The sequence below is a fragment of the Gigantopelta aegis genome, chromosome 2 (genome assembly GCF_016097555.1).
Source record: "Gigantopelta aegis isolate Gae_Host chromosome 2, Gae_host_genome, whole genome shotgun sequence".
Classification (NCBI taxonomy): domain Eukaryota; kingdom Metazoa; phylum Mollusca; class Gastropoda; order Neomphalida; family Peltospiridae; genus Gigantopelta; species Gigantopelta aegis.
Window position 1 is genome coordinate 44053495 of NC_054700.1, and position 72089 is coordinate 44125583.

The 72089-nt window shown below is 38.3% G+C and overlaps 1 protein-coding gene across 1 annotated transcript; it reads right to left on the reverse strand.

Annotated features, from left to right (window-relative positions):
• Nucleotides 1–14839: 14839 nt before the first annotated feature.
• LOC121388656 (retinal homeobox protein Rx1-like) lies at nucleotides 14840–28791 on the reverse strand. Its single transcript, XM_041520099.1, has 3 exons — nucleotides 28545–28791; nucleotides 25115–25440; nucleotides 14840–15355 (listed from the first exon to the last, which is right to left on the reverse strand). Exons 1-3 carry the CDS (start codon nucleotides 28789–28791, stop codon nucleotides 14840–14842), a joined length of 1089 nt encoding a protein of 362 aa, XP_041376033.1.
• Nucleotides 28792–72089: the final 43298 nt, after the last annotated feature.

The following is a 72089-nucleotide window of genomic DNA, read 5'->3' on the forward strand; positions in this document are numbered from 1 at the left end:
GCCTGCGTGCCCTTCTTTTAAAGGAAACGTTTACCTAAGTGCCCCTCCAACTTGCCTTGGTGCCCTAATTTTTGTTATTAAAGGGACATCCCTGAGTTTGCTGCACTTTTTAAGATGTTATCGACTAACAGGGACTTTTTAATGATTTCAATTATATATCAAATATATTTTTGTGCATCAAACATTGGTGGCTGTATATTAAACGTGTTTCTGATCATTCTAATATTTGTACTAGGTTAAATTTCACCTTATTTCCTAAAATATGTTTTCGTACGTACGACATTATTTGAAGAAAGAACCCAGTTTGGGCTTCTTACAAATATTAAGACGACCAGAAACACACTGAATATATAGACATTGATATTCTAAACAAGAAAATATATTTAATATGCAAGTTTAATCGTAGAAATATTTTATTAGTCGGAAACATCTTACAATGCAGCAAACTCAGGAATGTCCTTTTAAAACGAAGGCAACATTTGACGTGCCACCCAAAATTGAAATTCGACCCCTGCGGACTATAATTGTTTTTGTTTGTTTTGTTTGTTTGATTAGTTTTCTTTCTTTTTTTCTTTTTATTCGTTTTTGTTTGGTGGACCTAAATTAAGAATGGTGTTGCAAATCAAGTGACATTTAAAAAAAAAAAAAAGTGTTACGCCAGTTTCGAGTTTGTGTTTTCCTCGAAGTAAAACTTGATCTTTATCTCTATCCAGTTGGTCGCACCCCACCCCCACCCCTCCTGTGAGGGTGTATCAAACAAATCTGAAACGTATAGCAATGAATTTTAGCTACAAGATGTGTATGCTTTAAATTTATTAATTGAGCTACAACGAAGTTCTCTCTCTGTCTCTGTCTGTTTCTCTCTCTCTCTGTGTCTCTCTCTCTGCTTGCCTGTCTCTGTCTCTCTCTATCTCTCTGCCTGCCTGTCTCCTGTCTCTCTCTGTCTCTCTCTCTCTCTCTGCCTGCCTGTCTCTTTCTCTCTCTATCTCTCTGCCTGCCTGCCTCTGTCTCTCTCTCTGCCTCTCTCTCTCTCTCTCTCTTGCTCTCTCTCTCTCTCTCTCTCTCTCTCTCTCTCTCTCTCTCTCTCTCTCTCTCTCTCTCTCTCTCTCTCTCTCTCTCTCTCTCTCTCTCTCTCTCTGCATATTTGCGCAAGAACGGCGAGAGTATTAAACATTAATTAATACTGTATATAACAAATGCTAATGTACAGAACCGGCCCGTAAGGCCTAACGGTTAGGATACCAGCCTCAAAGTTGGTACATGTAGTTTACACAGAAGGAAGTTCGATTCCATTGATTATTTAGTCAATCTAATTAAAATTAGCTCCACTATTACATGTGGATCTAACAGCAGCCAGTTGGAGCTCATGTCCACCAATCAAAACCTTACTTTCAGAATCATGCCAGTGATTTGAAAATAATTTGAAAACATTCCGAATTATCATGAGGATCCACATGTAATAGTGGAGCTAATTTTAATTAGATTGTTATTTAGTTCGACGTGTGTTCAGCATTCAACCCTTGCCTGGGTTGTTATGGGATCGGTTTCTTTGAACGTGTTCCCTTCACGATCCTACCAAAGCACCGCGTATAATACATCGGAGGCCGTGATATGGACTGCCTTGACTATGGGAAAGTACATATAGAAATCCTTCCCTGGTTTATCTGTAAAAACATCCTATGTGATTACATCAATTCGTTCGCAGTCTCTCTCTCTCTCTCTCTCTCTCTCTCTCTCTCTCTCTCTCTCTCTCTCTCTCTCTCTCTCTCTCTCTCTCTCTCTCTCTCTCTCTCTCTCTCTCTCTCTCTCTCTCTCTCTCTCTCTCTCTCTATATATATATATATATATATATATATTTGTGATTGCGTGTCTGTCTGTCTGCCTGTCTGTCTGTCTGTATGTATGTATGTCTGTATGTCTATATATATGTGTGTGTGTGTGTGTGTGTGTGTGTGTGTGTGTGTGTGTGTGTGTGTGTGTGTGAATGTATATATATATATATATATATATATATATATATATATATATATATATATATATATATATATCCCCCCTTGCTCTATCTCTTTTTGTTACTCTTTCTCTGATAGCCCATGGGCTTGACAAATTGGCATCACCTGGACGGGCAAATTCTCATGGTGTTTTTGTAATAACCCTATGTCTGTACTTAATAAATTAGTATGGTGGACTTTTCTAAGGAGTAGCTTTTTGGTGGATATCACCACACAAACATAATGAGGCGAGGACAAATTCTTGTACAATATTTGGCCTCAGACCACAATTAATTTCACTATGTATTCTCATGTAGCCCCAGTGGCTGTAGCACTTTTATTAATTTCACCAGGCCATTAGCATTTCACGGGAAACATTACCTGCCTGGGCCCACTGAACACTCGAAAGGACGACATCCAGCTCTTTTCCGCGTTATATCAATGTAAACAAACACACGTGGGCTAAGGGACCGAATCACACCCATTTCTCTGCATTTTACACAAATTTTGCATGACTTCAATGTGCTCTGGGGGACATTATGCAGTATCCAGTGTAAACCAAGTGCACATATTCACTAACTGCATCCTCTTACCTGTCAAACCCAGTGTAACAATCCAGTATACTAAGCAGCTCCCCAGCCATTAATCACATCACAAGAAAACTATATTTTCTCGCATTAGTTTCCGTATTTTGGACAACCAAATGGGTCGATAACTCTAGTCTGAGGCCTATCTTGGGGGTTGGGAAAACAAAATGTATCATAACTTTGCAACCAGGGGACAGCCACACAAATTATTACTCAAAATGTATCATAACTTTGCAACCAGGGAACAGCCACACAAATTATTACTCAAAATGTATCATAACTTTGCAACCAGGGAACAGCCACACAAATTATTACTCAAAATGTATCATAACTTTGCAACCAGGGAACAGCCACACAAATTATTACTCAAAATGTATCATAACTTTGCAACCAGGGAACAGCCACACAAATTATTACTCAAAATGTATCATAACTTTGCAACCAGAGAACAGCCACACAAATTATTACTCAAAATGTATCATAACTTTGCAACCAGGGAACAGCCACACAAATTATTACTCAAAATGTTTATATGAAAGCGCTCTACACACAGATATATTGTATGTACAAATTGGTGTAATAATTAGGTCACCGCTTTGGCTCGTCTCTAGGTATGATCAGAGATACGATCTTATATAAAGTATATATTATTATAGCACGTTTAGTTCACTAGAAAACACAACAAAAACACAATACACTTTGGAATCTGTATTAACCTACGCTGACAAATGTACTGCCGCAGTAGTTAATTAATAACAACAATAATAACAACCCAGAACTGATCACTTAATTAGTTAATCTCTAGGTGTCTAGTTTACACAATATGCTAATCACTTCACCGTGACACAACACCCACACGTGTGATAATTGAGAAACGCTTCCAGGGGAACTTAATAAAGGAATTACAGCTCTATTCCTAACTGGTTAATTTTTAATTAACCCTAACTACTCATTCAGTAAACTTGTAACACAGAATTAATACTGGTACCTATCACGATAAAGACAATAACCTACAGTTTACCTAGGTCTTCTAGGTTGACTGGCTAAGCTTTATATTACCAAATACTCGTATAATGTTAGAACAGAAAGTCTACGATTTACTTCGTCAGATGACCGAAGACACTGTCTAAAGAATATTGGTATAATACAGTATTAAAATGTTAAAAGTCACATCAATCACATCAAGGTTATACACAGAGCAGAAAATATATATTTACCAAAGTCCCGTCTGAACTAATATAGATCGTTCAGTGGACGACGTCCGTGATCCCCTGGAGCCTTCCTAGTTCTCCTCGATATATCTAAAACACTAGCTATTTATTATAAATTCAGAATATCGCCTGGGGGTACAAGGCGGTCCTCCCCCTATCAAGTGATATATCCCCAACTCCCAGAGACGCATTTTTCTCTTTGATCGCCAGACTTACTGACGCCTTGGTCGCCAAAATCACGGTCGTCGAAACCGCACTCGCGGAGGTATTACGTAACTACTAGCCACATGTCCTCCACAGCTGGACTAAGTGCATATTGGAATGCCCGATCGCGCGAAGGTATTACGTAACAAATCGCCCAAGTGGGCTAAGTGCATTTTGGAACTGCACACGGCCTTCTAAAACAATTAATATCGCCACAGGCGAAAAGAAATTAAGAGCATGTACCGTCACACGGAGGCTTATAGATCAGTGCCTGTATTTGATGACCAGGAGGTAGATATGTTCTTCCAACTTTTTGAACGGGCCGCTAAGCAGCTAAATTGGCCGCAGTCTAAGTGGACATTGTTAGCCGTGTCTAAGTTTAAGGGGAACGCTAGTGTAGCTTATAATTCAATGAGTGATGAGCGAGCAAGTCAGTACGACCTAGTTAAGGCTGCAGTGTTGAGGGCTTATGAATTACGACCTGAGGATTATCGTTTACGGTATAGCGAGTTGAGAAAAACGCAGGGTCAGTCTTATAATGAGTTTGTGGCTAAGAAGGCAGGGATGTTTGATAAATGGGTGGTGTCTCATCAGGTAGAGTCATATACCGAGTTACGGGAGTTGTTGATCTTACGGGACATTAAAAATGGATTACCAGTTAGCTTACGTATTCATTTAGAGGATCGTGATGTCAAAAAGATAGAGGCAGGCATAGTGGCAGATGACTACGTGTTAATACACAAGGCTCAGGCAGTACAGGGTAGCTCTATACAACAGGATGATAAGAAGAAATTTCAGCCAGGTTTTTCCCGGGAAAGTAACTATCGGGGAGAGTCATCTAGTTGGTCAGCTAGTCAGGCAAGGAATGCACCTGGTGGGCAAAGTAAGGATAAGCCTGCATTATCAGCCAATGCACTAACTTTTCGTCCACATTGCAGATACTGTAAAAAGGATAACCATCTTGTCGGGGACTGTTTTAAAAGGAAACGCGATAATGCGCAAGTGGTCGGTTTAGTGAGGTCAGCTCCGTTAGCGAGAGAGTTAATGGTTAGTCCCATGGCAGAGAAGGTAAACCCGTATGTGTCCACTGGTATGGTTTGTGATGTGAAACAAGAATTGATTCCTAAGGCAATATCAATCTATCGAGATACAGGCTGTAGTCAGTCGCTGATCACGTCGGAGTGTTTAGCTGGTATTAAGAATTCAGATACAGGACGTAGTTTTGCTTTAACCTCAGTTACTGGAGAAAATATGGTTGTCCGGTTACATAACGTTTTCTTGTGTTCGAAGTTTGTGACGGGACCAGTCATTATGGGTGTTGTAAAGGACTTGCCTGTTGAAAACATAGGAGTTTTGTTGGGTAATGATTTGACTAGTCAGTGTTGTCAGCCGAAATGTGACCAATTGTTAATTAAAGACAGCCCTTTACTAGTAGGTGAGAGTGAGGTTGATGAGATTAGATATCCTGCGTGTGTAAAGACTAGGGCTATGGCCAGTAGGGTAACACGATACCCAGAGGATATTTGTGATTTGTCTGATACGTGTGTGAGCCATGAAATTGGAGTGGGTGAGGTTATCAGTAAATTGGTAGATACGTCAACTGACGAACTAAATGTGGTGAAACCTGTTGACCTCCCGCAGAGGGTAAATGAACCAGTTGTGTTTGATAGAGGGGCCTTACCTTGTAATAGACAAGAGTTAGTTCTAGAGCAGGGGGCTGATCCAAATTTGTTGGCAGCTCGCACTACCTTGTTAACTGTGGACAAGGGAGTATTAATGAATGAGAGAGTTAGAGATAGGAAGGCTAGGAAGCAACTGAGCCATGCTCAGAGCAAAATAAAATCAGTGTTTGAAAGGAAAACTAGGAATATTAAACCAGGGAATAAGGTGCTGCTGTACCTTCCCATTAAACGGGGTTCATTGCAAAACAGGTATTTCGGGCCCTATGTTGTGCACAAACAGGTTAATGAGACAGGGTATGTGATAAACACTCCTGATAGGGTTAGGAAAAGTAGGTATTGTCACATCAGTTTGCTAAAAGGTTATTTTGACAGACTGCCGATAGTTCCAGTGCTACCTGTCCAAATTGAGAGTCACTCAATTTCCTGTGATGACGTCAAGACTGCAGAGAGAAAATTAACCAACAGCCAGATTCTAGCAGACTTGAACCCCCAGCGAGAAAAGTTGACTACGCTGATACAAGACAATGTTTCCATTTGTCAGGACCTTCCAACGGTTACCAATACCTTAAGCCAGGATGTGCGCTTGGAACCCAACGCTACACCGATTCGACAGCATGCCTATCGGAGAAAACCTGGAAAACGTGCGACACTGAAAAAAAAAGAAACGAAGTTCCAGTGGTCAGGTGAATGCGAGAAGTCATTCAACCGTCTCAAGCAGATGCGCTACTCGTCTTCCGTGATGGCAGCACCAGACTACCGAATGCCGTTCAAGCTAGCTGTGGATGCCAGTGACGTGGTAGCTGGAGCTGTGCTGTTCCAGGAAGACCATCCTGTAAGTTTCTTCTCCAAAATGTTTGACAAACACCAGGTGAACTATTCCACTATAGAGAAGGAAGCTTTGGCCATGGTACAAGCTCTGAAGCATTTTCAGATCTACGTGAAATCGGCAGTGCATCAAGTGGTGGTCTTTACTGATCATAATCCGCTTACCTTCATTCACAGAATGAAAGCCACCAACCAGAGAGTTTTGAGGTGGAGTCTTCTTCTGCAAGAATACCCAATTACCATTGAACATATCAAGGGCACTTCTAATGTAATCGCTGATGCCCTGTCCCGAAGTTGAACGTTATGATAATGTGTTGACATTCTTGATTTCTGTTTTGTTTTTATATATTTTATTTTGTATACCAGGGACTCAGAGACTCAGTGTGATTACTGGTAGTCACCTTATTATTACATGTGTTATAAATGCCCGTATGCGTCGGTTAACGCACCTTTTTGTTTTAATGTAGTATATTTCCCTATTCCTAGAGTAGAGGAAATATCCTTTTTGAGGTGGGTACATGCTCTTAATTTCTTTTCGCCTGTGGCGATATTAATTGTTTTAGAAGGCCGTGTGCAGTTCCAAATGCACTTAGCCCAGGTGGGCAACTTGTTACGTGATACCTATGCGCGACGGTCGTCGAGCTGTACTTTTAATACACACCCAGCCCAGTTGCGGAGCCATGTGGCCAGTAGTTACGTAATACCTCCGCGAGTGCGGTTTTTACAACCGTGATTTGGCGTCATTGAGTCTGGCGATCTAAGAGAAAGATATGCCGTCTTGGTCGCTGTGGAAATTCAGATGATACGTGAGGTACCGCCTTGTGCCCCCAGGCGATATTCGCTGTCTCTGAGAGTTTTGAATAAATAGCTAGGGTTTTAGAGATATCGGGGAGAAACATAGGAAGGCTTCCAAGGGGAACGTTAGTCCGTCATTTCTGCTCTGTTGTATAACCTTGATGTGATTGATGTGACTTTAAATATTTTAATGCTGTATTATACCAATATTATTTAGACGGTGCTGCCGGTCATCTGACGCAGTAATCTGTAGGCTCACTGTCCTAAATAATTATAAAAAGCTTAACCAGTCATCCTAGAGGACCTAGGTAAACTGTAGGTTATTGTCTTTATTGTGATAGGTACCAGTATTAATTCTGTGTTACAAAGTTATTGAATGAGTAGTTAGGGTTAATTAAAAATTAACCAGTTAGGAATAGAGTTGTAATTCCTTTATTAATTAAGTTCTCCTGGAAGCGTCTCTCAATTATCACACGTTATTGAACGAGTAGTAAGGGTTAATTAAAAATTAACCAGTTAGGAATAGAGTTGTAATTCTTTTATTAATTAAGTTCTCCTGGAAGCGTTTCTCAATTATCACACGTCTGGGTGTTGTGTTACGGTGAAGTGATTAGCATATTGTGTAAACTAGACACCTAGAGATTAACTAATTAAGTGATCAGTTCTGGGTTGTTATTATTTGTTGTTGTTAATTAACTACTGCGGCAGTACATTTGTCAGCGTAGGTTAATACAGATTCCAAAGTGTATTGTGTTTGTGTTGTGTTTTCTAGTGAACTAAACGTGCTATAATAATATATACTTTATATAAGATCGTATCTCTGATCATACCTAGACGAGCCACTCGGGTAAATACTGCTCGATACGGAGAGATCTAATAGATATACAGTTAGGAGAGCTATTTGGATAATCGTGTTTCATCCAGTTACGGGTATTATAGGATCCCCGTGACACCATCCTATTCTGGTAGTACATGTACAACAATTTCCTTGCTTCATCACCTTGTTTCACATCGCTAGTTTTATTATACAAGATAACTGAACTGTTTTATTAGCTAGAAGTGTGGATCATTTACAATTACTTTGGTGTAAGTCACACCAGAGTAGCAGTTCCAAGCTGTCATTTTACCTTTTACAGTAAAAGCAGAGGTATTGTCACATCCTATGAAGATGTGGAAAAGAGACAGTGCCAGGAATTTTTCTTTATCCAAGACGTTATACTATATACGGCAATACCTGCTTCCTCAAATACTGTTTTCTCACTTTCTCTTAACATAATTTGATGTTACTCGTGATGCATGCACCCCATAAGACATCAGGTTTTTTAAAACGTTCTATGTTTTATGAAACATAGACACGGTCGGTCGGCATACTCATCACATGTCAGTTTTCTGGTAAGAACAACATTCTAGGAAACTGGGCGGATTATGTCGTGATCCAACTAACAATCAGGAACTTTTTGCATCAACATTGCTATGGTAGACCGCCCCGCAGACAAGTTAATAACCATTGTACCTGGTACCGCGGTTATTTTTTTAGACGCCAATCATTCAATGCCACCATGTCACCACAACAAAACCCCAGACACTAGACTTTTAATTCATGTGCAAGATTCCATTCTGATGTTACAATACCTCTGCTTTCTTTGAAAAAGGTCAATGGACAGCCTGGGGTGCATGGAACTTCCACACTAATGTGAATCGTGGTTTTACCTACATCGTGTTAAACCTTTAAATCTTAGTAGATGCAAATGCTCTACATTCCCGCTCTACACTCCCGTGTCACAATTATCTGGCATGCTAAAACTAGTTACCTGGAACATGTTGGCGAAGCAAGGAAGGTATTGTACTGCCAGAAGAAGACGAAGAAGAATTCATTTCACCCATCCAGGATGCCCTACTGCAGTACTCAAAACGTGTTGCCTACCAAGCTCGGATGTGGTTTACCGGTAAACAGCATCAACAAAATGAACGCACTCCAGAGGGATGGGGGAGGACTTTTGATAAAGGCAGCCAATACTGAGTTCTTGTGTGGTACACTATATGTGTCGTGTGAACCTGCAGCTAAATGGTGAAGCATGTTTGCAATAGTCTGAGTGGATGTAGAACTAGAGGTGCATGCACACAGTAGAAACTTATTTCATGTGCAGTGAAGTATGGAATCAGCCAGTCATCCTGAATGATATTTGCCTCTATATATTAAAATTCTCAAGCATGTTATCTATGCCACAACTACCTACAGTATATTCTCCATTTCTAAGGAAGGCACACGAATTAAAAGTGTAGTGTCTGCTTTTTCGTGATCACATTTTAGCATTGAACGAAGAATAACAGTGACACCTGGTATAATTATCATTTACTTCATGACAGTCTGCACAATCCAACATTTCACAGTAACTCTCATGATAAGATCAGTGACCTGGAACATGTTGACGAAGCAAGGAATGTATTGTAATGCCAGACCGGCCTCAGTGTCGTCGTGGTTAATCCATCGGACATAAGGCTGGTAGGTACTGAGTTCACAGCCCGGTACCGGCTCCCACACAGAGCGAGATTTAACGACTCACTGGGTAGGTGGAAGGCCACTACACCCTCTTCTCTCTCACTAACCACTAACAATTAACAACTAACCCACTGTCCTGGACAGACAGCCCAGTTAGCTGAGGTGTGTGCCCAGGACAGCGTGCTTAAATTGGATATAAGCACGAAAATAAGTTGAAATGAAATCTAATGCCAGACTAGGAAGACAATGGAAACCATTCCACCCACCCAGCATGCCCCATTGCAGCACTCAAAACGGTGAACAATGTAACCAACATGCACCCACTCCCAAGGGACGGGGAAGGAGTTTTGATAAAGATTGTCAGTGCAGGGTTCTTATGTGGAATACCCTTAATGGTTCTTGTGTGGAATACCCTGCAGAACAATCATGGTAAGACTCCCAAAAGACATTGCAGCTTTTGTTTTCAATAATATGTAACTTTAGAAAAACATCAGTTTAAATCTAGTTAGTCTCTTTTTTTGCATTCAGTACACTCAAAACTCTAAGTTAGACCAAACAAAAAAGGAAAACGGTCATACTCGGTCGTATGAGTGCTGAGATATTGGAATACCCTAACTTCGTCTTCCAAAACCTGCAGTGAATTGGTTATGTATGGTTACAAGAGTGAGTGGATTTGGCACCAGATTGGTATGTAAATAGATCCTTTCAAAGTAAATTGTTGAATATAAACTTCTTGCACGAAAAGAATAATACCGAAGTAAAAACAAATAGTAAGACTCGCAGTTTACGTTGCACTTGTTTTCCTGAGTAATTCGACTGCATATTTCGCTATTTGTATAAAAATAAAAATTCATCTAGTGATATTTTGATTGATATAACTTCAGTAAGTTAGACCCCTACCCCAATAAAAATGCGAGTATAGGTGGCAAGGATTCTGAGATATTGGTACTAATAGCTTTCGTATGGCGGCCATCTTGGAAATCCACGATTGCCACCATAATATATCTTGGACAAGTGGTCCCTATTAAAAGTTGAAAACTAAGGCAATGGACAAACATTTTCCACTTTTTAACGAGAACAGAATGATACAAAAGCAAAACGATGGTAAGACACACAATAGTCATTGCAGCATTGTTCCTCAATAAGCTGTCTACACATTTCATTTAATTTATTAAAAAAAAGGTCCATCTAGTAATATTGAGAATGATATAACTACATTCATTACCGTCAAAACTCTAAGTTAGATTATAAGAAACGCTACGAGCCTAGGTGGTATGGATTCTGATATATTGGTATCGAGAGGTTTTTTGCATGGCGGCCATTTGGAAATCCATGGCGGCCATCTTGGAAATCCATGATGGCGGCCATAACGTATCTAGGACAAGTGGTCCCTTTTAAAAGTTAAAATGTAAGGCAATTGTAAATTATTTTCAAATTGTTACTTATGGTGTGTAAGGATCTGTTGACTGCCTGCAAAATAATTATGGGTTTTTCACACTTTTATGTTAGTTTTGTAAATATGACTTTCTGTCGTTTGTTATAAAGACACATGTTTTTCAAAACAATTTAACAATGACCCCTTTAATTACTCACAGGGTGTCTGTCATTCACATTCTAGGCAGTGGACTAGAAATATGGCCATCATACATGAAGCAGTAGTACCATTAATGCCAAGGAGTGAGATTTTTAAAATCACCCAAATGTCATGACATTTCGACCTCTTTTGACACCAATTTGTAAATATTATATATCAGTTTGTAGAGAGGTTTAATATAAACATTTTGAGTGGTAACCTGTGTGGCTATGTTCATTGGTGTCAAAGTTATGATACAGTCTGTTATCCCTACCCCAAAATATTCTACAATAATTTGTCCTCGCCTCATTACGTTTGTGTGGTGATATCCACCAAAAAGCTACCCCTTAGAAAAGTCTATCATACTATTATATTAACTATAGGCATGGGGCTATTACAAAAACACCATAAGACTTTTTCCCGCCAAGGTGATACCAATTTCGGCTCTGGTCCATGGACCACAATGCAGAGTCGAATTGGCATTTGACAAAATAGTGGATGGTTCCATGCATTCCTGAGCCTTGTCTTTTGCAGGACTGCCAGTCCCAGGGAGATCCTTTACTGGATATTCCATCCCTCTTGCACTGCCACAAAATGAAACGAGCTACCACAGGTAGATTTCGGGGGAATTATTCCGGGAACATTTTGAAATAAAGATACCAGTATTCAGATATCTGTTTTCATGGAAATTTACTGTTGTATATTATGAATGATGAATTAAAAAAAGAAAAAGATAATTTAAAAAATATCTTAACATAACAACAACAACAACAGCATTTTGTATATTTACATTTATTCATAATTTACGTCAGCATTCATAGCCCGACAGCAAAATCTAACAACATAACGGACAAAATTAATAATAACCAACAAAAACAAATAGATGAGATACAGTTATACGCAATAACATTCTCCAGAGAGGAGAGTCGACTTGGAACAATGCCAAAAATGTAAACTAATCAAATTATCATAGCACCATAAAATTACGTCACTCGTGCGTGAAACAGAGATACGCGGGCATTGCACTTTCACTTTCATTTTAGACACAAGTGTGTCTGCAAATGTGTCAAGGCCCAACATTTTTGTTTCTTTATCGATTTTTTTATTAACATGTAGGTGAAAAAAGTACATACCTAACATTTTATCTGGATATAAAATTGGATAAATGCATTTTAAAAACACTAACTAAGTTTTTCGGCATGTTCCCTGAAACACAATTATTTTTAGGCCTAACTAATAGTGTTTGAGACGTTTGTGTATGTGTATTTAAAAACAAAAGCAGAAATGTGCCTTTAATTGGCTAGTCATATCCAATGGCCAATTGAGTATTACAGAATTTAATTCCTGAAAATTAAATACCGTAAATATGTCTTTAAAATATGTAACATGACATTCCATTGGCTAGTGTCCAATGACATTTTGGGTATTATTCCATAAAAGTTCAATAAATATTTTTTTATATAGCAGGTGAATTTCATAGACGTTTTTTTTTTTAATCTCTTTCTCCTTTATATAACCGAGGAATGTTATATTACAAACGTCAAAATATCAAGATAACAAACTTAAGACAACACGTTTAATATGTAAGACGTGTTGAAAACGAGCACATGTATGGCTAACTGATCGATACCGAAATGGCTTATACAAGCTCAGTCTTAATAAACATATAAAATGATATTTATTTATTTTATTATTTATTTATATTTATTTGTTTATTTGTGTTTATGTATTTATTTTTATATATTTATTTATTTATTTGTGTTTATTTATTTACTAGTATTTATTTAGTATATATATTTTTTTTATTATTTATTTATTCATTTTGATTTATTATATTATTTATTTTTCTATTTATTTATTTATCTATTTATTTATTTTATATGTATTTTGTTTCAATTAAAATACACACATTTATACATACAACTGCCTTACAGCAACTTATTTTACACACATTTATACACGATCAACGAATAATTCCAATTATTACTGCCTCAATTTCAATTTGGCGCGAGGGCATTGAAAATATAAATAACTTTACATCTTTACAACATATCTGTCGCCGCATCTTCATGCCCCCATGTTCACAAACATAACTAAGCATTATGTATTTCTCTTGTTCTTACATGACAGTTTATTTCCCATCAATGTCCGTGAAAGAAGGAAGACACGTTTTAAAATTGACTATAATGAAAATAGTTTTTAAATGAAAGTGAAATAAAATGATCTGATATTATTAAACTGTATTGCACTAATACCAGGCCATCAGTCTTTTAGTGACAGATTTCTGTAAAAATTGTTTCAGAAAAAAACCTGACCCCACCCCCTTCCAAATCAGAATGAGGGACGGAAGCTAAATGATTCTATGGAGGAGTTGCAACTATAAAAAAGAACACCTACAGTTTATAAAAGTACACACTGACATGTTTTCAATATATAACATTCCTGGCCCCAAAATACACAGCCGACTAAAATATTACACCACCCATCACTAAAAACAAAAGACGAAAAAACCCAAACAAAACATTAATCCGTTAAAACAGACATTTCTGGGTTCTTCAAACCTCAGATGGGAGTTTAGCACTCAAGGCTCGCCACTTTACTTCTTGAGCTGATAAAATTAATTCTGTATTCTTACCAAAGAGACACTTTGTTGACCTCTATTGCATTTTTAAAATAATAATAATTCTAAAAAAAAAATAATAACAAAAATAACACACACAAAAAAAAAAAAAAAAAAAAAAAATAATAATAATAATAAATAAAAATAAATAAATAAATACATAAAAATCACATTTCAAAATAAATAACATAATTTATGTCAACACCCTTTTCCCGTTTTATTGTGTCCATGTTTACAACAAAAGTTTAAAGTGGAAAGATAACAACTAGAACTGATTATGCCCAATGTTTACAAAATGTTTTAAATCGGAAGCTGAGAACCAGTTGTTTACATACACGAGAGAAGTACTATTGTACATATCCTCTGCTCTTCATTTCTTTTAATTACTTGCTTTTGGGCGGACATACATGTAATAAAAGCGATGAAAAGTGTATATATGAATAAATAAATCAGACTGCTTTTTTCTAATTAATATATATATATATATATATATATATATATATATATATATATATATATATATATATATATATATATATATATATATATATATATATATATATATATATATAACACTTTAAAAAATCTTCACTTTTATTCTGAAAACTATATTTCTGGACGTAACTAGTTTTGGATGTCAACCTTCAAAAGATTTAATTATATTAGCCTTAATGTGTAGAATATAAACTATGTGGCAGTAGAATTTGTGGACTCAAATAATAAACAACTCTTTTATCATTCGAGCTAGGCGAAAGTGCCTAACGCCGTAATAAACGCAAAAATAAAAAAATATATATATTCCAAAATGGAACCCATGATATTCTCTGTTATTTAGCTCTCAGTCCGACGCCTCATCCTGCGATTTCTGTAGAATGAGGACCGGAGAACTTCATCTGATCGCCCAGAGTGGCCGAGTGTTCCTTCGCCTTCAGCCTCAGAGTGTCAATGCTCGTTTTCCTCAAATCCAGGCTCTCATTCACCGGAGACAGTCTGGCGCCCGCGAAATTAGGCGGCGCCGTGGACCCCATGTTAACAGGACCGAACATCCCTGGGTGGATGGGAATGGCCCCGTTGGAGATCATGTAGTTGGAGAGGAGACCCCCGAACGGAAGCTTGTCCTGGAGGTAGGTGGACGCCATGCTGTTGACGCCCATCTGACTGAGGGACATCATGGGACCGAGACCGGTAAGATTCGGGAACCGGGCGGACCAGAACGGGTGCACGACGGACTGGAAGCCGAGTTGATTGCTGAGACAGAGCTCGTTGAGTCCGGCGCTCGGAACGCCGTCCGTTATGAAGCACGGACTCTCTCGTCCCATCGCCTTCTCTCGCTTGCGCCACTTAGCACGACGATTTTGAAACCAAACCTGAAAGATAAATATAATTCAATTACATGTATACAGTTGTGGGGGGAAGGGGAGGAAAGTGGCACGTGCAAGTAAAATGGGCGGAAATGTCAGATTTAGGGAAACACGTTGTAAAACACAGCATCCCGTAAACAGGATTTGGCGTTAAGACTTTAATAAGTTCAAGACATCACAAATGTCGGAGCAATAACAACACTGCGGCACTTATAAGCTAATGGAACGGTTTGTTTAACTCCTTACCAAAACATATACAGATTACGGGTCATTTTCTCCAAAGTCGCTCTTAAAAACGTCTGTAACAAAACTCGGGTTGTGCGAAATGCAATAAAAGAAAACCACAGTTGGTTATTTTACTTCATTTCATATTATTTAAAGTTTATTTTGTTTAATGACACCACTAGAGCGCATTGATTTATTAACCATCGACTGTTGGATGTCAAACATTTGGAGTGAAAACCCGCTATATTTCTCTATTAGCGGCATGATGTCTTTTATATGCACCCTCTCACAGACAGGATAACACATACCACGGTCTTTGGTATACCAATCGTGGTACACTGGCTGGAACGAGAAATATCCCAATAGGCATACCGATGGGGATTGATCTTAAACCGACAGCGCATCAGCCAAACGCTTTACCACTGGGCTACGTCCCTCCACTTCATATTATTTAAGTTTATTTTATAGTTTAATTTAGTAATTTAATGTAATTACTTAAGTAAATAAAAACATGCTGAGTTGTGTATTTTATTTCAGAATGTATCAATTGTATGTAATAATAATTAATTAATTGTATTTGTTTTTTATTAATTAATTCATTCATTCATTTATTCGTCTATAATGATCTATTCGGTTTATTTTGAAATTAATAACATTCATTCATCGATTCGTTTATAGTTTCATTCATTCGTTCATTCATTCATTCATTCATTTATAATAATCTCTTTAGTTTATTTTGGCGTTAATAGCATTCATTCATTCGTTCGTTTGTTCATTCATTCATTCATTCATTCATTCATTCATCTATAAAGATCTATTCGGTCATTAGTATTATTACTGCTAAACGTTTTTGAATTCATTTCGTTGAACATGATTATATCACTCGCACTTATACGCGTTTACATTTTTAACGCATTATTTATATTTTTTATTTTATCTTCCCCTCTAGGCTAAACGATAAATTGCTAGCAATGTTTTAATTATTTTGTTGCTTGGATGACGACTTAGTAATTTAACCGTTTATCTGGTTCTTTCGCGGAACTTAATCTTAAATTACCCACACCGAACGGGATCGCCAGAAGCGAAGCCTGGGACGGTTAAAAGACAACTCCAATCGATAAACTGAACAATCGATAAGTTCCTCAAGCGTAATTGGCAATCTTGTTTTCACCAAATGGGCGCAAAATATTAGATTTAAGAAGCAATTACTTCGCCAAGACGATAGAATCGTCCTCTTATAAATGACATTATGGGAGTTTTTGCTTCAATCAAACATGAAAGGCGGGGAAGTGGCTTAATGTGTTTTGTCGACAAATACGTAACCGGGTTGTTGAGTTGAGAGACAATATCCTCCGTAATCGGAGAGAATTACGAACATGTTCGAGTACATATTACGTTTATTATACATGGCGATGTTGCAAATGGCGTTTTGTCCTTCTATTAAGTTGTCCTTTCAGACAAGTAACACAATTTCAATTTTCTAATCACGAAATTTCGAAGATTATCCTATTTTCACTGGGCAAAAATCTCCTGATTTCAGTTCCTTCATGCAGTTAATTTTCTTTCTTTTTTTGTTATGTTGAATAATTGTAAGCGGTGTATATGTGTATGACATACACATACACACTGGTATAAAGCTGTATTCATTGTATAGATCTATACCGGTAAGCTAAATAATGTTATTTAAGTCAGTAGTGATTGCAGAAACCCGATAACATTTTGTCACCACATTAGAAATATTATTAATCTGGGGACTATTACAAAAAAAACACCGCGTTTACGTTTGCAAACTAGCAGTTATATCTGTCGTACGTTTACATATGTTTGGCTTCTATTTTATGCAAATACACATACACACACACACACACACACACACACATACACACACACACACACATATATACAGTAACATAAATAAGAAATGTGACCTATGCCTTCACGAAAAGTTTATCATAATATGTCAGAAACACCTGTGCAGCCTGAACAAACGCAATGAATTAGCAAGTCCATGCCACCACCGAAATAAATTCGTTCTCAAAAACATCAGTAACACCGATGTCACCTAATTGTACCAAGCGCCAGTATAAGACCTGAATTCTCAAAACTTCTTGGTGACGCGATATAGTTGTCGAGAATTACGTCATACATCAACTAATGTTGTGACGTCATCAGTCGCAAACGTTTTTAACAGTATTCGTTAATATTGCCTGAAGAGTGTGGTCATTATTTGACCATACGAAACAGAGCTGTAGCAATAAAACGATGAAGAACTACTGAAGTCTGGAATTATTTAATATTACTGCTCCTGACAAGATGAGCGCTCTTTGTAAAACCATTCATCAAAGTTAAATTTGTATATATATATATATATATATATATATATATATACATACATACATACATACATACATTATATAAATACATACGTACGTACATACATACATACATTATATAAATACATGCGTACGTACATACATACATACACACATACACACATACACACATACATATACATACATATATATATATATATATATATATATATATATATATATCATTACGGAAAATGAAACATCGAAAGGATGAAAGAAAATGAAACATGTATATTTCAAACGATATTAGTTGTACCGTTAGTAGTTATTTTACGTTTACGTGCAAAATTAGGTTTATGTTTGAGAAATTGGTCCCTAGACTGTAGAACTATTATTTTGTTCAGATTTTCGTTATCCTAATATTTATAGTAGCCCAAATTGGGTTTAATCTTCCAATAATTTCGTACGTACGAAAAAAACAATCTACAATAATTATTAGAAAATAAAATGAAATTTGAGTTATTGCAAATGTGAGGACGATCGAAACATATTGAGTATACAGACACATACTATAAATAAGGAATTGTCGTTAAAAAGATCCCGTTAAATGGCAGTAAATGCAGAAAATACATTTGAAACATTTCCAAAGATTAGTTGTTCGATTTAATACGAATAGATTTGTCAAAGAAGTATGTTTGTTTGTTTGTTTGTTTGTGAACCGTTTAATACTGTCTGAGTATCATCAGTACAGTGTAATTTAATTTTGAATTGTAATGGAGGGAGTGGATGGAGGATAAATATAAATCAGTATTTATATTAATAATGGAAGTCTACCTGCTACTTTTGGTGGGGGCAGACGATTTTCCAAAATGTTACTGCGAAATATTTTAGAATTGTAGACCCTCTTTGGAGCGTTCTAAGCCATTTTGTTTATCGGTTATTCTATTATTATAAAACAGGCACCGACTAAAATATATGGGTGGGGTGGGGAGGGGAGTGCATGGTCCTGCATAATACACGCAAAATTAGGTTTCGGCAAATCCACTAACCCTCGGTCCCGACAAATCCACTAACCCTCGGTCCCGACAAATCCACTAACCCTCGGTCCCGACAAATCCACTAACCCTCGGTCCCGACAAATCCACTCGCCCTCGGTCCCGACAAATCCACTAACCCTCGGTCCCGACAAATCCACTAACCCTCGGTCCCTACTAGTGATTTGTTAGTCTAGTGGAAATCATCAACTGTATTACTATATTACATAGGGCACTAGCCAAAGCCTGTGCGAGGGCTAGCGACTTTATCAAACATTTGTCGAACACTGCCAAAACTCTAGATATTTAACACTTTAGATAAAACATCATTTTTATTTTTTTATTTTGTTTTATTTTGTTTATTATTATTAAGTTTTTGTAGTGTCAATAAAAATTATCCACAACAATTTCCAGAACAAAAACAAAACGATCCCAATTAAGGACATCTTATTAGAGATATTTTCGGACCACACGAAACGGGTGACGGAAACGGATTAGTGCGGGAGATCGCGGGGATCAAACAAAATGATCCAACCACGGGTGCTGGGTTTCTGAGAATTGGCGCCATTTCACTAAAGCACTGTGGGAATGCTCTGGTCTGTTCTGAAACCTAAAGCCGTCCCCGATCGCGTGATGCAGCCGATGCTATTTGCCTCCAACATGCAACCTCTGTGTTTAGTTACATCTTGTCAATTAGGACGGAGACTAAATGACACTAATCACAGTGCCGCGACTCACAATCTTCTTAGCGCTTAAATTACATGCAAATTACCAGTAATCCAACGTCTATTATGTTTATGACCGTAGACGTTTTACCAGCATGGGGGGGGGGGGGGGGGGGGGGGGGATTAACAATTATTGCCGTCAATCGAAATGCTGATACGTAACTACATAACAAGGCTGACGAAATAATATATATATATATATATATATATATATATATATATATATATATATATATATATATATATATATATATATATGACAAATTTAAAAGCATTTTGTATATTTTTACGTAACTACATAACAAGACTGATCAGACTAATATATATCAAGCTTTCACATACTAGTATTTAACAAAACCAGTTGGTTAATATTTACATAACTGTATAACATGACTAATCAAACTAATTTTTCATTTCACAAATTTAAAAGAAGTTGGTATAGTTTTACATAACTACATAACTAGACAGATTAAACTAAAAAAAATTATCACAAATTAAAAAACCCCAGATGATATATTTTTACGTAACTACATAACAAGACTGATTAACCTAATATATTTTCCACAAATTTAAAAAATAGTTGGTATATTTTTAGGTAACTACATAACTAGACAGATCAAACTAATTTTTTTCTCATAAATTCAAAATCAGGTGGTATATTTTTACGTAACTACATATTAGTACATAACAAGACTGATCAAACTAATATAATTGTTGTTTTTTTCTTCAAAATTTAAGAAGTTAAAGTTTGTTTTGTTTAACGACACCACTAGAGCATATTAATATATTAGTCATCGGCTATTTTATGTTCAAAATTTATGTTTTCATAGCTGGAAGATTCTTTACACGCACGAACGCGCGCTGCTTTGACTTTTAAAATGAAATAAGTCTTTTTTAGGACTGCTTGAAAGGTTGTATATCAATCCTTGGACTGCAAGTTGGTATGGGAGCTTGGCCGCATACCATCAAATTTGTTTTTAATTATCGGAATACTAATTTGAAACATCAAAGAAAGTTCCTTACATCATCTACAACGTCACTGATATCAAATATGTAAAGTGGTAGGTCGCCCTGCCTTCCTTAACAACATGTTACAATTATCAAATATTTGACATCCATATAGCCGATAATTAACAAATCAATGTGCTCTAGTGGAGTCGTTAAACTAAACAAAATTTATATTTAACCCGGTGGGAGTTCTAAGGGTGTATTTCTTCTCGAACTGATACCCTAACCGCCTTAATGTACAACAAAGCCGTACCTAGCCAAAATTATATCAGTGGTCAGTAAATTTTTAAAAAGGACACCTTTTTCGTATTTTTGGAAAAGAGATGCCACTTTGCCCTTCCATTAAAGGGACATTCCCGAGTTTGCTGCATTGTAAGATGTTTCCGACTAATAAAATATTTCTACAATTAAACTTCAATATTAAATATATTTTCTTGTTTAGAATATCAGTGTCTGTATATTCAATGTGTTTCTGGTCGTCTTAATATTTGTAAGAAGCCCAAACCGGATTTTGTCTACAAATATTAAAAAGATAAAAAAAAAAACACGTTTAATATACAGCCACTAATATGTTATGCAGAAAAATATATTTGATATGGGATTACAATCGTTAAAAAGTCTCTGCTAGTCGATAACATCTTAAAAATTACAGCAAACTCAGGAATGTCCCTTTAATAAACTGACAGCCCGGGAAAAAATACTTGTTTTAAGTTTGACCCATTTCCCAAAACAGTAGTATCCGGTGTTAATCACCGATTGTATGCCGCCCCCCCCCCCCCCCCCCCCCCCCCACACACACACATACACACTTGAAAATGTTCTTGGTGTCTGTAAGTTAGCCATTCGTCTCTTCACACACTCTCGTTTCACGGACTGAGCTGGCGCCAAATATACCGTACTAACTCGAACAGAATAGAAATGCCGCGAAACACAAAACTAAACTTTGTATCCGATTTCAAAATACTGGCTTATCAATGGAGCTAAACAAGTGGAAAACTATTCGTTTTTGTGTTCAGTCTTAATTGCAACTTTGATCTAACCGTTGTGATAAACGGGACAAAATCGTCGCCAGAAGTATTTTAATTCCCGTTCACCCCCTTTTTTTCCCAGGTAGCGACTCGCACAAATTAGCACGTGCTGAGTTAACTCACAGGAGTCTCGATAACAAAAGCCGCAGCCAATGAACCCCGTCATTAAGAGTTCGCTCCCCTGCTGGGTGGATTCATGGGTCTGGAAAGGGCGATACACCCGGTCTGCCCCGTCAATAAGCGAGAACAATTCGCGGAATTGATATCCTGAATAAGCTTGACGGAAAGACTCGGAGAAAGGGTTATTTTGGTCATCAAAAAGGCAATTAGTGGTAATTAGCGTCCTTCTTGTCGGGTATGCCCATGGGGACGGATGCTTGGCAGAGTTTCGAGAGGTGTTGCGCATGCATCTAGGGGATTTGTATGTGGGTACTGCCCTCCTATGCTGTGCGCACCTGCTAGGTAGCCAGAAAGCGAGACGTAAAATACCATGCAGATTAAAGAAGAATATCCAAATTATAGACATTCCTATTTTTTGGGTCTACTTTAGCAATTGTACTACCAGCCGTAACAGGGTCATACCTTAAATTGGGCGAATTTTTCGAAGCCTGTTTTTCTTAAATGCGGGTGTTTAAGTACTGTAAATGTATGTAGTTACACGCGTGTAAGACCTAAACAGGCTTCGTGAATTCGGTCCATTAATAAAGAATAGTCGCAGTGCAAAAAATAAAAATAAGATCAAGTTTGTTTGGATTAACAACACCACTAGATTTATTAAAGGGACTGTCCTGAGTTTTCCGCCATTGTAAGATGTTTTCGACTAACAGTCTTTTTTATAATTTTTTGGGTTACTAAAATAACACATTAGATATATTTTCTTTTTTAGAATACTAGTGTCTGTATATCCAGTGTGTTTGCGGCCGTGTGTGCCGTTTGTAGCAATCATCTTTCATTTTACTTCTTGATATATATTTTTTTCAAATGTATGAAATTATTAGAAGGTAAAATCCGGTTTGGGCTATAACAAAATGTAGGACGAACACAAACACCTTCTTTATACAGACTGATATTCTAACCAAGAAAATATTTTAATATGTAATATTCGTCATCACAAAGGTTCCGTATATCATACATATGTTACCATGGCAGCAGACTAAGGATAGTCCCTTTAATTATTCACTATTGGATGTCAAATATTTGATAATTCTGACATATACATGTAGTCTTAGAGAAAACCCTGTACATTTTTCATTAGTATTCCCTTTCCCACAGACCTAAAAGCACATACCACGGCTTTGGATAAACTAGTCGTGGGGCACTGGTTGGGACTTAAAAATTCAAACAGAGAATTGATTCAAACCAAAATCGCACACATATTATATGTTCAAAACATAAACAAAACAGAAGTCTGTAATCTTGATTATCTCAAACAGCCAATATATATATATATATATATATATATATATATATATATATATTATATATATATATATATATATATATAAACGTCCTGGGCTCATTTGAGTGTCCATCCTCCAAATACACAATCTCTCATGTATATGTTTATGTGTATGTAGCATTGTATAGTTTATGTCTATGAGCCGCAATACTTGAAGCAAATACACTATACTATAACCTAGTCTACTTGCCAGACCACATGTTTGTTATCAGTCGAGCGTTTTCACCAGATCTACACCGCACCCCGGTGTTCCAAGATCCAGTATATACAGTAATCATAATAAAATTATTTGTTTTGTTTTTATCATTTTATTTCAATCCCGCCAGTGCACCACGACTGGTATATCAAAGACCGTGGTATGTTCTATCCTATCTGTGGGGTGGTGCATATAAACGATCCCTTGCTGCTAATCGAAAAGAGTAGCCCATGAAGTGGCGACAGCGGGTTTTCTCTCTCAATATCTGTGTGGTCCTTAACCCTATGTCTGACACCATATAACCGTAAATAAAATGTGTTGAGTGCGTCGTTAAATAAACCATTCCTTCCTTTCTTCATTTCAACTTATTTTTGTGCTTATATACAAATAAGGTCCAAGCACGCTGTCCTGAACACACACCTCGGCTATCTGGGATGTCTGTCCAGGACAGTGGGTTAGTTGTTAGTGGTTAGTATGAGAGAAGAGGGTGTAGTGGTCTTACACCTACCCGTTAAGCCATTAAAAGTCGCTCTGGTGGCAGCCGGTACCGGGCTGCGAACCATGTACCTACCAAACTGTAGTCCGATGGCTTAACCACTGCGCCACCGAGGCCGGTCCTCGTGTTCCAAGACAATATAATATATACAGTAATCATAATAAAATTATTTGTTTTGTTTTTATCACGTGCAAATTGCCACGTTGTGAAAGTACCTGACACTAATCTGGTGAACAATGCGTGAAATTCTGACAAGCCGGTAATCTCCCAGATTATCCAAATTTGCCCCCCCCCCCCCCCCCCAATTAGCCCTACTTTTTTATTTATTTATTTATTAAAATGTGTTTGTTTTCTTTTTTTCTTTCTGTCTTTATTATTTTGGAACTATTTTTTTTAATGGATACAAAAATGTACTTTAAAAAAAAAAATCGATTAAAGGTTTTTAATTATTTCTTATAAGTTCATTCTTTCATTCTTTGTTTCTTGATTTTCAAATCCTAAATTAGTGTTACACTGCGTTCGGCTATTGCGACTTACATTAATTATAATTATTATATAATATACGATGGATGTAAATACCCATTATATTAATTATAATTCTTATATCATTTACGATGTATGTAAATACCAGAGGCAGATCCAGAAAATCCATTTAGGGGGACCCAATGACATGAGGTGGAATGCCAAGGGAACTTTGGGGGAGGTTTGGAGGGGGATCGTGTTATTATGTCACACTGTTTTCATGTTACACCCACCACCCTCTTACCCATCCACTGTCCTGCACCCTCTAGCTTTATGCCCCATCCTGTGTCCATTGTCTTTAGGTTCCACCCATTGTCCTCATTTCCGGGGGGGGGGGGGGGAGGGGACGTAGCCCAGTGGTAAAGCGCTCACCTGATGCACGGTCGGTCTGGGATTGATCACCGTTGGTGGCCCCAGTGGGCTATTTTATTATTATTATTTTTTTTTTTTGTTCCAGCCAGTGCATAGCGACTGGTATATCAAAGACCGTGGCATGTGCTGTCCTGTCTGTGGGATGGTGCATATAAAAGATCGCTTGCTATTAATGGAAAAATGTAACGGGTTTCCTATCTACGTATATCAGAATTACAAATGTTCGACATCCAGCAGCAGATAATTAATAAATCAATGTGCTCTAGTGGTGTCGTTAAACAATTTTTTTTTAACCCTACCCCCCCCTCAAAAAAAAAAAATCAAAAAAAAAATCAAAAAAAAATCCATTCAAACAAACAAAAACTGTGTATATAATTAAAGAGACTACCTGCACTCGAGCCTCGCTGAGTTCCAGACGTAACGCCAACTCTTCCCGCGTAAACACATCCGGGTACTGCGTCTTCTCGAAGGCACGCTCGAGTTGGTGCAGCTGGTACGTGGTGAACGTCGTGCGGCTGCGGCGGATCTTCCGCGGCTTGCAGCTGCCGTCGTCGTTCTCCGAGCTGGTCACGTCCAGACGTCCGTTGTCCTCCGCTTCGTCCACGTTGACCGGCGGCGGGGAGTGGTGGCTGTCTGGAGGGGAGTACCGAAGGTGAGGAGGGGAGGCGATATTTTCGAAAGACGTGTTAGGACTAGGAGTCTTTTGATTGGATCCTGTAGGAAAAATAATAACAACGTCGTAAGTTAAAATAGTCAAATCGCTGCAGGCGCACGTGAAGCGGTGTGTGTGTGTGTGTGTGTGTGTTTGTGGCGCGACCCCCCCCCCCCCCTCCCCCTCCAACATTGAAACTTCGCTTGCCACAGTCTAAACCCCCTTCCTGTATAAGTTCGCGCGCACGCGCCTGCACTGATCACAGTTCCATAAATGCATTTTGAGCTAAGACTTTGAAATATTACTACTGGTCATAGGGATGTTTTAATGATTTCACTGGGGTATCTTTTCAACACTTCATAACTTATAATTTCGAAGTATTTTCAATAAAACCAATTTTTGATACCAACAAAAAACAAAATTGAAACTTAATATATAAAATGTACGTTAACATCAACTTGGAAATTACTTCTCTTTTCACGTGGTTTTATTCAATAACAACAATATCAAATAACTTTTTTTTTTTTTTAGCGATGTTATTAAACTTTTTCCTTCGGCGATTTTGGACTTTGTGTTTTGTGTATTTTAAATCGCCCTGGCCCTGGGTGAGTTTAATGTCTTTCTTTTAATTATGTTGTTTGCACAAATACAAAATAAACTTTAGATTTCATTATATATATACAAGATTCAAGATATATATATATATATATCTTTAGTTTTGATTTCAAGAAATATATTTCCGTGTTATTCACGTTTTACATCTCCAGTAAGTTCACAGATGCCCATCAGTGGGTCACATTGGCCTATTTCTCGTTCCAGCCAGTGCACCACGACTGGTATGTCAAAGGCCGCGGTATGTACTATTCTGCCTGTGGGAAAAGTGAGCCAAAAATTCGCCTTGATCAACTTCATTTCGCCCTGACCAGATAGCTGAGATGTGTGCCCAGGACATCGTGCTTGAACCATAATTGGGTATAAGCACGAAAACAAGTTGAAATGAAATGAACTAGCCTACATACGCAAATTGCTATCGAGCCTCCAATGGATTGTCATGCCACGATCTGAATAGATCAGGCCCTTATAAGGACTTGAAGAATATCTATCATAGATACTAATTAAGTGTTGAAAAACAAATCATTCTCGTCGAGTCTGGACCACATCCGTGTCTGACGCTAAAAGTAAAATGCGCTACTGTCTGCTGATGTGTATAATGAATGAATGAATGAATGAATGAATGAATGAATGAATGAATGAATGAATGAATGTTTAACGACACCCCAGCACGAAAAATACATCGGCTATTGGGTTTCAAACTATGGTAATGCAAAAAAATAAGGTGATGATCAACATCAATATAAAAATTCAAGATTTAAATAAAAACAGTGTAAAGAACTGTGCAAAAGCACAAATATCACAGATAGATACCGACATTTACTAAAAATTTCAATTTGTGCTGTATTGGCCATTCTCAAAGAGAATGATACACCCGTGCACCACGATGAGGTTACAGCACACGCATGGGCTGATGTGTATAAAGTCTAGTAACGCTGTTGTTTATTTTGTATAATGGTATATCCAGCTTTTTAAAATTAAAATTTAAGTTGCTCTATGAAAACGTATTTCGCTTATTTCACATATTATTTGAGCATATAAAGGACCCTTTGCTACAAATCTAAAAATATAGCGGGTTTCCTTTCTAAGACTATAATATATCAGAATTACTACGTTTGACATCCAATAGCCGATGATGAATAAATCAATGTGCTCTAGTGGTGTTGTTAAACAAAATAAACTTTAACTTTTTAATTTGTTAAAAAATAATATGGTCGGCTCCAAGTAGAAATTAAACAGGAAGAGGTTGTTGTTGTTGTTGTTGTCCTGACCATCGTCGTTGTTACTGATGTTGATTTTGAGGGGTTTTTATTTTTTGATGGGTGCACATTTTAACTATCCAAATTACATTATCAGACATTGTCACAAAAGACCAATGTTTCATCCACCTGACCTAACATATCTGTGTTTCCTATTCAGCACGTTTTGACTACTGAGTTGCTGTGTTGATATACAAGTCGTGGAGTACTTCAATGTATCTAAACCCGGGGACACAATATTGGCATAACCAGGATTTTATATTGACGGAGCACCCACATTTGTGTGTTTGTGGGGTGGGGGTGGGGGTGGGGGTGGGTGACTTATTAGTTTCAAATAATAATTGAAAACATAATGTTATTAATTGCTTTAGAACAACCAAACGTATGACTGTATCCATGCATAATCAAATCTGATGTTTATTTCGTATTTGTGCAAAATATAAAATGTGGTCTATAAGTTAATAATTATTTTTTTGAAATATGAAAATTTTGTTAAAAAAGATCCATTTGGAATCCCAGAAAATATATATGTCAATTAAATCCTATTCCATTAAACACCTTACATAAATATGAACGCTGTTAAAAACTAATGACACCACATACGAAAAAATAATATACATGTATGCATTTTTAATAAAATGCAGTTAATCAATATGATAAAACTAAATATTCTCTCCCAAACTCCTTTTAATTCCAACTGGGAAAACATAAACAACATTTTTCACCAAAGGTTCTTTAAACATAAATAAATAGTAATGGTATAGGTCTGATGAAGTTTCATCACAGACCTATATAAAAAAAACCCCCACCCCAGAACAAACAAAACAAAAACCAACCCATTACTGTCAGCTGAAATTTTTATCTCCACTACAACAGGGCCTAAATGTAGCTTTAAAACTGCCTATCCCCGATTCCTTTTTATAATGTCATCGCCATCTCATTATTTCGGGAGAGTTTTGATGGAAATCACAGTTTTCAGAAAACATTTCTACCAAAATCCTTATCTCGTTTAGAGTCGTACGCAACTTTTTAGTTTCAAAGTGCCATTTAATTCAATATATTTGTGTCCTGATTCGGGTTTTTAAGATATATAATTATTATTATTACTGCTCCTCTCCTATTTTACTACAGTTTTGATGGAAATCACATAGGTTTCAAAAAACATCCTTCGCAGCCAAAACCCTCATCACTGCAAGAACCTACCTTGTCCACCCCTGTTAGGAAACCAGAAACATAGATTAACAGAAATTCATATTTTAATTAATTAATTAAATTCAAATGATAATTATTCTAACCTGAACACTGTTTGATCACAGCACCTGTATTGGACAGGTCTTGGCTTTCTTCTCGCAGATTCTTGGCCACATCTGTGTCTATGTCGTAAATCATCTGTTTGCCAACATTAAGACAACGATACTGATCTGCCGTCATCGTGGACGACGTCGTCGTTGCTGTTTTGTTTTCCGTTCCCAGAATGCTGTCGATGCTGTAGGATTTCAGTTTTTTAAGACTAGTCGGGCTGCAGTCCGTTCCGTTTTCCATCTGGAATATTTCTTAACAGGTGTTCGCACCACACATCAACAAAACCCAAATACGAACACTAATTCAACAACGCACTTCTATAACCCAGGAGTGCGGCGACAAATTTTGTAAAAAGAAATCAGCTGATTATTTAAAATCAATGTTTTTAAAACCAGCAATAAATTTTAAACTTGTAAAACAGTTCTCGGTTTAAAATAATATATAGTGCTTAAATTCTGTTGGAATAAAAATAATAATAATAAAAAAATTGGCTGCTCAAAGCGCGATTCAGAATCTTGCAGAGGAAATTTAAACACATCCACCTTGTCTGGCAGCGTTTTGTCTTAGTCACTCATATCGTGTCAGCTACATCATAAGTACTTTGTTAATGCAATTAGCAATGCGTTGGTAAGTTGATAATCGGCTATTTATTTGACGAACGAGCTGTCGAGAAATTCCGATCAATACGGCAAGCCGATTGGTCAAGAGGCAAATGCATTCGGTTTACCAGTCGAAGATGTGTTCATTTCACGAGCTGGTGCGTAATCCTTCATTAGAGAGAGACACGACGACTGGCCGCGCTAACCAGAGGGGCGGGGCTAATTACTGGAAAGTTCAACAATGATACCCTATCGACCGCCGGCAGAAAGAAATGAAATGATTTGCGATCCATGGAAGAACTATGGCGAGCCGGCATGGGGCAGGGTCTGATTCTGCTTACGATAGTGGCAAATCCAATAGTTATACATCTTTAAGTTCATTAATAGTTTAAGCCTGTAGCCAACAAGCTTTATTATCTGGGATCCCCCACCCGGTTGTCCTGTTGGAGATAAGTGACACAATATCTTCTTGTTTCTCGTTTTGTTGTGAGCCCAGCATGACGTGCCTGAGCGGGAAATATAGACGGGGGATGTTGGCTGGGTCTGCGTGGTGCAAAACAACGGACCGTTACACATGCGGAGATTCCTGTACTCGGACACCCCGAATAAATAGCGAATAAAGTTATGTTATGTGGTTGTGTGTGCGTTTGAACATGATATATACCTATACACAGTAACATAAATGGCCGAGTTTATGAAGCCTGTTTTTCTTAAACACGGATATTGAAGTATTGTAAATGAATGTAGTTACACGCGTATAGACAGACTTTGTAAATTCGGCCTAATGAAAATAAATGTGTTTTTAATGGTTTTGTTTTTATTTTCTAGACAAAACCCCCCAGTATTATTGTCATTTAGATTTTATATCACGATACCTGTCGTATCGTGAGATTGATATCGTGGTATATACGTATCGTGAGATTGATATCGTGGTATATACGTATCGTATCGTCACCCTATTGTATCGTTAGTTACTTACTCCTCTATGTGATAACACATAATTATTCCACATAGTATTATCTGTTGCAAGAGGATCGAACCACCTCGGTGGCTCCATTCAGCTGATTGTTTTTTTCTCGTACCAACCAGTGCACCACAACTGGACAAAGGCCGTGGTATGTGTTTTCCTGTCTGTGGGAAAGTGCATATCAAAGATCCCTTGCTGCATTAAAAAAACAAATGTAGCGGGTTTTCTCTGATGACTACGAGTTTGACATCCATTAGCCGATGTTTAATTAATCGATGTGCTCCAGTGGTGTCGTTAAACAAAACAAAAATGTTGCATGAGAATGTGTTAAAGGAACATGTTTTGTTATAACCGGTTACACTTGTCAAAACCTCGAAATAAATGACGAAGGCGATGAACATGGCGACGTTTTTGGTTAAAGGTTTTCAATACAACAAGAAACAGTCGGAGAGGAAAATAACACCCTATCGTATGTTATATGGTTATACGTGCCCTTTTGAACATCATATATTCCTGTACGCAGTAACACAATATGGTATGTGTTTATAGTTTGTTTTAAAGTTTGTTTTGTTTAACGACACCACTAGAACTCGTGTTGATTAATTAATCATCGACTATTAGATGTCAAACATTTGGTAATTCTGACTCGTAGTCTTCAGAGGAAACCCGCTAAATTTTTCCATTAGCAGCAAGGGATCTTTTGTATGCACCTTCTCACAGACAGGACATCACATACCACGGCCTTTGGTCAGTTGTGGTGGCGAGACGCAGCCCAGTAGTAAAGCGGTCGGTTTAGAATCGATCCCCGTCAGTGACCCATTGGGCTATTTCTCGCTCCAACCAGTGCACCACGACTGGTACATCAAAGACCGTGGCATGTCCGATGTCATATAACCGTAATAAAATGTGTTGAGTGCGTCGTGAAATAAACCATTTTATTACATACCGATGAGAGAGAACGGAATTTAATAACAAAATCGTACGTTACATTGTGAGATACCGTTTTCCTTAACAAAACTGGGGTATAAACACTAACGCGATTGGCCAACGGTACATTAAGGGAGAATGGAGTCAACACAATGTGACGTAAGATTTTATACATTTCTTATTGAAAGCAGTGAGGTTCAGCCAGATCGAGCAGAAAAACTTGCAAAAAAACTGGTTTATGAGTTTCATGTTAAAAAGAATGAACATTTCGGAAACCAGTCAAAATAGCTCGTAAACATTAGTGAAAAACGGCTGGCTGTACTTTTTAGTTTTAAACGTTCCGTCGAATAAAATGTTTGTGAAATAAAAATTTGGGTCATTAACCTCGATTGTGGCCTTTCCTTATACTCGAACACCATCTGCTCTGAATGTTGGATGAATTCTAAGCAATAATTATAGGTAAGTAATAAATAAAATACTACACTCTTTTTAGTTTAATACAATTTTTATGAACTCGTACATTACAAAATGGTATTAAACTGAAAGTCGTGTAGTATTCTCTGTTTCTTCCTTGACTAGTTGTGGTGCACTGGTTCAACGAGGTCATGTGTTTACGTGTTCATTTCAACGTTATTACTAATACAAGGATTACTGCATTATGTTTCGTTTAGATGGCTCTGTCTTTGTTTAACGACACCACTAGATCACACTGATTTATTAATCATCGGCTATTGGATGACAAACATTCGGTAATTTTGACATCCAATAGTTCTACCTACCTACCTAAGCGTTTGCCACGATTTCTGTAAATGGATTATTATTATTAAAATTTACTTCCACCGACTCTGTAAGTAGTTATAACAACAGACATGTTTACTTTATAATCTAATATTGCCGCCTGAGTTACGGGTAGATAAATAACGCATTATGTTCGCAGCTAAACCCGTGCATGACAGGCGTGTTTACAATAATTGCATGATTATCACTGAAAACATACTTGTCAAGCGGGACGACGCTAATCCCAATACACTACACCGAGACGTCGCGACTTCTTGATTCAGGTGATATATCCCCTTGGTGGATCCCTTTTCTGGTTATCCCCCCCCCCCCCTCCTTTCCAACCAGTACCCCACGACTGGTATATCAAAGATCGTAGTATGTGAAGGGTGCATCCCCTTGCTCAAAGCAAATTTAAATACATGTAGTTTTTCCGGGTGATCAGGAACCGACACCCCCTCCCATGACATATCTCTCTCCAAAGTCTAGATCACCCCAGCCCCTGCTTAATTTCCTTCAGACGCGCCTAGGGAAAGTGCATACAAAATATCCGATGCGAATGATTGAAAAATGTAGCGGGTTTTCTCCAAGACTACAGAATTGCCAAATGTTTGACATCCGATAGTCGATCATTAATAAATCAGTGTGCTCTAGTGGTGTCGTTAAATAAACAAAACTTTAACTATGCCATGGGGCGGGATGTAGCTTAGTGGCAGAACGCTCTCCTGGCGTGCGATGGGTCGTATGATGCACTTGTTTTCTTTCTTCTTTTGATCCTTCTTTTCCTACGACTGGTATACCAAAGGCCTTGATATGTGGTGTCTTGTCTGTGGGAAAATGCCTATAAATAATTATTCCTTTCTGCTGATGGAAACATGTAGTGGGCTTCTTCCTCTACAAACTATGTATCAGAATTATCAAATGTTTGACATGAAAAAAAATATATTATTAATTAATCAAATAAAATAATAAATATATCGTTTTATTATCAAGAAACAGAATAGAATAAACCGGTGTAACAAAAATATTTTTAAAATCCTTGAATATTTTTTTTTCATCAACCCGCTTCTTTTCGTTTTGCGAAAATCTGTCAAGCATTAAAATGAACACAAACAATTTGTTAATAAATTTCTCAGGAGTACGAAATACCTTTCCTAATCGCGCCTAATTGTACACCCTCACGCTTAATACCTGCCATAACGCTAACAAACCACACGTTAACCTTTGTTAATAAATTAATATGTAACGGGAATCTTACAATTCCTTGTGCTAAACCCAAATTCCTGACACCTGCTGCTAATCAACAAGAAAACAAATATATTAACAAATTATCAAAACGTATTGTACAAGTGCCATTCTGGAAACGGCCACTGAGTGCAAGGGAAACCCGGAAAATTGGCACTGATTATTCCTGTATGACGCATATTAACGCAAACCCGGCCTGTTATCCAATTAGGCCACCTTTCATAGGTAATGATATTTTCATACAGTTTCTTGAGCCAGTACCCCATGCGGGGTCGAGCCTGCTGCGCTGGTATTAAATTTATTCTATAGGTTTGTTAGTGGTGTGGTAGACAAGAGTGCTAACTGTTTCGACTGTGCTGTGATTAGGTCATCGCTTTTAGGTTTGGTGGCTCCGGGGTTCGATTCTTGATACCGGTTCTAAAGTGTTTGTGTGTTATTGTTATAATTGTTTTGTTTTTATTTCTTTTTAATAGTTTGTTCTTGTTGATTTATTTGTTCTTGTTGTTTTGATTGTTTAACAAGATCGCATTGATTATTCTTCACCTCTACAACTATCAGCCTATATGATTTTTGAACTGACATTTTAACAACTCAGTAATGCTCTTTCACCAAATTCACTTTTAATTCTCATTTAGTAAATTGGCAATTACAGCTTAAACTCCGATTCAGTACTTTCACCGAAAACAATTTTCTCAAATCAATGCAAAAAAAAGAAGTTTGTTCACACATTTATTTATGAATCATCGGCTATCGGAAGAAGAAGAAGGAAATGTTTTATTTAACGACGCACTCAACACATTTTATTTACGGTTATATGGCGTCAAACATATGGTTAAGGACCATACAGATATTGAGAGAGGAAACCTGCTGTCGCCACTTCATGGGCTACTCTTTTCGATTAGCAGCAAGGGATCTTTTATATGTACCATCCCATAGACAGGATAGCACATGCCATGGCCTTTGATGTACCAGTCGTGGTGCACTGGCTGGAACGAGCAATAGCGCAATGGGCCCACTGACGGGTATCAATCCCAAACCGACCGCGCATCAAGCAAGCACTGTACCACTGGGCTACGCCTCGCCCCCATCGGCTATTGGTGCAAACATTTCGTACTTATCACAGAGGAAACCCGCTACATTTTGCATTAGTAGTAAGGGATATTGTATATGCATCGTCTCACAGAACGTGATAGCCACGGCGCCTTTGATATGCCAGTCGTGGTGCACTGGCTGGAAAAAATTTAGTCCATTGGGCTCACCGACGGGGATCGATCCTAGACCGACCGCGCATCACACAAGCGCTATACCACTGGGCCACGTCTTGTTCTCAAAGTATTGCAAATGATGCAAGTTTGTAATGTTTTTTTTTTCAATTCTTCGCGGCACATGGGGCAAGTAGGTTTCATTAAATTGGTGTTAGGCGGAGCAGGTAATACATACTTGACGCATTCATTCGTTATAAAGACGGATCCTCCACCTGAGTGTGAACAGTGTCAGTGTACTCTGATAGTTCATCATATTCTGGTGGAGTGTAATCATCTTGGACGGACGAGAAAAGATATATTTGGTAGACAAAAATAAGATGGAATCAAATGGATTCCACCCTGGACTTATCTTGATGTTTCTACGAGATACTGATTTTTATTTGAAATTTTAATATACTTAACTGTGATACTTACAGTACGGCAGCCAGGTCGATTTATCTATGTCAAAGAGTCAGGAAGGTTTGAACATTGATTCTTATGTAAAAATATGTGTAGATTTCAGATGTGAAACTCTTACTTTCCTAAACCTGTACGTTAATTGGTTTCTTTTAATCCTTTCCAATAATATTGATCAGTAATGGTCATAGTATGACTTTGGTTTATAGATATAACCATTACACATCTAGTAAGGGTATTACCTGATTGAAATTTCAGGGGCAGATCAATAATTTAACGAAAGGGGGAGATATTTAGGAAAAGGTTACGTCCACATTTTGGGGTATGGTTTGTTAAGAATGGGTGCCAATGCTTACTGAAGTCTATATAGGGTATGGTTTATGGTGAGGGTAGGTGCGATGTACGGTGAGGATAGGTTCCCACACAAAGGTGACCTTTAAATGTCATTTTGGGGGTCATGTAATGTCATTTAGGGTCAAATTACTGGAAGTTAAGTTTTTGTTTTTATATTTTTGTTATCTTTGTGGGTAAGCCTATTTACAAATATGCTACCTAAAGTTCGCTTTTTTATAAATATGATTATAATGTATCATTATATATTACAATTTACATGCAAAATATTGGGAAATGATATAAAAATCAACTGATCTGGAAATTATGTCTTTCTGGGGCAGATCCAAAATTTAATCAAAGGGGAAAATTTCTGAATGGGTTATGTGAACATATTGGGCATGGTTTGTTAGCAATGGGTACCCATGCTTAGTGAGATCTTTACATGGTGAGTACAGTTTATGGCGGGAGGGGGGGGGGGGGTGATTACCCATTGGAAATTGACCCTTAAGGATAATTTTGGGATCATTTAAGATCATTTTGGTCCATATTAAGAAACATTAAGTTGTTAACATTTTTCTTATCTTTGCGGGTAGGGCTTTTTACAAATATGCTACTTAAAGTTCACTTTTCATAAATATGATTATAATGGATCATTATACATGACAATTTACATGCAAACTATTGGGAAAAATGATCTAAAAATCAACTGATCTCGAAATTATGTCTCTCTGGGGCAGATCCAGAATTTAATCAAAGGGGAGAATTTCTGAATGGGTTATGTCCACATTTTGGTCATGGTTTGTTAGCAATGGGTACCCATGCTTAGTGAGGTCTTTACATGGTGAGTATAGGTACAGTTTATGGCGAGGGGAGGTAATCATGCGAAATGGACTCTTAATGATAATTTTGGGGTCATTTAAGATCATTTAGGATCATATTAGGAAACAATTAGTTGGGTTTTTTTTAGTTTTTTTTTATCTTTGTGGATAGGGTTTTTACAAATATGCTACTTAAAGTTCGCTTTTCAGAAATATAATGGATCATTATATATTACAATTTACATGCAAACTACAGGGAAACATGATATAAAAATCAACTGATCTCGAAATTATGTGTTTACTAATGTCTAAAACATATGTTTAGAAATAATTAATGGTAGCTTTGTTAGAAATGGGTACTCATGCTTATTGATGTTTATACAGAGTAAGGTTTATGGTGAGGGTAGGTATACACGTAAAATTTACCTGTATTGAGATCAGTTTAAAGGGACACGCCCTAGTTGTTAACCATTACGCCGTTGTTTTTCGCTATTAAACCCATTTTTTCACAAATAAAATTGCACTTTACTTACCGTTTATTATTTAGAATATACATTTCCATTCACCTGAAGTGTTTTTTGGTAATCCTGGTAATCCTGGTGTTTGTAATACCACAAAATGCATTTTTCGTATTTCATAAAATGCCACGGGCCTCTGAGAAAAAACCGTTGAGCAGACAAGGTCTAATCTATTTTTAGAGGGAATATTCCCATTTCAATGTCACAGACGTTGGTATACCACGTGACCGTTATCATTTTGGTTCGGTTTGTTTTCTCGTGCACGGTTCGCGCAACCAACATCCAATTTGTTGTCGTTTGCTTGTTGTTCATTTGTGAGATTTTTCTTCACAGTTCGTGAACATTTTCAGTAACAATAAAGTTCAGACAAGTAAGTGTCTCAATACAAAACGTTACAAACCCTTAAAACCAATAATCTTACGATATCTGGAGAGGGGATACAACCAGGACAGAACAGTTGGAACATGTCCAGGAGCGGTGAAAGGAACGCACCCCAAGACTGTGCGCACTCTGTGAAATTTGTCGTGACGTAGGCATTGTTGTGCTTCGAGCGACATCTACCGGTGACATCAGAATACTAACTTTCAAAATTATTTCAAGCAATTGGGACATGGGGATTCCCATGGTATTTATCGATATAAAACCTGCTTTTTCACTCCATTTGATAAAAACGTGATCTAAGTGTGTTACAGGTTTGTAGATTAACCAAATTATAATTTGTTTTCGCTGGATGGAACTAGGGCGTGCGGCTTTAAGGCAAGGTTTATGGTGAAAGTAGGTTTTCACACCATTGTCAGTAGATGTCAGTCAAAATCAATATTTTGGTTACATTGCTTTAATATCTATGAGAGTACGTCTTTTCTAAAACGTGTTGTTTAAGGCTTACTCTTGATTATGACTAATTGATCAGCATATATTGCAATATTCATATAAACTAAGGGGAATCTGGAATGAAAAATGTGTTTATTTGACAATATTCATTTCGTGTGACACATCCTTCCCCAAAAATCTTAATGCAGGTTTTAGACCACTATCACTTTGTTGAATCTTTACATGTACCAATATGTATGGTTGGATATAGGTCTTCCAACATATAACCCGGTGGCATCCTTGCTAGTTGGAAGTAGTTCAGAACTTCTTGGGGTTTTGTTTAATAAACTTAACCTGAGTATCAATCCCAACATCTGATTAAGTAGCTCCATACACGCAACATACATATACCTCAGTTCAGGAGGTCCACAACAGTTCCACTCTTTAAGAATAGCAAGAACACTGTTGGTTTCATTAATAATTAATGAAACATTGGAGCTACACTTGTGTCAAATGAATCTATAATTTTGCAAAATTTACCTTTCTCTTTCCTACTTCTTAGATTTTTATTGGTAGCTTTATGTATTGTTTGTCAATATGAGTGTCAAAGATAATATCATCTTTTCTGGTAGAACCATCAATCGTTCCCAAAACTATGTTGACAAATGTGTTCGCAATTGGTTTGTTTAATGCATAGATCAGAGCTTAACCATCAAACATGTAAGGTAAGAAAACTGCCAGTCTACAATTATCACTCTACGTAGCATTCCCTTGCCACAGGTATTATCCCAGTTGATTATGCGGGATCAGAGTAACAATGTTTCTTGTTTTCTATTCAATATTCTATGGAACATGGGGTTACATTAGTTTGTAAGTATGGGCTCATCATTGGAGATGGTTGAGGATCCCAAAATGGCACATTCAACCAGACAGGAAATTATGACGCAGCTATATATATAAATTTTTTCATCCAAGGATGAAGCATATTCTCGAGTTGTGGTTGAATGCTGACAGACACATAACACAAATGGCGTAGCCAGCATGAGGCAGACGAAGCGCTTGCCCCGTCTGGAATTTCCCCAGATTTATTTTATTTTTCCCATGGCGTTTTTTCCTCTCTGGCTACGCCCCAAAACACTATTAATGGTTTGCTATCTTGGTCACCCTAAAGGCGAAGCTTAAATACCAATTGGGTAGTCATCAAATACTGGGCAGGACTTACTCCACTTGAAACGCACTGATGTCACGGATCGCAGTAGACATTGTGGATTTCCCGAACCAGTTAATAATTTGTATGGTGATACGGCGTCATTGATAAAGCCAGGAAGAAGAGAAGGCTCTGGATGTGTTTCCACCATCAAGAATGTCTCAGCTACATTTGAAAAGAGCTAATTTCTAAACATACTTTTAAAGCACTCCATAATTTGACAGTAGTCTACCTCATGTTTACGGAGACAGGAAAAATAATTTGAATGTAGCAAAACAAGGCAGATATGTATTTCAGAATGCACATGTACTGCAATACAGTGCTGCTATCTATCAATCACTATATGAAACCGGTTAGTTCTATGGCAGTTGTTCATGTTGAATGATAAGTGTAATCATAGAAACCAATTAAGACATACCATTTTAATTGTTGCTAGATTAAAGTGATATTGTCTTTAATTAGATAATAACATTATATCTTAAATATTGATGATATTCAACCATCCCCCCCCCCCCCCCCCCCCGAAAAAAAAAAAAAACCCCAAAACAACCCAACCCAAACCCAAACAAATAATAATAATAATAATAATAATAATTTTCCTTAATTTGTGCCAAATGACTTTAAATGATCTTAACATGATGGGGTAGCTACCCTCTTTGTAAACTTTACCCTATATAACATTAAGCATGTGTCTCCATTTCTAACAAAACGTGCCTGAAATTGTATTTGCTTTGTCGTTTGGAAAGACAGATGGGGTCTGTTTAAATCTCCAATAATATTATATGAAGCATATTTCATTTCATTTTACACCAAAACCAAAGATTAAACAAAACATACATAAATTTATATTTCATAATTTTATTCATAACATCTTTCGAACAATTAGTTCACATGGATTGTGATTAAATGCCATTTTCATCCATGTTATATAATAATGAATTATGGTATATAGTAATAGCAATAATACATAAATGGGTATAATTATTATATAAGACTTTTAAAGACAGCAGTGTACTCTAGACGTGATACATATATTATAATAATACACTGAATATTATTAAAACAATTAAAACATATATATATTTTTCAAAACGGTGTTAATAACATTGAGGAACATACATAGTTTCTTTGTAGTTGATAACTTTGTAGAATTAAATAGCTGATCAAATTTGAAGGTGTTCGATGTGTTGTAGTAGTATCTGTTTATATATGTTGGTCTTTCATTTGTAACATAAGGACACTGAACTAAATAATGATATTCGTCACCTAAAGCAGTGTTACAAAGAGGACATATTCTGTCTTATCTTTCAGTGTTTTGCCATCGGCTAATTTCAATTGGTGAATAATGATTACTAGTCCGGAATCGAATGTAGAGTGTCTATAGTTTCTCCGGTAAATGAAAAAGATAATTTTCGCATAAATGTGTTGATTTGAATATTCTACAGGTAATACATTTTGCATAGATATTTGAATTATCATTCCATACCTGTCTGTATTGATATCTTAACTTGTGAAACACAATATAAACGAATGCATTCTTGTTTATAATATTTTAATTTAACTAATAATTGCCCCAGTTGTCCTATTGAAAGAGCTACTCTCGGCCTACTAAAATCTAAGCCTATATGTAGCTCCCTACCTTTTATTTTTAGAACGACCATCAAAATTGCGCCGAAATTCCTTCATCAAAATACGCACCGTTTCTCTTTGACTTAATCCTACGGGACATTTCAAATTCCATAGCACCATACCACCCTGTTACCGACTACGGTCGGACTGCTGATGCTCTCGTTTTTGCTTGAATAAATTATCCATTTCTACAAAAAAAATATGATGCCTATGTATTTATAGCTATCTACAATATCTAGTTTGGTGTCTTTCATGTAAAATGTCTCATTTTTAGGTGGTTTTGAATCAAAGATAAGTATTTCAGACTCATCGGTGTACATAAAGTTACTATACATAGTACAGCAATTAACAGCATTAAACAAATGCATGCTTTGTCACTTGTGAATAAGTGTATTATTATTTACATGTGAATAGGAACCCCCTTTAAAAAAGAACACCCCACACACACACCCCAAAAAAGTAATTAACAACAACAACAACACACCCCACACACCCCAAACCACTTTGTTAGCAAATATTGTATTACTTTTTAAGACTCCTCCCACCTACAGATTAGTGATAAAGTGACAAACTTGGGACAAATGTTTCTTTTATGTATATCCTTTGCTACATCTGTACCATTTCATCATATACCTGTAGTGGGGGCACACTGAGTTGTGGCGAACTGGCTCGAGGACGAAACGTCTGGTACCCACGTTAAAAGACTGGCTAAGTTCTGCATTGCGCTTACATTACCATTAGAGTAACAAATCTTGTGGTGCCAGTGTAAAGAATAAAATGGCGGCAAAATAACTAAGTATGTTTTGTTTATATTGTTTATAGTTTAGCATACTTGAATGCAATTACATCGGTAGGTATGGATGGTCGCAGATTACTGATATTCAAATATTATTTCGTGAAATGTTGCATGTGAAAGCAAATGGAAAGAAGAGAATTGTGGATCCGTTTGTTTTGTTTTCGTATGATCTCCGCGTTCTTCTGTCATATACTAGTATTCTGATTTCACCCACCGTGGCGAAATTGCATGCATGACTATAGAACCGATGCTTGCCCCGAAGCAAAATAAGTATATGCTATTTGAAATATCTTTAAAATGAATATATAAACTACCCGAGTATGAAAAGTAAGAAAGAAATTTTCATATATGGCTTCAGTTTACTTGATTTGTAAGAAACATTTTCATTGGTCGGCTTTTGATAAATATAGCCAGCAGACACACGCCTGAGTAATGGCACAATTATCTGTAAACAATACTGAGTTAGGTTAAAGTGAGAGATAAAGATGTTTAATTCCGAGAATGTAGAATGTACCGGTAATAAGAATTAATTGCTTTTTTAAAAATTATAATAAATTTGAAAAAACCATAATCGGATATTTGCATCAATTCCGGAATTCCGAATACGACACGAATATTCCTGATTTTTCGAAAAATTCCAGAAAGTTGGTCGCCCGGACTAGTGCACAGGAATAAAAAATATAATTTCTGCTTCATATTTGAACTTCACCATCAAAAATTAAAAATTTAATTTGGCATTCCAACACATTTTATTTACGGTTATATGGCATCAGACATATGGTTAAGGACCACACAGATATTGAGAGAGGAACCCGCTGTCGCCACTTCATGGGCTACTCTTTTCGATTAGCAGCAAGGGTTCTTTTGTATGCACCATCCCACAGAAAGGGTAATACATACCACGGCCTTTGATATGCCAGTCGTGGTGAACTGGCTGGAAAGAGAAATAGCCCAATGGGCCCACCCACGGGGATCGATCCCAGACCGACCGCGCATCGAGCGAGCGCTTTACCACTGGGTTACGTCCCGCCCCTAATATCTATACAGGGTTCTAAACGAACGAATACGCATTTTAAAACTTATATTGTGAGTAGAAAAGCTTTCATGCTAGTTTGTTTTGTTTAACTAGAGCACACTAATTTTATTAATCATCGGCTATTGGATGTCAAACATTTGGTATACCAGTCGTGATGCACCGGCTCGAACGTCTCCATCATTTTTACCCGACTGCAGAGATTTGCTTCCAGCACTGAGGGAGTGGGGTGGTGGTGGTTGAGGGTGTGGGGGGGGGGGGGGGGTCGTTGACCTTAGACCCCCGTCTCGTATTCTGTTGGATTGACATTTTCAAGTCATCATTTAAGTTAAAATGAACATTTATTGTGTTTAACGACACCACTAGAGCACATTGATTTATTAATCATCGACTATTGGATGTCAAACATTAAAAATGAAAATTAGGATGACAATAGTTGTGCGAAACTAGTGTAGTATTGCCAAGGACGCTTCCGGTTATATCGGACATAAGGCTGGTAGGTACAGGGTTCGCAGCCCGGCACCGGCTCCCACCCAGAACGAGTTTTAACGACTCATGTAGGTGTAAGACCACTACACCCTCTTCTCTTTCACTAACCACTAGCCAACTAACAACTAACCCACTGTTCTGGACAGACAGCCCAGATAGCTGAGGTGTGTGCCCAGGTGAGCGTACTTGAACCTTAATTGGATATAAGCACGAAAACAAGTTTAAATGAAAATGAAATGAAGGTCGTGCTTTGGTGACAGGTTTAAACAGGCCCAAATCTAGAGTTGAAAAAAGTAGTAGAAGTGACTTCTCCCTTCCCAAAAGAAAGTTAGATAAAAATTGGCGAAGTGAACATGTATCGGTACATTTCGTAACGTTTCGCCAGTTTCCGCGTTCAGTCGGCCTTAAGAGATGTGATTCATTTGCAGAATCGATTAGCCTCAATGGTACATGAAAGGCTGTGATATGTATTGTCCCGGGTAAATGCATATAAAATATTCCTTGTTGCTTTTCAAATAGCACCAGAGTGGTGTCCAATGGACCCCCCCCCCCCTCCCCCCGTCTCTCTCTCTCTCTCTCTCTCTCTCTCTCTCTCTCTCTCTCTCTCTCTCTCTCTCTCTCTCTCTCTCTCTCTCTCTCTCTCTCTCTCTCTCTCTCTCTCTCTCTCTCTCTCTCTCTCTCTCTCTCTCTATCTATCTATCTGTTCAGAACAGCTGGTTATAAATGTTCTACTTGTAAGTTATTAACCTCACTGAAAGTATGACATCCACCTCTCTAATGAACCATTAGATGTCACGTTGCATTGAGGCCAGTGTCCTAACGACTAGTTACACCGACGTCTCTCCATCAACCATTGACATGTTGAGAAATGTGTGCACGGGGCCGCGTGCTTTAACCTCAACAGATAAAGATGGCAATAAATGAGGATTAACAATGTAGCATAATATGAACAGACCTAGAATATCTTCATTTTCAGTACCAAAAAGAAAAACAAAAAGAAAGATAAAAAAAAGAAAAAGAAAAAGGAAAAGAAAAAAAAAAAGAAAAAGAAATAATGAAAACAACAACAACAACACCACAACTTTTTTTTCAAGTATTTAAATTGGTAGATGTGTACGCATCGCAACTCCGCCAAGTATGTATGAACCGGAATAGAATTTTATTTGACCTTTTATCATAATTCTGTCTCTTCTAGCCAAACGAAGTGAGGATATTCTTTATCTATTAATTCTGGCGGCGAGGAGGCGTATTTGCACACGAATACAAGCAAAACAAGCTTAACGTTGTATTCTAACTTGTGTCCTATCTTTTGACACATTCTGTGTAATTTTAACGTAGGATCTTTGTATACCACCAAATCAAATCCCATAGACGACAAGAGTAAGATATTATGTGGCTACAACTCCTACTAACTCCCACCACCTTTCATCCTTAAAACAAAATCAGAACAAAAATGGGGGTTAAACTGTTCTTTTCAGACTTGAAGCGTAGCGTCTATGACTATCCTAGATCCGCAGAAAAATTGTCATGCTATTTCAATAGAACCGCGCAGATGTTTCAAGCACAATATAGTTGGTACATTGACACTAGTTCAAATAAATTACATGAATTTACTGGCCAGATGAAATAACATTTTATCACAGCAAACACTCTCACATTGATCATCGATGTGGGACGAAACGTTGGATGCACTACGAACTTTGACCCACTCGGATACTATTTGGTGTACGGCTACCTTAAATAGTTTGCTACCGTTGTAAGATGTTTCGGAATATCAGAGTCCTAGAGACGACTACCATTACATTACATTTTCTTGTTCAGAATACCAGGGCAGGACGTGGCCAAGTGGTAACACGCTCGCCTGATGCGTTGTCGGTTTAGGATCTATCCCCGTCGTTGGGTCCACTGGGCTATTTCTCGCTCTAGCCAGTGCACCACGACTGGTATACCAAAGGCCGTGGTATGTGCTAACCTGCCTCTGGGATGGTGCATATAAAAGATGCCTTCCTACTAATGGAAAAATATAGCTGGTTTCCTCTTTAAAACTATATGTTAAAAATTACCAAATATTTGACATCCAATAGCCGATGATTAATAAATCAATGTGCTCTAGTGGTGTCGTTAAACAAATCAAATTTTAAAAACAAACTTTTGTTTTGTTTAGAATATCAGTGTCTGCATACACAATATGTTTTTGATCGTTCTAACGTTTATAATATCTCGAAATGGATTTTAGCTCCCAATAATTTCATATATACGCGCGTGTGTGTGTGTGTGTGTGTGTATGTGTGTGTGTGTGTGTGTTTGTGTGTGTGTAGATTGTATTAGGAAATAAAAAGAAGTTTTGGGTCACTAAATATTAGAACAGGCAGAAACACGTGGTATACACATACATACCATTACTAATTATTATTTGTATCTATCACCATCGACTTCATGACTGGTATATATGATTAATATTTTAACACACATGCGTGCGCACGCGCACACACACACACACACACACACACACACACACAGACATATAAATAAATAAATAAAAATAAATATATCATTTTATGTATTTTTGATAATTCTCAAACCGAAAACCAAACTTAAATTGTGTTGCTATGGTAACCCAGTGTATAAACCGGAAGTACACGTCGGTGCCACTAATTGTCGCTGCTACGTAACGGCGCGGTTTGCCCAGTGTATCTCTGGGACCCAATCCACGAACTAATTGATTAGTCGCCGATGATAATTCCGTGGTTAATCTCTCTAATGTTTGTTAATGGACCGCTAATGTCAGGTAATACAGATTCATATTAAAGATGTCGGTCTTTGGCGTGTTTAAAGCAATTTCGAATGGATTTCCAAATATTGAATAACGCATTTTAGGGACGTGCTTGTAATTAATATAGAAACAGTTGAGGAAGATAAAAAGAACAAAACGTAATGGCGTCGTAATGAGTTTCAGTCATCGGTATAAAGAGTTTTCCGGAAGTAAACCGAAGCGAACATCGCTTGCGTTATTATCATTTCCGGAACACGATATTAGACTAAAAGAAATACGAAGCCGCCATTTTGAGTTTTAGAAGAGTGGCTTTGCCTTCAAGCTAGTGTTGTGAACTGGAAATAATGATAAAAAAGAAAGAAAGAAAAAGTCGAACAAATTAATGAATTAGTGGTCGGTGGATAGATGGATGGAAAGGGAATAGAAATGTCGTTGATAGTTGAGGAATAGTACTTGTTAATGTTATAAATAAATTTTATTCAGCCATCTTAGAAGAACGTCTTGAATCATGGGCAGATAACCCGAATGTCCAGTCATTTCAACTTATTTTCGTGCTTATGTCCAATTGAGGTTCAAGCACGCTATCCGGGCACACACCTCAGCTATCTGGGTTGGCTGTCCAGGACAGAGGGTTAGTTGTTAGTGGTTAGTGATTAGTGAGAAAGAAGAGGAGAGGGTGTAGTGGTCTTACACCTACCCATTGAGTCCTTAAAACTCGCTCAGGTTGGGAGCCGGTACCGGCCTGCGAACTCAGTACCTACCAGCCTTATGTCCGAATGCTTAACCACGACACCACCGAGGCCGGTGATGAATGAATGTTTAACAGCTGAAATTGATCACATGTTAATAACAATGCTTATAGTTTGTATACCACCAAATCAAATCTCATAGACAACAGTAATATATGTGGCTAAAACTCCTGCCTGCAGTACATCAATCGATATATACACTACGGATATAAATACTACTACCCCTCACCTTTAAAGGAATTGTTTTATTTAACGACGCACTGAACACATTTTATTTACGGTTATATGGCGTCGGACATATGGTTAAGGACCACACAAATATTGAGAGAGGAAACCAGCTGTCACCACATCATGGGCTACTCTTTTCGATTAGCAGCAAGGGATCTTGTATATGCACCATCCCACAGACAGGGTAGTACATACCACGGTCTTTGATATGTTAGTCGTGGTGCACTGGCTGGAACGAGAAATAGTGCAATGGGCCCACCGACGGGGATCGATCCCAGACCGACCGCGCATCGAGCGAGCGTTTTACCACTGGGCTACGTCCCGCCGCCGCCCCCCCCCCCCCCTTAAAGTAAATAAGAAAACATTGTGGGTCAAGCTGCTCATTTCAGAGATAACGGGTAGGGTCTATGACTACCCTAGCGCCGTACAATATTTGAGTACTTTTTTTATATGTACCCCATACATGTTTTAAGCACAAAGCAAATAAAAATTCCATACATTTTTTCCCCAGATAAAACTTGACAAGAATTGTGGTATTAATTGCTGCATCAAACGTTTGACGCAACCGGAATTTATTTGGTTTAGTACTACTTACAATATAATTAGAGAAAGGGTAAATGATATATTCAAGCAACAATGACAACTCCAAAGGGAAGTCTATGCAAACTTGTTAAATAATTTCAAATTACAAGATTATCACATTAATTATAGAATTTGGCAGATATAGAAATACGAGTATGAAAAGATCATAGAAACATTTTGTCCCCCATTACCCACGATATAATGATTTAAGAATAAAATTTATTTCAAAATTTTTAAAGGGTTTTCAAACTTGCCCAGCTGACAATACTAAAGAATTTAATAATGTCGGAAATTTGTTATTTAGAGCAAATGCCGTTAGAGATCAACTATTGGTGCAAATTGATTAATATTAATTCCATTAATTTTATTCAATATAGTACTATTCGTTTGCATGTATATTGAACCAACAATACATGTATTTCTCAGTATACTCAATAATGACTTGTATGTATTAAATAATATAAGTCAATAGAACCTCAATTAATTTATTATATTGTTATTGCTATTCTTTGTTACTAAATCACTCTCCACTATAATCCTGTGCATATCCAGTATATATTTAGTAGTTTGTTGTACGTCATATAAGTTTGACAAGCTGTAAAAACGTAAAGCAATAAACAATTTTCAGAACTTGAAGAAAAAAAACCCGACACCCCAGCACAAAATTACATCGGTTATTGGTTTTCAAATGGGTAAACTGATCTTATATTTATCCAACAGTTTATAATTAATAAGTGTTTTAAAGGGACATTCCTGAGTTTGCTTCAATGTAAGATGTTTCCGACTAATAAAATATTTCTACGATTAAACTTACATATTAAATATATTTTCTTGTTTAGAATATCAGTGTCTGTATATTCAATGTGTTTCTGGTCGTCTTAATATTTGGAAGGAGCCCAAACTGTATTTTGTCTTCAAACAATTTCGTACGTACGAAAAAAATATAGTTAGGAAATAAAATGCAATGCAACCTAGTACAAAGATGAGAACGATCAGAAACACGTTTAATATACAGCCAATAATATTTTATAATCGTTAAAAAGTCTGTGTTAGTCGATAACATCTTAAACATTGCACCAAACTCAGGAATGTCCCTTTAACAGTAGAGATACTTATGGTGTCTTTTATTATTTATCAACATGAATTATTTATGGTTTAAACTGAAAAGGAACAACAACAACAAAACAACAAAAACGTGCAAACTGTCAGATGTTCTTGTTAAAAAACAAACAATACATTTCGCTAGGAAGTCAGTCGTTTGTTGGAATGAATTACATGTATAACTCATGCGTCTTGTCGACGCATTTTATGTGGCATGAAACGCTCAAGTGGAAAATTTCCATTTAAGCCTTTTACTCCTCTCTGCAACTATATATAAAAGTTTGAAACGTGTTAAGATACACGGAGATGACAACCCGCAGTATATGCAACAATAAACTAAGTTTCATTTGTCTACAAGTTACAGTTTGTGATAAATGAAGCTAAGGCGAGTTCCATTTAAGCGTTTTAAGTTTCGTTTCTATGCCCTTACACCCATTCCATGTACAGTTAAGGACTAGCAAACACAGCGGTTTTCTATGTTCTGGACAACTGTTTCCATCTTGGCGATAGACGTGGGAGTATAGCGTTAGCTTACCACCAGTTACAATATTATGATTTCGAATTACTGGCTGAAAACACTCCCCAGATTACCCTAAAAATTATTATTATTGTTATTATTATTATTTATTATATTTATTTTTTAATATAAAAAACAAAAAAAAAAAACAAACAAAAACCAGTACTCAGCGTGAAACGGGCGTAGGAATGCTCTCTCTGTTTTGTTTTTTTTGCAATCGAGGAATTTCACACCGCGGTGGCAGAGTGTGTTTTTGTAACGCCACACAGTAAAGGAAAATCTAATCATTATAACCCCATTGAAAAAAAACATGGCATTATAGCAAACGAAGCGTTTTATGTGGTGTGAAATAGACCGTTGGAGTCAAACGCAGCTGTTAGCGCCGTACTTGAATTGATTCATCAATATCATTATAATGTACAATTAATATCCTCCACCACCCACCACCCAGCACCCACCACCCCTCTACACATCATAGAAATAAGCATTAGCTACGGCTCTGAATGTAGCCAGGTGTTGTCAGTCTGTTATAAAATATTACAATCAGAGGTCAAATTAAACGACCAATATTTATTTATCGCCCACTTCCATAATGATACAATGTTGGTATCTTCGCACCATTTCTGCAAACTCGGAGGGCGTTACAAGCCATTCGTTTCAACGACAACACCCTGCTCCGATGGGTGAGCGACTTTCACTTGATTTGCTGCATAATTAAATGCGAAACGATCGCAAACTGCCCAGATTGCAACCAACAGCGGTATGTTTAACACTGATCGTATATATACGATCGGCGTTCGCGGAATTGCATGTCACCTTACGATTCGAGATGAACCGATACTGCGACCGGATGAATGGTTAATTTGCAAAGCTGTCATCAATCGCTATTGTCCGCTTCAATTTGAGTTTGTAATGTGAGGAAAATATGTTTAAATCTGTTACCGACATTATGGGACATTTCAATCCATTGTCCGTGTTGAAAGTTGTCAATTTTTACCTCGGTCATGTGACAGCGGCGCACGCGGCCTCTCAGTCCGGCTAAACTGACTGACCAGTAGTGACCACTGTGGACGTCACAGTGGTCAGCTGTTGGCGATGTACTGGACATTTCGCGCGGCGTTGATAATGCCGCGAGCCATTGTCTCCAACAGTTACGACACAGTGTCAGTTACTGCTTTTGACAAGTGAGTATTTGAAACAGTCAGCAATAAATTGCCATATTTAATTTCTGTTTCCGGATTCGTCGACAAACAATCGGAGTTCCATGTTGATCCAAGGGTGATTTGCGCAGTAGTTTATTAATAAGAATATTACACTTTCAGAGTAGCTAATTAATAAGATTATTATATTTGCAGAGTAGCCAATTAATAAGTATATTACACTTTCAGAGTAGGTAATTAATAAGAATATATTACACTTTCAGAGTAGCCAATTAATAAGAATATTACATTTTCAGAGTAGGTAATTAATAAGAATATTACATTTGTAGAATAGATATAAGAATATTACATTTGCAGAGTAGATAATAATAATTATTATTATATTATTATATTTCTTCTCATTAATTACAAATAAAAGTATGGTTGGTCCCTTTTTTCAAAATAAACAATTGGGTTAAATATGCATGGCAAATACGCGCACAACACAAGACCATTTCATCCTTAAATCTGATATAGACTGGATGTGGCGCGTGCGTGCGGTCGGGATGAAAACAAATCTACATACATTAGTTTCAACGAGAACGCCTAGACTAGATGTGTACGATGCGTGCGTCTACAAAACGCATGCGGCCAGCCGCAATGACAAATTCGTGTGTGGTGTATATCCCCACAACGCAAGCCGCAGATGTATCAGACACAATAGTCGGACCGCACGCATGCGCCGCATCCAGTCTATATTATGAGCCTTTAAACTTCCGCCTGGAAAATTACTGCCACTGTCACAGGACTGGCTTGACAGAATGAAGCGTATTCGTAGCTGCACTATTCCAGTCATCTTGCCAAGTCAACAAGATATATTGGTTAATATGATGTTTGAAGGAACTGTAAGGGTCACGGGGCGAGACGTAGCCCAGTGGTAAAGCGCTCGCTTGATACGCGATCGGTTTGGGATCGATCCCCGTCGGTGGGCCCATTGGGCTATTTCTCGCTCCAGCCAGTGCGCCACGACTGGTACACCAAAGGCCGTGGTATGTGCTATCCTGTCTATGGGATGGTGCATATAAAATATCCCTTGCTGCCAATCGAAAAGAGTAGTCCATGAAGTGGCGACAGCGGGTTTCCTCCTTCAGTATCTGTGTGGTCCTTAACCATATATCTGACGCCATATAACCGTAAATAAAATGTGTTGAGTGCGTCGTTAAATAAAACATTTCCTTCCTTCCTTCCTGTAGGGGACACCAACACTAGTACTTGCATGGGGCAAACTCAAAGCAGTCTTACCAGCAGAATATGACACAGTATTGCCCTTATAGGAACATTCCTTAGTTTGCTGCAATGTTTTAAGATGTTATGGACTAATAAAATATTTCTACGATTACACTTAAATATTAAATATATTTTCTTGTTTAGAATATTAGTGGCTGTATATTAAGCGTCATTTTGATCGTTGTAATATTTGTACTAGGTTAATTTTCATTTTATTTCCCAAAAAATTATTTGAAGACAAAATCCAGTTTGGGCTTCTTACAAATATTAAGACGACCAGAAACGCATTGAATATACAGACACTGATATTCTAAACTAGAAAATATATTTAATATGTAAGTTTAATCGTAGAAATATTTTATTAGTCGGAAACATCTTACAATGCAGCAAACTCGGGAATGTCCCTTTAATGACAAACATGGCTGGATAACCAGCAGATTAATAAAATTATGATATCTTTATTCTTTATTGACAATTGATTTCTGTCACCATTCCATCCAAGGGCAATCTTATGGACAGTATTGTGTCTGGTGGAAACAATGTTCATGTAACAGAAGCCACACATTTGCCACCCCGCGATCCGTGTGCCAAAAAATATACATTTTGTAGCAATACATACATATTTATAGATAAAATAATATAATGTGCACATTGCGGGGAATGGTATGTAGCGTCGGGTTACAATCGATAAAATTCTATAGTAAATAGGTAATACATGTGTCACGGGGATCCTATAATACCCGTAACAATGAAACACGATTATCCAAATATCTCTCCTAACTGTATATCTATTAGATCTCTCTGTATCGGGCAGTATATACACGCGTGGCTCGTCTCTAGGTATGAACAGAGATAAGATCTTATATAAAGTATATGTAATATAGCACGTTTAGTTCACTAGAAAACACAACAAAAACACAATACACTTTGGAATCTGTATTAATCTACGCTGACAAATGTACTGCCGCAGTAGTTAATTAACAACAACAAATAGTAACAACCCAGAACTGATCACTTAATTAGTTAATCACTAGGTGTCTAGTTTATACAATATTCTAATCACTTCACCGCGACACAACACCCACACGTGTGATAATTGAGAAACGCTTCCAGGGAAACTTAATTAATAAAGGAATTACAACTCTATTCCTAACTGGTTAATTTTTCTTAGAAGCCTACACTGGTCGTCGCCTAGTTCGCCAGCAATACCCCGATCGTACCGAACTAGCGGAGGTATTACGTAACTACTGGCCACATGGCCTGCGCAACTGGTCCGGGTGTGTATTAGAGGGTACAGCTCGACCACCGTCGCGCAGAGGTATTACGTAACAAAGTGCCCACCTTGGCTTAAGTGCATATTGGAACTGCACACGGCCTTATGAAACAATTAACATCGCCACAGGCGAAAAAAACATAAGAGCATGTTCCGTCACAACATGCATAGCAATAATATAAAATATAATGACATATGTCATGTATTAATGTTGCCTGTTCTATGCGTGGTAGCAGTGTTCAAATACTTACACAATTTAATTAGCTGTTTTGAATTGTCGCTGGACAGCAGTTGCGTTAATTTAAATGTTGATGGTTTATTATAATAAAAAGGTTTAACATATTTATCTCTTATGTTACTGTAGAAAGGACACACTAGACAAAGTGATATTCGTCTTCTACTAATTTCATATTGCACAGACTACAAATTTTATTAATGTAATGTTGCTTATAAATAAATGCGTCTGTGTGATCTTTCTTCAGATGCACAAGATCCAACAGTTTTTGGGTGGTTTGATACACAAATGTTGTAAAACAAAATTTTAAGACGTATACAACATATCGCTTAAATCAAACGGATATAAACTACTTAAATGAATGAATGAATGAATGAATGAATGAATGAATGAATATAAACTACTTAATGCAAAGACCAAATGTTGGGATGTCTTTCGAACTCTCACCAAACAACTTCATATAACTGTTACAAAACACAGAATTGTGTTCAGGATGTTTTGGCAATAATTTAATGTCGGTAGCATACTGCAGAGACAGCTTTGCACATCTAGCACTCCGCCTAGCGTGTCCATCAACGTACAGCCTCTCTACGGAAGATGTTCTAAAAGCAGCCAAAACAAATCCTAAGTCCTTGATTGTGTTTAGGATCTGGTATCTGCAAATAAGACTTGCGTGGTAACCCATTCACAATGCACCCATAGTCAGGTTTTGATATCACAGGAGAACTATACAATTGGAGTATTTCGGTTTACTCCCCATTCAGTCTTGTCAATAACTTTTCAAATATTGGGGGTATTTTTAATATATGTATTTTAAATGGGGAACAAACGATAGCCTCTTGTGAAATATAAGCCACAGAAATGTGGTCTCCTCCACAATTTGAATAGGAATTATGTTTAGAAATAACTAGGGATCTAAATAGTTACCTCTTTTCTGGCAGATAGGCATACGGACATGTACAGTCTTTGACTATGTCAATCTAAAGCCACTGTCATTTGCCCATTGTTGAAATTTATTCAAACAAAGCTGCAACTGACGTTCAATGATACTCATATTGGACGATCTGTAGCAAATCTGAAAATATTCAGCATATAACGAGTTAAATTCTGGTCGATGCTGCTACGTTTCACATAAAATAGAGTTAGTGACATAATGCTACCTTGAGTCCCCTCCATCTCTTGAGGGCGAGAATCAGATAAAGTGGATCCAACTCTTACTTTAAATGTTCGGGGTTTGTTTTTAAATACAATCAATTGTAAGATAAATGTATATCCTTGCGCCGCCATAACAGGACTGCCACTCCCAGAGTAGTTTACTAAATGGAAACTAGCACAGGACAGAGCCTATTGGAATATATATAGCAGTGGTGATCTGACAAATCAGTGCTGATTTCAGGTGGTCGACCCATACCTTACATATCTGAGTCCAGTTGTTTACAGGTTAGCTTAACCAGCTGCAGTGTTAAAACATTTCTAAAATCAGATATTGAATCAATACTTGAATGAAACAGCAACTGAAGAGAAGTCCTGGAGTTGGATTCAGAACGATCTGGGGCATCCATACGTAATCAAATGTTCCTGGGGGGGGGGGGGGGGGGGGGGGTGCTTCTAAACACTAATTTAGAAGAAAAATATTATGCGAACTAGTCGGTTTAATAACCATGCTTTGAACAGCTAATTGTAGATTTGAAAGAAAATTAAACGTCCTTTTTAAAAATAAAAATTCGACGAAAAACGTTGTCAGAGTTTCCAACAAACACGCATGTTTTCCCAAAATTTAGAGCATGTGAAAAAACTTGTAGAATAATTACATTGCTGATGTGCTGTTTTCACCAACTGTGCGCATAACGGCACACATTTGCACGTGCATGCACAGACCTGAACAGGATGGAATATGCACAGCTTTCATCATGCACGCTACCACCACCACATAATTAGATGTGGGTTTTTTGTTTAAAAACATTTGTGTGCGCGCCTGCGTGTGTGTGTGTGGTGGTGGTGGGGGGGGGGATTGTTGTTGCTTGTGTGTGTTTTTTGTTTGTTATATATATATATTTTTTTTTTTTTGGGGGGGGGGAGGGTATTTATGTGTGTTGTTTTTTAAGGTGTTTTTTTTAGGGTTATGTATGCTTTGGGTTTTGGTTGGTTTGTTTTTAAAGTGGCATCTTTACAATATCACGTTACTACAGAATAAATTCAGTGCGTGTTTATTCGGGTTCGATGGAAACCAGGTATAAGACCTTTTTATTGTTTTAAACACGCGTGCCACCAGGAATATTGAAACGTTGTTCGTTTTTGTAATGAACTAATACTTAATTTCTTTTAAGGCGAAGAATTGCTAAAAAGGGGTTCGCTCGTACCCCCCCCCCCCCCCCCCCCCCCCCCCCCCCCCCCCCTCCCAAAACTCTGATACCGCACTTGTCACGCATTGTTAGTTTTATATCTAAGGGATGTAAGAAAAATAATCAATCGTTGCTGCCTCGAACTTTGTACTGCTTCTAGTTTTTATATCCCACATGACTGCATATTATTGATTCTTGTAATAAAGAAAGTAAGAAATGTTTTATTTAACGACGCACTCAACATATTTTATTTACGGTTATATGGCGTCAGGCATATGGTTAAGGACCACACAGATTTTGAGAGGAAACCCGCTGTCGCCACTACATGGGCTGCTCTTTCCGATTAGCAGCAAGGGATCTTTTATTTGCGCTTCCCACAGGCAGGATAGCACAAACCATGGCCTTTGTTGAACCAGTTATGGATCACTGGTCGGTGCAAGTGGTTTACACCTACCCATTGAGCTTCGCGGAGCACTCACTCAGGGTTTGGAGTCGGTATCTGGATTAAAAATCCCATGCCTCGACTGGGATCCAAACCCAGTACCTACCAGCCTGCAGACCGATGGCCTAACCACGACGCCACCGAGGCCGGTCGATTCTTGTAATAAGTATTTGCATACCGGTGCATTTTGCCAGTCCCGTTGAATTCAGTTTTGATAGTTAGTTTCTTTTGTTTAACGACACCACTAGAGAACATTGATTTATTAATCATCGGCTATTGGATGTCAAATATTTGGTAATTTTGACATATAGTTTTAGAGAGGAAACCCGCAAATTTTTTCCATTAGTAGCAAGGGATCTTTTATATGCACCATCTCACAGACAGGATAGCACATACCACGGCCTTGGATATACCAGTCGTGGGACACTGGCTAGAACGAGAAATAGCCCAATGGGCCCACCGACTGGGCCGATCCTAGACCGACCGCGCATCAAGCGAGTGCTCACCACTGGGCTACGCCTCGCCTCCTCCGGTTTTCATAAAGTCCACTGCACCATTAGCTCCATTTTATCTGTTATATTTGTCTGTCTGTCTGTCTGTTTGTCTGTCTTTCAGTATGTCTTTTTCTTAGTTGGTCTGTCATATCTATCACTTAATAACTGGAAACTAAATTGAGGATATTTTAGGATTAAATGTGCATGTATAATAGAAAATATTATCCATATCTCTTTTTTTTTTACTGCTAACTACTGTTGTTTAATTTCATTAAAAAAATAAATAATAATAATAATAAAAACATTATTAAAGAAAATAATAATAATAATAATAAAAACCCACCCTAAAAACATTTAATTCTGCATACTTTCAGGCAATAATTTCAGTAGCAGAAAAAAGGTTATTTTATTATTCTATTTTATAACTACTATTATTCCTTCTCTCTTTTTTTTTCTCCTAATCTTTGTTGTACCCTCTGGAGGTTTCCGATCATGTGCAGTTGTCGGTTTTGTAACTCGAACTAAGACAAATTTCATTGAGGCGTTAATTGCGTATTGTCACTCTATTAGTTCTCGTTTCAAACGTGGTTTGTCTACACCGCGCGAGACCTCGCCAGCCAATGGGAGTGCAGACCGAAGTAATTTCATCTGACACCACGGGCTGTTCATGTCACAATCTCGTTAGCTTTATTGAGAGATATAATTCCCTCATTTCACAATATTTATCCACAGATTTGCAAATTTGCCATGCACAATGGTCAAGGACCCACAAACGTTAGCCAGAGTCGGATTGATTAGTGGTCCTTTATTCAGAATAAATTGCTCGCTAAGTGCCCTCGTTCCCGGCCTCAGTTCCCGCTAATTTAATAACGACGTCAATTCCACCGATAGTTTTGCGATGCGATTGCGGCCTATTTGCCTGTGTGCGCCAACCCTTTATTTAATATACCACAATGGCCCCATCATCACCCGTTAGTCGGCAATGATTTTTTCTTTTGTTGCCTTTATTCATTAACAGAGTATTTGCCGTAAACTGTTGTAAAGGAGTTGTAACTAGTTGAAAACAGTTAATTACTGTTATTATTGAAAGCCAGTCAATATGAAATTGCCAAGCCGGCGAGCCGGCGCTGACCTGTCGAACGGACAACACATTTTGGACACTGAAAAGTCCGTGTTTGGCCCGGAGAATTCTATTATTTTCTTCAGTTTCCATACACAAAGCTATACAGATGCGCTCGATGTATGCGAAACAGTATTATGAATCCGATTAACCATAATTCCGTATTTTCATTCGGCATCAAAAGCAGACGGTTTGGTAAATAGCATTTACTGACGTATCTCCCTTTTATCCTTTATCATTGCAGGCAATTAATTAAATTCAATTTTAGCACACAATTACAGCAATATTAAAGGGATAGTATCGCCGATAACAAGTCACGATTTTCGGCAGATCATTTTCTCTATGAATAATATTAATGTTGGCGATTTTGCGTGACTTAAAATATACAATGGACAGAACACATTGACGACCGACAATATTATTTTTGCCGATGTCAAGCGACTTAAAATATACACTGGGTATACGTCTCTCTTTAGTAAAGGGGCGGGACGCAGTCCAATGGTAACGCGCTAGCTTGATGCGCGGTCGGTCTAGGATCGACTCCAGTCGATGGGCCCATTGGCCTATCATTCGTTCCAGCCAGTGCACCACGACTGCCATATCAAAGAAGGTGGTATGTGCTATACTGTCTGTGGAATGGTGCATATATAAAAGATCCCTTGCTACCAATGGAAAAAAATTAGCGGGTTTAAAATATTCGCAATGCGGCTTTTATACTGAATAGTAAAAGAAACGCACATAATATTTTAGTTTCCATTAATTCCTTTAAAATTATTCAGTTTGAATCACATTAGGTTTTGTGTCTGTTAAAACTATGAATTTCTTATGAATATTTTAGGCCCATTTTGACAGTAGTTTATGATTTAACTGTATCATAAAATATAGTCGCGTTTCTTTTGCTGTTCAGTATACTAGGTATTAGTGACTGAAGAGCTAAACGTTCTTAGTTGGGGGGTTTTCAAATGTAGCGGGTTTCCTCTCTAAGACTATATGTCAAAATTACAAAATGTTTGACATCGACGATTAATAAATCAATGTGATCTAGTGGTGTCGTTAAACAAAACAAAGTTTTAGCTCTTCATTCAATGATAATTACTATATTTTTAAAAGCATTTCAACCTAAACTCGGTATTGTCTACAGTTTTGTGCTATTACTACCAATGAAAATGTTTTTGACAAGTGAGTAAACTGAAGCCATATATGAAAATGTTCTACCTTTTTATACTTAGGTAGCTCATCTTATACTTATGTTTCTACGGGGCAGAAATCGGTTCAATGGCGATGCATGCAATTTCGCCAATGTGGGTGAATATATAACAGAACACTTGCGATCGTACGAAAACAAAACAAACGGATCCACAATTCTCTTCTTTTCATTTGCTTTCACATGCAACATTTCACTAAATAATATTTGTCCATCAGTAATCTGTGATTTCATTTCATTTCAACTTATTTTCGTGCTTATATCCAATTAAGGTTCAAGCACGCTGTCCTAGGCACACAACTCAGCTATTTGTGCTGTCTGCCAATCATAGTGGGTTACTTGTTAGTGGTTAGTGAGAGAGAAGAGAGTGTAGTGGTCTTACACCTATCCACTGAGTCGTTAAAACTCGCTCTGGGTGGCAGCCGGTACCGGGCTGCGAACCCTGTACCTACCACCTTTATGTCCGATGGCTTAACCACGACACCACCGAGGCCGGTTCGTAATCTGTGACACATCCATGCCATTAACATACCTACCGATGTTGTTTTATTCAATTAAATTAAAATATAAACAATGTAACTATTTACAAACCATTGTTAATTTCAGCAGCGCTTTACGCTGGCACCCCAAAAGTGTTACACTAATAGTAATGTAAGCGTAATGCAAAACGGTAGCCAATCTTAATATAGGTACCAGACGTTTCGTCCCCGAACAAGTTTGCCACAAATCATTTCGATCCCACTGATGAAATGGTGCAAATGTGGCAATATACCTATATAGAAATAACATTAGTCCCACGTTTGTTTGTCACTTTATTACCAATCTGTAGGTGGGAGTGAAACTGTAATATACCACTAGAGCACATTGATGTATTAATCATCGGCTATTGGATGTCAAACATTTGGTGATTTTAACATATATCTTAGATAGAAAACCCGCTACATTTTTCCATTAATAGCAAGGGATCTTTCATGTGCACTATTCCACAGACTGAATAGCACATACCATGTATTTTGATATATCAGTTATGTTTCACTGCTTGGAACGAGAAATAACCCAAATGGGCCTTCCGACGGCGATCGATCCGAAACTTCACCACCGAGCTGGAACCATGCAAAACAGTTACCCGTATGACCATCCCCATCTCCTAGGCTACCTGGCAATTAAAATTGCAGGTTATTGAATCGGATGACGTAGAATAAACTGAGTAACTGTGAATGTCGTTAATCAATTGGTCCCTGTGCATCTTGCAATTTCTGTTACAGTTTGTTGAACTCGATTGCACTCCTACATCTGCCTATAACGGAAGCATGATTTCCCTTTAGAAGACTTTGCTTCTTTTTTTCTTTTTTTTTCTTTTAAAAACAATTTCATTCTGTTGCCATTTTCATGAGTTGGTCCATGTGCCCTTTTTCCCTTAGTCCCCACCCCATATACCCTTGATTCGCCCCTGGGCCCCGTTCCACGAAGCGATTCTTAGCCCTAAGATTACCGTAAGTGCATAGCTACCCTATGCATTTAAGTTGATCTTAGGGCTAAGATCGCTTCGTGGAACGGGGCCCTGGCTATTAAGTCCATCCTCTCTTAAAGGACATATAACGAAACTTGATTGATGAGCGGTCGGTTTGGGATCGATCCCCGTCGGTGGGCTCATTGGGTTATTTCTCGTTTCATCATGTGTGTGTGTGTGTGTGTGTGTGTGTGTGTGTGTGTGTGTGTGTGTGTGTGTGTGTGTGCGTTAATACTGTTAATTGTTGTACTAGGACCGTAAAATAACTTTATTTACACTGATGAATATATTTAGCATCTTTTACTAGACAAAACATAAAGTAGGCCTATGCCTAAAAAAGAAGTAGAAAATGTCAATGTTTTCTAGTGGTGTCGTTAATGCCTAAGTCACATTTGCTCTACGGCTAGGATAAGGCGGCCGTACCCCCCCCCCCCCCCCGAAATCGAGAGATACCTGCGGCGGACGCAGAGGATCTGCGGTGGCCTCAGGGTCGCCCTAGGGCGTATTCCTATATTTTACAGGTCGTAGGGGTCACCGTGAGATTATAGCGCGGAGTTATAACCTTTTTTCATTTCTAGGTTCGCCGTAGCAATTTGCCACGCCGTAGCCATGCCGTAGAGCGTTTGCCGTGCGGCTGCCCTAGGGTCTTATGAATTACAATTGACCTTTGCGGACCCCAACAAAATTGCGACGGCCGCAGGAATTCCACGGGCGCCCCAGGGCAGCCTTAAGGAGGCCCTACGGTGCCCGTACGGTGGCCTTGCGGTATGTGGCACGCACGGCTCCTGTACGGCTCCTGTACGCCCGCTGCGCACCATCCGTGCGTGGAGCGGGTATATACATGTATACCAGTTTGTTTTCACATGCACAGTGTATATTATCTCCCATATCTGTCATATAGATTGTAGACAAAGATATATACAGATGGCGCTGGTTGTTCCTCAACGGCTGAGGCTGGGCTACCGGCGGATGCAGCTGAGGCGGGTGCATCGAGAGCGAGACTACCTGATTGCAGCCCTTATCCTCGAGGAGCAGCGGCAGGCCCGACAGCAGAGAAGAAGAAGGACGATGTGGGTGAAGCCCTGGCTCTTGCGGCGTGTCACCCTGGGCCACTACGACAACCTGGTGCAGGAGCTGATGCGTGAATCCAGGGGTGACTTTAAGGCATTTCTGCGGATGGAACCTGCAATGTTCCAGGAGATGCTGGTCCGTGTCGCTCCCAGAATCACCAAAAGCGACGGTGCCAGGCCCCCCCCCCCCCCCACCCCCCCCCCCCCCACCCCTTTGCGCCAGGCCTGAAGCTGGCCATAACACTCCTAACTCCTACCACTCGCTTGCATTCAGCTTCAGGGTGGCACATAACACAATATCACTGTTTGTGCCCCAGGTGTGCGATGCGATCTCCGTAGATAGCCCTGGTACATAGTCCAACTAGTCTGCGTCAGACTCTGCAGTAGATGACGACTGGGTCCTCATTAGTGTGCTGAGCACTGATTGATCACCGCTGGTGCCATGGATGCCAAAGCTACCCGCACTGAATGCAGAGAGGCTCAGTCGGTCCCCCAATGCAGGGGTGCTGAAGGCCGGGATCAAGTCCTGGTCGCCGTCATCCTGGTTGGCTATTTGGTAGGAAGAGGCGATTATGTTGCTGGTGCCGACAGGAGTAGGAGCAGAGGCGGGGCGGGTGGGCTGGTGCTACGGCTGCTGCTGCTGAGTTGACTGGTTCTGTACACACAAGAAAAATGCACATTAAAATAAAGGTTCTCTATAAATGTTATGTTATACATAGAATGATAAATTAAGCAGTTTATTTCTTTATAAATTTATGCAAAAATACCTGTTCTGTTTTACATAGAATGCTAATTTGAGCAGTTTATTTCTTTATAATAACCTACCAGCATCTGTGTGAAGGTTGGCTGCCGTATATACCCTGGCTGTTGCATCTGCTGTTGTTGGTAGTGGAACTGGGGCTGGGGCTGGGGCTGGCCCTGGAACTGCTGGGAAGGGTGCTTGAACTGGCCCTGAGCCGCTGGCTGATAGCGCTGGGACAGGGCCAGGGTTTCCGTCTGGAACTGACGGAACTTCTCCTTTGGGCAGTTGCGCACCACCGTCTGGAGCCAGCTGCCCCACGCCTCTCGCTCGTCCGGTTGCCTGGTTGCGGACTCTTCCAAATGAGGGGGGTGGGGGGGAGGGGAAAGAGAAAACAAAAAGGAAAATGCTGAAAACTGTTTCAATGCAAATTTCAAAAGACGTATGACATTGCAAAGTACTGTACAACTTATCATGAAATAGGAAAATATTGAAACCTTTATCATTCAGTCCCTCTGTCCTCGTCCTCATTGTCGGGTGCCACAAAGTCCTCCCGCGCCTCCACATCGTCCTCGTCCTCGCCAGCAACCTGAAGCATCAGCAAGAACAGTTTTTAAGTGACAAATGAAAGGAGGCAGAGAAAGGTGAATATTATGTAAATGCAACACTCAGGATGTTCTGTCAAGGACTGACAAGAAGAAGATGCACAATAGCGGTTCGCTATAAATGTGCTGTCAGGAGCTGACAATATAAAGACAAAGATCATTTGCACACAAACAAATTCATTGCCAATGCTTACCCTTCCCAACTCCTGTCCCTGAGTCCGCGGCTGAATGACCTCATCCAGAAAGACCAAGTTACGCAGCTTCCACTCCTGTCGGCTGGTCAACCTGCAGGACGCTTGGCCCGACTTCCCCGCAGATCCGGCCCGGTTCTTCAGCTTGCCATAGGCACTACGAAGGTTCTTGAACCTTCTCTTGATCTTCTCCACTGCCAACAAAAATAAATCACATTAGAAGGTGTCAGAGGAAAGTGAATATTATGTATTTACACAATTCAGGAATTTTTCATGTGACTTGGACAATTAACAATGAAAATACAATACAAATCAGTAATTACAGAAATGAGGAAATGGTCAAAGTACTGCCTCCTTCAGCTTGGTGTTGCGGTACTTCTCATGTCTCAGATCGTAGAAGTATGGATGGTCCTCATAGAACTCCACAATATGCTGGAGAGCTGGAGACTCATCCTCATCATCATCCTCTGCATCAGGTTCATGGTCCTGTTCTGGCTGTGTCTCTGCCCCCGCTTCTTCCTCCCTGGATGGCTGCTCTTCCGGCTCATCGGGGACTCGGTTGGTCTTCTTCTTGGCTTTCCCACTTTTCCATTCTCCTTTGCTGCTGTCTCTTGGGAGGCATGGTGCAAAACTTGGGAAACTTTGTGAAACTTTGTAATGAAATGGACTTTGCGCATAAAATGAGACGTACCTGGTCTGTCGAGTCTGGAAAAATGACACGAGTATCTACTATAAACGATATTGAATATAATGACGACCTGGTGGTATATTCAATAGATCTAGAATCTATACAGTTAGCCTACATTATGACCCCGAATTTAGAGGGTGGAAATCCGAAATATCGTTAGTATCCGAATAATGGGATAGTTTAAAAATATACCGAATGTTCAATTTATTGACAGTATAAGAATGTTGTTTATATCAATATTATAGAAGACAAGCGCAATAGGAGTCTTGCATACCTGTTAGGTCAACGTTTAAGTGGACTTTACCTGTGTAGATCACATTATTATGATTTCACTTTTCACTTCTCATGCAACTCCGACAGATGTGCGATAATTCTAACAAGTTAATTTTACGTCACACCGCTGTGTCACAAAAGTATGGTCCCCCTACGGCCGCCGCAGGGACGCCCTAAGGCGACCGTGCGTCATCACTTCAAAGGCCGTACTGAAGCCGCAGGTTTTCTGTCACCACAAATTCAAAATACGCCGTGCGGCTACCCTAACATATGTGACTGCTACAGGATGTGACTGTGGGAATGCTGCGGCGGCCCTATAATTGCTATTGGCCGTAGATATTTTAGACCCCACGGCCGCCGCGGCAAATGTGACTTGGGCATAAAGACAAGGACTTCATTTTAAAGACGTCTAAGGCTATTAATCATGATCCTGATATTAAAATCAAAATTAGCGAAAATAAAGGAATCTAGGAAGAAACTTGGCCCATTCCCAGTGACTGCCTGGGGATAAGGAAAGAAAGTCTCAATGAAGCTAGATAAACTTATGATAGACCGTGTGTTATATAAACTTGATGAAGGCCCCAATGATATTGTGCCAGTCACAAATAATCGTATGACAAATCGATAGGAAATTGGTCTTGGTTTGCAGTATAACAATGTAAATAGTCATATTAACACTAATAATGGCTAATAAGCTATATATATCTGCACATATGATTGAGGTTTTAGAAAATGTCTATCAGTATGATATAATATTCGAGGAAACAAAAAATGAAGGAGAATTTAACGATATATTTGCACAATATACAAGCTTCGAAAGTTTAAGAATATGTTATACCCAAAAGGCCTCAGGATGGGTGATAGTCTTTGTTAAAAAACAATATTCTAAAATATGTGAGCCGTATATTTACAAATAAAAAATATGAAGAAATGGTATGGCTTAAAATAGAAATGAGAAAAATATCTTATGCTTGGATGCGTAGGGTCGATCTTTGATCAAAACAAGGAACTAAACAGTAGTCTATCATTCATTGAAGCAGCAATGTTTGAAATTAAAGACGATGAGGATGATTATATGATAATAAGCGATACTCTCGCACCAGTAACTCCCCACACCAAATTATAGATGATACTGAGAAATATATACCAAGCATAGAGAATTGTTATGAAGACAGCGGCAAACAGTATATTGAAAAACCGAAATTGAACAAAGACACAAAGCGAAAAATAAATTCGGCCAAATGTTACTGGATATATGTGCTGAAAATAATATGGTTATATTGAATTGGAGGAAGGCACCTCTGGATGGAAACTTCACATATCTGAGCACTAACGGCGCTAGCACCATTGACTATGCAATCGCTTGCATAGAAACGTACAGTGATATTGTGTCATTTGAAGTTATGAATTGTGATATCTCAAAACATTTCCCTATAACGTGTAGTATTAAACTTATCAAGAAACAGAAAGAGGTTGATACAGATAGAGACAGACCTGTTAGATATCGATGGAATAAGGCAGACAGTATTGATGTGACTACCTTTACCCAGAGTGATCTATTCAAGGATGAACTACAGCAAATATATGAGTTGATGGATGCAAATATGGAGTGTTGTGGAAAGACTACAGCTACTACTGTGTTTATTTGGAGATTTTACAGGCATTCATGAGAGCACCTAAAAAAAAACTACTAAAATTTAAACCAGAATGGTTTGATAAAGATTTCTTTAAAATTAAACAAGACAAGTGTGTGATGTCAAATAAATTCTGTGCAACAAGTGATAGAAATGTACCACTGGAATATATCAGCTTGCAAAAAAAACCCACTTTAAAACGAAATATACTTCAAGAAAGAAAGAACACAAGATCAACACTAGAGAGGAGTTGAAGAATTTATGTACAGATAAAGCAGCTAAAAGCAGCCACTAAATTCTGGTCTAGAATAAAATCAGTATTAAAGTACAGATAACAGAGCAGTACCAAATATTAACTCTGAGCAATGGTTTGAATATTTTACACAGTTATTAAACCCACAACCAACCGATGGGGACGACTTACAGTTTAACACAGAAGTAATCAATAATTTATCAGAGTACAGTGATGTCTGTGCAGAATGTGGGCTTGGTATGTCAGATACAAACAAACAAAAAAGAAGAAAGATATGCTTTATTTAACGACGCACTCAACACATTTTATTTACGGTTATATGACTTCATGGGTTACTCTTTCCGATTAACAGCAAGGGATCTTTTATATGCACCATCCCACAGACAGGGTAGTACATACCACGACCTTTGATATACCAGTCGTGGTGCACTGGCTGGAACGAGAAATAGCCCAATGTGCCCACCGACGGGGATCGATCCCAGACCGACCGCGCATCGAGCAAGCGCTGTACCACTGGGCTACATCCCGCCCCTAGATACAAACGAAGACAGAATACGAGGTTAACAACCTTATAAGTAAGATGAAGAGGGCCAAGGCGCCTGCGTGTACTGAGGTTAACAACCTTATAAGTAAGATGAAGAGGGGCAAAGCGCCTGCGTGTACTGAGGTTAACAACCTTATAAGTAAGATGAAGAGGGCCAAGACGTCTGCGTGTACTCAGGTTAACAACATTATAAGTAAGATGAAGAGGGCCAAGACTTCTGCGTGTACTGAGGTTAACAACCTTACAAGTAAGATGAAGAGGGCCAAGACGTCTGCGTGTACTCAGGTTAACAACATTATAAGTAAGATGAAGAGGGCCAAGACTTCTGCGTGTACTGAGGTTAACAACCTTACAAGTAAGATGAAGAGGGCCAAGACTTCTGCGTGTACTGAGGTTAACAACCTTACAAGTAAGATGAAGAGGGCCAAGACTTCTGCGTGTACTGAGGTTAACAACCTTACAAGTAAGATGAAGAGGGCCAAGGCGTCTGCGTGTACTGAGGTTAACAACCGTATAAGTAAGATGAAGAGGGCCAAGGCTTCTGCGTGTACTGAGGTTAACAACCTTATAAGTAAGATGAAGAGGGCCAAGGCTTCTGCGTGTACTGAGGTTAACAACCTTATAAGTAAGATGAAGAGGGCCAAGGCGCCTGCGTGTACTGAGGTTAACAACCTTATAAGTAAGATGAAGAGGGCCAAGGCGTCTGCGTGTACTGAGGTTAACAACCTTATAAGTAAGATGAAGAGGGGCACGGCTTCTGCGTGTACTGAGGTTAACAACCTTATAAGTAAGATGAAGAGGGCCAAGACGTCTGCGTGTACTGAGGTTAACAACCTTATAAGTAAGATGAAGAGGGCCAAGGCTTCTGCGTGTACTGAGGTTAACAACCTTATAAGTAAGATGAAGAGGGGCAAGGCGCCTGCGTGTACTGAGGTTAACAACCGTATAAGTAAGATGAAGAGGGCCAAGGCGTCTGCGTGTACTGAGGGTAACAACCTTATAAGTAAGATGAAGAGGGGCAAGGCGTCTGCGTGTACTGAGGTTAACAACCTTATAAGTAAGATGAAGAGGGCCAAGGCGTCTGCGTGTACTGAGGTTAACAACCTTATAAGTAAGATGAAGAGGGGCACGGCGTCTGCGTGTACTGAGGTTAACAACCTTATAAGTAAGATGAAGAGGGCCAAGGCTTCTGCGTGTACTGAGGTTAACAACCTTATAAGTAAGATGAAGAGGGGCACGGCTTCTGCGTGTACTGAGGTTAACAACCTTATAAGTAAGATGAAGAGGGGCAAAGCGCCTGCGTGTACTGAGGTTAACAACCTTATAAGTAAGATGAAGAGGGCCAAGACGTCTGCGTGTACTCAGGTTAACAACATTATAAGTAAGATGAAGTGGGGCACGGCTTCTGCGTGTACTGAGGGTAACAACCTTACAAGTAAGATGAAGAGGGCCAAGACTTCTGCGTGTACTGAGGTTAACAACCTTACAAGTAAGATGAAGAGGGCCAAGACTTCTGCGTGTACTGAGGGTAACAACCTTACAAGTAAGATGAAGAGGGCCAAGACTTCTGCGTGTACTGAGGTTAACAACCTTACAAGTAAGATGAAGAGGGCCAAGACTTCTGCGTGTACTGAGGTTAACAACCTTATAAGTAAGATGAAGAGGGGCAAAGCGCCTGCGTGTACTGAGGTTAACAACCTTATAAGTAAGATGAAGAGGGCCAAGACGTCTGCGTGTACTCAGGTTAACAACATTATAAGTAAGATGAAGTGGGGCACGGCTTCTGCGTGTACTGAGGGTAACAACCTTATAAGTAAGATGAAGAGGGCCAAGGCGTCTGCGTGTACTGAGGTTAACAACCTTATAAGTAAGATGAAGAGGGGCACGGCTTCTGCGTGTACTGAGGTTAACAACCTTATAAGTAAGATGAAGATGAATTCCGGTATAATGAACAGAATAACATAGATGTACGTTTGTCCTCAACAATATGTGGTCGGATGGTGTATATGTCGTACTAACGACGGTCGTTGTAACGAGGTCTGACTGTATATTATATAGTGAAATGTTAGTATTTCGTTATATACAGTATGGATACAATAATGTACGACATGTTTGCATATACAGAGATGTTATTTAAAAATCCCCCAAACAAAACACATTTAGCTTTTTATCCGATTTAAATCTCTTTTCTTGTGTAAAATGGTTTTAATACTAAACTGGAATTTATGCCATGTTTGTAACGGAGCAAAAGAAATGGACAAGTACTACACGTACTTGTTTATATACTGTATTGAAACCTGAATGTAAATGAATGAATGAACGAATGTTTAACGACACCTCAGCAACCTGAATGTACACCATGTTTATATAGATCATTTAGATTTGTATGTATGCCATGTATGCAACTGAGTAAAATAGATGTTTAAAGTTCAATAAACACTTTTGTATATTGTATAACAAGGGATCTTTTATATATGCACATTCCCGAGAGACACTTTAAAAATGAGTGGAAGAGAAACCAAAATGGAATTGAACCACTTGAGTTCTTAACAACATTACCCATTTTAAACTTTATTGTCGTCCTTATATGCAATTAAGGTTCAAGCATGTTGTCCTGGGCATTCAGCTCGGCTATCTGGTCTGTGAAGAACAGTGGGTAACTATTAATTAGTAGTGAGAGTCACCCACTGACCCATTAGAACACAATCTAGCGCTCGCTTGATGCGCGGTCAGTCTGGGATCGATCCCCGTTGGTGGACCTATTGAGCTATTCCTCGTTCCAGACAGTGCACAACCCTGTCTGTGAGATGGTGCATATAAAAGATCTCTTGCTACTAATGGGAAAAACATGTGGTCTTTAAGACTATATGTCAGAATTACCAAATTTTCGACATCCAACAGCAGATGACTAATAAATTAACGTGCTCTAGTGGTGTCGGTAAAAAAAAAACTTTAACGTTTTTATCAATCTTGGTGGCAGCGGTTAACGGGATGCGAACACTAAACCCATCAGACCTCACGTCCATTGACAAAACCACTGCACCGTCGAAGCCAGTTTTGAATTCTTAAAACATTTTCTTTTAATGCGATGATTTAATTCAGTGTGTAGGGGAGAGGGGGTAAATGGGCGTTTATCGTGGTGGTAAACATCGGCCTATAATAGCCGCCATGTTTGTTCATGTCGGTGATGTGACAGGTCCACAAACTCGTTTTGTTTTCTGTTTGTTTTTATTGATTCTCCTTGCTGGTGACATAGAACGGAACCCATGTCCTGGCACACTGCAAGAAGTAGCACACTGGAATACAGATAGTATGAAGGTCGCCATTAGACAAATGAAGTTAACAATGCCGCACAAGGGAGATAATGTCGGAAACACGAATGAGAACATAATGGGAACTCTCCAGGAATTAAAACAACAAATGGCCTTGGACCAGGAAGTGCTATAAGTAGCGCTAAACCAAATAATTTCCGGCTGGGTCAAAGTTCGAGGTGCAACGAACTTTTGAGAAATTAATACCACAAGTCCTGTGATTGGTTATAAATGTGAGTGTGTTGGTTGTAAAAAAAAAAAAAAAGGTTTCATCGGGGAAAAAATGTGTGCAATTTAATTTTATTTAGTACCACTGTGTCAAATAGCCTTATGCTTGGAACATGTATGGGGTACCTGTAAAAAAAAAGTACTAACATTTTGTGCGAAACTAGGGGTGTTATAAAAACATCTGGTTATACCGAAAATGAGCCATGGAAGGTACCATTTTCTTCAGTTAATACATTGATGTAGTGGTTGTAGTACTGACATTTATGGATCATAGTTTGGTTGATGTATTGCATATAGTGTTTTCAAACATAAAAGTTAAAAATGGTCGCCTATGGAATTTTTATTTGGTATAATCATACCATAATGGGAACTCTCCAGGAATTAAAACAACAAATGGTCTTGAACCAGGAAGTGCTAAACTGACAGCGTAAACAAACTGGATAAAAACTTCGATTACGTACTACACGTACTTGTACATAAATGTATACTGTATTGAAACCTAAATGTATACCATGTTTATATATATCATTTAAACTTTAACGTTTTTATCAATCTAGGTGGCAGCGGTTAACGGGATGCGAACACTGAACCCATCAGACCACACGTCTGCTAACAAAACCACTACACCATCGAAGCCGGTTTTGAATTCTTAAAACATATTCCTTTAATGCGTAAAAAAAATGCCATGGAAGGAATCATAAGGAAGAAATGGAAACAATTTCAGTTCATTTTGAGCGAAACCTTCACGCCAATGGCTCTCGTGGAGTCCTAGTTAGCGGCAAGAACATTACTTCCGCTGCGCCAGTAGTAGAAGTGGCGCGTTTCGCGCGCACAAGAGTCACTTGACGGGGGGCAATAATTGGGTGGACGGCAGACTGGCTTTACAATCGCCCTGAGCTGACAGAATTTATTAAGTTTGTGATCCAAATAGCTTACCAATAATTACAGATGTGAGATGAATGAACACAGTCAATATCATGATGGTTAAATTGAAGAGACTGTCTTAATACAAGCACTGTTCTTCTTGAATCAACCCTCCAGTGACTCATTACCCAGACGTTGGGCAACTCGCGTTCTAGATGGCACCTCCAGCTACACGAGACAATGGCGACTCCCATATTGAATTACAGTGTAATGTCCCGCTAAATTGTCAATATTTACATTTAAATAGCGCTAATCACTATCTAAGCAGACCATTTTCTGTTGGAGAAATGAAGTTATTGGAGCGAAATTGGCCACTAACTTTATTAATCAAGTTTCTCACAAATATTTGCCGTAAGCCGAACAAATAACAATATCCGTCGATTCCCCCATTAACTACTCAGATCTCCTCCGGTGGAAATTTTCTAATAACGTGACTAAATTTTTTGGCCATTCGGAGCTAGTTACTGTAATTTTTCTGATGGCATTTGATTGATCTCGCGACGGAAGTGATTTTTTTCTTTGATCTAGGAAACCGGAGACGTCATCTGCCAATAATAAGTTGGGACTGGGAAAGGCCGGTTTTGGTGTGTGTGGGGAGTGGGGGGTGGGGTTGGGGATGGAGGTTATGTTACCTACCTTATGCGATCAAACTCACTAGGATCGATCGTTAGCGTAGTCTGTTCTGAGTTCGCACCCCAATACCACCCAAAGCGTGGGGGTGGGGTGGGGGGGGTATGGGTTGGGGGGGGGCAGCTTAAAGGTGCAATATCAAACTTATAAGTGCTATATTTTCCTGGGGTTTTGGGGGGCTTTTTTTACATTTAATTGTTATATATAATTACAACTAATCTATCTCACTCATAATGTCATCTACCAATAATACGTTTTGGCTGGACAAATGGGGGGGGAGGGGGGGCTGTTACCATATTTGATCAACCTCATTAGCATCGTTAGTCGGTTCCGAGTTCGCATCCCATCGCCGACCGTCACCAAAAGCGAGTTTTTACGGCTTAAAGGTGCAATATCAACATTACAAGTGCCACATTTCCCTCTTTTTTATATTTAGTATATATAAATGTAATTATAAATTATCAAATCCCACACTTAGTCGAGAATATCGAAATTGTAATGTGCTTGTGTGCCGGGTGAACAGAGTCGCGCTCAGCTCGCTAGAAATCCTGTTTTGAAGGGACATTCCCGAGTTTGCTGCATTGTAAGATGTTTCCGACTGATAAAATATTTCTACGATTAAACTTACATATTAAATATATTTTCTGGTTTAGAATATCAGTGTCTGTATAGTCAATGGAAAAAAATATATTTTAGGAATTAAAATGAATTTTAACCTATTACAAATATCAGAACGATCAGAAACATGTTTAATATACAGCCACTAATATGTTATGCAGAAAAAATATAGTTGATATGTAATTATAATCGTTAAAAAGTCTCTGTTAGTCGATAGCATCTTAAAAATTGCAGTAAACTCAGGAATGTCCCTTTAATACAACGTGACACATCTTAACGAATCCACAGAATTTGCTAGATAGAGCAGTCAGTGACAGATGCGTTGCACAAAGACATCGAACTTATCGGCAACATTCGCCTGGCATAACGTATTGGACTGTTCACTCCAAATGAACGAACCGAGGTTCACTAAAGATTCTTCAATAAAAAAATTAAACAAAACTGAAACAAAAAGAAAAAAATATATAATCGATTACATTGCTAAACGTAATCGTAATCAGCGATTACTTTCATGATTATTCACAATTTACTAAACTTGGATATGTTTAGCATCAATTCCAGTAAAATTCAAAGTTAGGTAAACTAAAAAGCGTTGAACAAATGCGCACTACAATTTAGTATGGACTGTGTTAAAGGGATAATCCTGAGTTTGCTGCAATTTTTAAGATGATATCGACTAACAGGCACTTTTTAACGATTGTAATTACATATCAAATATATTTTTCTGCATAAAATATTAGTGGCTGTATATTAAACGTGTTTCTGATCGTTCTAATATTTGTATTAGGTTAAATTTCATTTTATTTCCTAAAAGTGTTTTTTTCGTACGTACGAAATTATTTGAAGACAAAATCCAGGTTGGTCTCCTTCCAAATATTAAGACGACCAGAAACACATTGAATATACAGACACTGATATTCTAAACAAGAAAATATATTTAATATGTAAGTTTAATCGTAGGAATATTTTATTAGTCGGAAACATCTTACAATCCAGCAAACTCAGGAATATCTTTTTAAATATAC

Bases quoted from the DNA above. Each gene is read 5' to 3' on its own strand.
- LOC121388656 (XM_041520099.1), bottom strand. From the start codon at position 28,791: ATGGAAAACGGAACGGACTGCAGCCCGACTAGTCTTAAAAAACTGAAA. The intron at 25,441-28,544 runs GTTAGAATAATT...TTTTTCCTACAG, and splicing joins TGTGATCAAACAGTGTTCAG to GATCCAATCAAAAGACTCCT. The intron at 15,356-25,114 runs GTAGTCTCTTTA...TTTATCTTTCAG, and splicing joins TCAGCGAGGCTCGAGTGCAG to GTTTGGTTTCAAAATCGTCG.